The 72,089-nt window shown below is 38.4% G+C and overlaps 3 protein-coding genes and 1 pseudogene across 5 annotated transcripts; 3 read left to right on the top strand and 1 right to left on the bottom strand.

Annotated features, from left to right (window-relative positions):
- The first annotated feature begins 25,289 nt into the window (after nucleotides 1-25,289).
- On the top strand, nucleotides 25,290-27,241 carry LOC143564930 (bidirectional sugar transporter SWEET15-like). Of its 2 annotated transcripts, XM_077052069.1 has the most exons (6): nucleotides 25,290-25,626; nucleotides 25,882-25,918; nucleotides 26,009-26,225; nucleotides 26,313-26,471; nucleotides 26,580-26,699; nucleotides 26,823-27,241. In XM_077052069.1, the coding sequence occupies exons 1-6, from the start codon at nucleotides 25,575-25,577 to the stop codon at nucleotides 27,165-27,167; spliced, it is 930 nt and encodes a 309-aa protein (XP_076908184.1). In that variant the 5' UTR covers nucleotides 25,290-25,574; the 3' UTR covers nucleotides 27,168-27,241. The 2 variants fall into 2 exon arrangements, with proteins under 2 accessions (XP_076908184.1, XP_076908183.1); XM_077052068.1 differs by having other exon boundaries at nucleotides 25,290-25,918.
- Nucleotides 27,242-33,138: 5,897 nt separating this feature from the next.
- LOC143564938 (exocyst complex component EXO70C1 pseudogene) lies at nucleotides 33,139-35,452 on the top strand (annotated as a pseudogene).
- An 8,373-nt stretch (nucleotides 35,453-43,825) lies between these two features.
- LOC143564946 (uncharacterized) lies at nucleotides 43,826-51,143 on the top strand. 2 transcript variants are annotated; one of them, XM_077052082.1, is made up of 10 exons: nucleotides 43,826-44,245; nucleotides 46,396-46,443; nucleotides 46,604-46,668; nucleotides 46,754-47,596; nucleotides 47,686-47,779; nucleotides 47,876-47,989; nucleotides 48,079-48,690; nucleotides 48,767-50,321; nucleotides 50,413-50,564; nucleotides 50,639-51,143. In XM_077052082.1, the coding sequence occupies exons 1-10, from the start codon at nucleotides 44,182-44,184 to the stop codon at nucleotides 50,971-50,973; spliced, it is 3,882 nt and encodes a 1,293-aa protein (XP_076908197.1). In that variant the 5' UTR covers nucleotides 43,826-44,181; the 3' UTR covers nucleotides 50,974-51,143. The 2 variants fall into 2 exon arrangements, with proteins under 2 accessions (XP_076908197.1, XP_076908196.1); XM_077052081.1 differs by having other exon boundaries at nucleotides 46,384-46,443.
- A 3,598-nt stretch (nucleotides 51,144-54,741) lies between these two features.
- LOC143564937 (TMV resistance protein N-like) lies at nucleotides 54,742-61,279 on the bottom strand. The gene is made up of 5 exons (XM_077052073.1): nucleotides 60,599-61,279; nucleotides 57,590-58,748; nucleotides 57,166-57,351; nucleotides 55,412-56,329; nucleotides 54,742-55,323 (listed from the first exon to the last, which is right to left on the bottom strand). Exons 1-5 carry the CDS (start codon nucleotides 61,099-61,101, stop codon nucleotides 54,787-54,789), a joined length of 3,303 nt encoding a protein of 1,100 aa, XP_076908188.1. The 5' UTR covers nucleotides 61,102-61,279; the 3' UTR covers nucleotides 54,742-54,786.
- Between the last annotated feature and the right edge of the window lie 10,810 nt (nucleotides 61,280-72,089).

Raw genomic sequence — 72,089 nt, 5'->3', positions numbered from 1 at the left:
AATCCCACTAATCTATAAATACTATTAAATCAATACAATGTGGACACATGGCCTTCAACTAGGCTGTCCACATGTGCATCCAGTCATCAAATTACCATTTTCAGAAGCTCTAATATTGTGTCATGTGTCATGTTGACCAAACACCAAAAAACCTATTTAAAGCTTAATATTTTCCACCAAAATCATTTTAATCTCTCTCTCTCTCTCTCTCTCTCTCTCGACTTACTAACTCCACCATCCACCATCTTCTATATTCCGGTAATGTAGATCGGGATTAATCGTTTTCCGGTAAGGTTATATATTATACTCTAATAGCCAACAATGTTATTTGATTTTCCGGCAAGATAATACCTTTTTCCTGTAAGGTTTTCCGATATGGTTTTATATTTATTTTAATTGTTATATGATTTTGTAATAATCTCTTTAGGTTGTATAGCAAAATCCAAGATTGAAATGATATTTTGAATTTATTACGGTTTTCCGGTAAGATTTTTGTTTTCCATTTTTGTTTGTATTTAAACTCTATCTCTCCTTCCCTATCTCTCTCGGCTTACTAACTCCACCATCCACCATCTTCTATATTCCGGAAATGCAGATCGAGATTAGTCGTTTTCTGGTAAGGTTATATATTATACTCTAATGGCCAACAATGTTATATGATTTTCCGGCAAGGTTATATATTTTTCCGGAAACATCATATTTTCTTCCGGTTATTGTAGATCTAACCTTTTTATCTTTGTTTTCATCGTTAACTGATTTTTTTAAAATCAGTTTAGGTTCTAAATCAAAAACGGCAATGAAGCTAATATTTCTACGTTTTTCCGGTACGTTTCGAACCACGATCTGATTCAATTGAAACCGTGAACACCAATTTGGAGTAAGAATTTGGAAGGTTACGACGTTTCTATAAATTCAATTAATTGGCCCTGTAATTACGGTTTCCAAAAATATAACTGATTTACGCCATAATTACGAATTCTGGAAGAAAAATGAAAGCTAAAATTATATTTGTTAATTCTACCATTTATTTATGGTTAAAAATTTATTTAATTAAACTAAACAATTGGTTTTGCATTAATTGAGTTTATTATTAATTAGAAACATTAATTGATTGACGCCATAATTGCATTAATTATATTTGTTTTTTTCTTTCATTTTTTTTATTTCTAAAACGATTACAATTTCGAATTTTAAATTCCAAATTTAAGTTAAAGTTGAAATTTGTAAATGGTTGGTCAATATTTCATAACGTCTAAGCTTACCATCATTACAATTTATTATTTTTTAAAACTATTTGATTAAAAACGTTTAATTTCCAAATTTAAATTTAAGTTGATTTTTTTATTTAATTGTTGGTCAAACGTTTAAGTTGGTCAAATATTTTTAAATTGTCTGGTCAAACATTAAAGTTGATTTTAACTTTAAGTTGAACTTTTTAAATGTGTGATTAAACATTCATAATTTCTAAAATTACTATCACTAAAATTTGTTATTTCTAAAACAATGCAATTTAAAATTTATAAATTTCCAAATTTAAATTAAAGTTGAATTTTATGAATTATTGGGTAAATTTTTCATAACATCTAATGTTACCACGATTAAAATTTATTATTTGTAAAACGAATATTAATATTTAATTTTCTCATTTCAGGTTATGTTCCCAAGTTGATATAGCTAATTTCATGGATTGAAGATTTGTTGATAAGATATCTTATTTTTTTGTTTAATATTGATGTATATTTTTGTTATTATTCATGTATTTATGTATTTTTCACAATTTATGTAATTTATTTGATTTTTATATAATCAATCATATATAGTTGTTGGTTTTGTCCATTTAATATATTTTAATCAGAACCGTTGTATTAAAGAAAATTTTATTTTTGTATACATTCAATTAATTGGCCCTGTAATTACGGTTTCCAAAAATCCAATTGATTGACGCCATAATTACGAATTCTAGAAGAAAAAGGAAAAGCTAAAATTATATTTGTTAATTCTATAATTTATTTATGGTTAAATATTTATTTAATTAAATAGAACAATTGATTTTGCATTAATTGAGTTTATTATTAATTAGGAACATTAATTGATTGACGCCATAATTGCATTAATTATATTTGTTTTTTTCTTTCATTTTTTTATTTCTAAAACGATTACAATTTCGAATTTTAAATTCCAAATTTAAGTTAAAGTTGAAATTTTTAAATGGTTGGTCAATATTCCATAACGTCTAAACTTACCATCATTCCAATTTATTATTTTCTAAAACTATTTGATTAAAAAAGTTTAAATTTTCAAATTTAAATTTAAGTTGATTTTTTTATTTAATTGATGGTCAAACATTTTTAAATTGTCTGGTCAAACATTAAAGTTGATTTTAACTTTAAGTTGAACTTTTTAAATGAATGATTAAAGGAACATTAATATTAAAAATGACAACTTTTCATAAAATATTAATGTCACTATTGATTTCAAAAATTAAATTAATCACATATGAATTTGTTATAGTTATTATTTGTAGTAGATTCAATTGATTATGAGATTCCATACCCGAAATATAAGTTTCTTTTTATATTCACCATTTTAAATTTGGTTATGTATGTTCAATGTTTTTTTTTGAATTTGTGTTTACAAAATATTAGGGTCACTAAATTTCTCAATAATATATAATAAACACGTATTATATTTTTATCCATTTTAGCTAAAAAGTTTTTTAAACATAATATAAATATTCTAATTATAACATCCAAACAGTTTGATAGTCTAAGTCTTCATAATGTTTTCAAAGAATATTAAAAATATTTGATAATTTAGTGACAAAACGTTTATATTTTGTTTTCATTGATTTTCCCTCATATTTTTTCACGTTTAATTATTTTCAAAGTCAACATAAAAATTTTTAATCTTTCCAAAGTTATTTGAAAAATTCATTTATTGTAAAATATTTTCAAGTTTTTGAATTTTAACAAAATATTAATGTCAGTGATCATTTAAAAGTTTGTTGCAAGATTGGTCAAAAATCAAACAAAATTTCATACTTTTTTAAAGTTGACTAATTCCAATTTTTTTATATCTTGTAACTATTTTGAAAATATTTCAAAACAGGTTGTTTTAGAAGAGTATAAAATTTGTTAAGTATAAAATGACGGCCAAAAAAGGTTTTTATATTTCAATATATTTAGTGACAAGTTATTCTACCCGCGTGTCACGCGGGCCTATACCCTCATAAATTTAATATGAAAGCTCATTATAATTCGAGTCAATAATGAATAACATAAATTTTGAATTTTAAATTTTAAATTCAAGTTAATATTGAACTTTTTAAATGGCTGGTCAAACATTCCATAACATCTTAAAACCACTTAAAATTTAAATTTTAAAACGCCTAATATTTATCCTAACATTGGTAACAACTTATGTTTTCCCTAATTAAGTTTCAAATCTGAAAATTTATACTAATGAAGTCACGGGATATAAGTTATATTTAAAAAAAAAAAACAACAATCTGAAAAATGTTAAATTTATATCTTATTAATACTTTCCAAAATGGTAGTCATTCTATATGTTATAATGTTAATCAAAATAATAGTCAGCCTTCCTTAAGTATACTAACATTTACTTTATGCATTCTAAATACCTACAAACAATTTTATGAAATTATTCAAAGAGTATATAACTTTCTTGAAATATATCAACATGATTTAAGTACTTTTAAATTTAAAATTTGTACTCACAAATTATGTCTATATAAAAATTAACATACAATTTATTTTGACTATTATAAAATTTTTAATTAAATATTCTCTTATAATCTATTATTATGTTATTAAGAGTTACTAATATTGATGAAAATAGTACCTGTAATTTTTGTAATAGTCTTTAAGTGAAGCATAATTTATGCATGTTTATACATATAATTGTCTATTTATCAATAATATTAAATTAGAATTTAATTATGTTTTGACCGAAATCAAATAATTATTTTGTATTAATTGTATTAAGTTTGCTTCAAGCAAAAGAAAAGACAGTGGGCGTATTTTGTTTTTTTTTTAAATGCATATATATTATGTTGACATTTTAAAGTAAAAATATGACATTTTCAAATTAAAAGTTAGACGTTTTAATTCAAACATGGCTTGTTAATTTTTTTTCAATATGGTAGGTTACTAACTATATATTTTTTTTCCAATTTGACCTTTGTTAGAAGTAATTCGAATTTGCAGCAGCCAAACAAGTCCAAGGAATTCACAATACAGTTGATCATTCATTTCAAAGTTCATATTGTTTGGATAAATGAGACAAAGGTTGTGGGTTACCAGTTTACTTGTAATTAGTATCATATTATCTTTATATTATTAGATTAAATATGTTTTGTAATATTGTTAGTTTAAATAAAAATACTAGCTGGAATATTAAAACAATATAATGTAATCGAATGCGGGTGTGTATGCGAGTTTATAGATGTAATCTAACCCGTCATTGTATTCTAATGTATGTATAGTATTCGAACATCAAGGTTGTATTCAAATTAGCTCATGTATGCGGGTTGCCTTGTTGTATTAGAATTAACTCTTGTAATCGAACTTGTGTTGTAATCAGGTTTCTTGTTGCAATCGTTTGGCTTAATGTAATCGAGTTAACCATGTAACCGATGAAGCCTATTGTATTCGAATTAATCATGAAATCAAACCCCATTGTAAGCGAATGGAGCATGCCATCAAACCTCATTATATTCAAATTAAATATACCATAATATTATGTTACTAAATTTATTATGTTTGTTGTTATATGCTATTTTGTTTTAATAAAAACAACAATTTAATAAAAAGAACTTTATTAATGTTCAAATATTATTCATTATTAAATATGTTATTATGGTATATTTAATTTGGATGCTATTGTTTTATTATATTTTCAAGTGGTAAAGCAAAATGAGTTTCTTTTGATAGAATGTTTGAAGAAGTTGATGGTGATTTAATATGAAAGAACATGTTTATGTCTTTTGTTGATGTTTTTTGTTTGTTCGATGTATATTAACTTATTGTAACTTATAACTTTTAATATCTAGATAATGTAAATGGTTAACGTTTTGGTCCAAAAGTTTGAAGAAGTTTTGTGTTGCTTGAATTTGTTGTTTAAATTTATTATGTTTGTTGACATATTTTTCCACCTGTGTGTAACACGGGCTATACCCTAATTATAAATAAAGATGTTGAAGAGGTAGGTCCCAGCAGAGCCCAGTTGGACCCGCAAGACTCACCTTGAACAGGGACGTCTGCGCAATGACCAACTGCTCCAGCAGGACCCACCATGCTCAAAGAACCTTATGCGCAGTACGCCAGCTGTACCCGCAGGGAAAGCCTCCCAATGGTGAAGTACCCCGCCTGTTCCCGCAGCTGCGGATACAAGCCATCAGGGAAGGCTACCCGCACTAACAGCAAGGCTACACGCACAAGGCATTCGTTACTTCAGTAGTCACATGAAGGAATGAGCAAGGCGGGAACACTCCCGCCTAAATGAGCCAGTCCGTATGCTTCTGGAAGGTCTTTCGTACTATACCTACTAAGGTATGGGCGGAACAGACAATTTGACCAGAGCAGCCCATGAACTAATCACAGGGTGACAGCTCACCGACAACAATACGAGGAGGAGCACCCTCTAGTACTGTTTGTCACTATTACGAGGGGACGTGCGCAGCCTACAGTTGGTGGAACAGTGCGTAGCCTGCAGTAAAGGAACAGTATACAGCCGACCTTATTACTGTTGGCCGTAACCTATCCACCAACCAGCATGGCCTGTGCATACGTCCACTGTTGGTAGAACAGGAATACTATTCAGCCGGCTGTACCTGCTTGGAAACCTACCTTCGGCTATAAATACTCCAACACCTTGGAATGGTAAGGACATCATCTAATATCTCAATCTTATCTAGCAATCTCTTAATATACACTTATATTCAGAGCAATCTAGTCTGATTCTCACGCCGGAGGGTGGTCACAAGGAGGAACCCCCCCTTCTCAGTGACGAGCTTACGGTGTCTGTTTTGCAGGTCTCCAGAAGAACAACCTTCTCTGCCAGACCTCATCCGTGGGAAACATTACTTAACCCCCAGATTATTTATAATCTGCCTGTGGGTTCACTTAGTGTTTCTTCATTGGCGCCATCCGTGCATAAAAGCTAGAACTATTTTAGTTTTTTCAAAATTTCTGAAGAAATGGTTAACGTTACTCCGGTCCAAAGGCCAGTAACCGACCAAGAAACCCCGGTAACCACAACCCCAGCAACTGGGGGGAACACCGGCGGTTACACAAATCTTACGAACACTACCCCGACTACCCAAGCCGGGGCAAGTGCAGTAAATATTCCACTGGGTTCACTGACGCCCAGTTGGAAAAACGAATGAGGGCCCCTCGCCAAACACTAGATCAAGTGAAGGCGTGGGCCGAAGCACGTCAAAGAGAATTCCAAGCTGAATTGGATGAACGCTTGCGTTCAGTTCAACAGGCTGACGAATTCGGCAGTACTCGCCAACACCTCAATATGAGCAGTGAGTGCGAGTACTCAGACGACGAGAGGGAGTCCGATACCGACGCAAACCCTCGCCATAAGGCGAAAGGGAAGCGTAAGGAAACGGACGTCCAACCAAAAAGGAATTTTGGGGAAGCTTTTAAACCAACTGCGGAGAGAAACCCGCGTGACTTCTCCAAAACCTTTAGACCAACTGCTACAAATGCAGGAAAGTCAAAATTCGCAAGGGACATTGCGGAAGCAATCGCCCCGAGAAGTGCCAAACAGATGTCCAACATTGGCACTTATGATGGTCTATCCGACCCAGACGACCATTTGAACAGGTTCATTGCGGGGGCTACCGTCAGCAACTGGACGGAACCCACGTGGTGCTACATGTTCCAGATGACTCTGGTCGGAGCGGCCAGGGCATGGTTCGATCGTTTACCGGTCCACCACATATATGACTGGGCGGACTTTCAGAACAAGTTCAGCCAGCACTTCAGCCAACAGAGGAAGTACACTGAAGAACAGTGGAACATCCTCAACTGCGTGAGAGAGGAGGATGAATCTTTACTAGACTTCATCACCCGCTTCAACTCCAAAAAGCTAAGTCTCGGCAACATAAGTGAAGATCTGGTTCGCGCCGCTTTCATCCAAGGCGCCGAATACCCAGAACTTATCCGCACATTGACGGGTAAGGATGGCATGCCATCAACATGGGATGCCATCATGACGGCGGCAAAGCGCTTTGCCGAGACGGAAAAGCAACTGGGAAGGGATCTTCCCCAGAGTACACACCTCTACACGCAGAGGACAAGAGAGAACAATGTCCGGATCGCCCGGCAGAACAAAAAAAGGAAGCTAGGTATCTGGCAGTCAAGGGTAAACTTTGACACCTCATCGAGCTCTCGCCCTCTTGTTGGCGGAAGAAGTCACACATACCCTTCAAGCCAAAAGCACCGGTGGACGCCACTCACCAAAAGCGTCACGGAGATATTTGCCACTGAAAAGCTACCGTGGCCAAAAGCTCCAGCGATCCGGCACCGACCTAATGCGGATCAGAGCAAATCCTGTGACTTCCACGGGACAAAAGGTCATGGTACGGAAGAGTGTAAATCCTTGAAAGACATTGTCGAAGCATTCGTCAAGGATGGAAGATTGGCACACCTGGTGGCATCAATCAAGAAGGGAGGACGGAACGACAACCGGTACCGGGGCAACGGACGAAAGCCCGTCGACATCAGCATCAACATGGTTCATGGCAACATCAGAGGAAGAAAAAGGCGAACGCCAGAACCATGCGCATGGAAGGAGGCTGAGGTGCGCTTCCCGCGAGTGCCAGGAGGACCCAGCAAAGAAGGCCCTATCGTCATAAAAAGCCAGCTGGGGCACTACATCACTTCTCGCACTCTTGCTGACAACGGCGCCTCGTCAACGGTGATGTACAGGCAGTTCTTCGACAAGCTAGATGACGAAGACAAGGAGCGCCTGGAAACGATCTGCGCCTCGATGGAAGGGTTTGATGGCAGCACAAGCACCTCCCTGGGTATCCTATCTTTCCCCGTCACTCTTACAGATGGAAAACACTCCCGCACAGAAGATGTGGACTTTGTCGTGATGAGGAAGCCACACCACACGTACGACATTCTCTTCGGGAGAGACGGGATGGCAAGATTCAACGCCGTGGTATCCTCAGTCCACGGCATGATGGGATGGCCAACAGCTGAGGGTGTAGCGATGATCACCGGCATTCCCCAGGTATGCATCGCATCTGTCTCATCTAAACCCAAACCAAAGATGGCTAAACCAACCATCACCGAACCAGAAAGATGGGCCTTCAATGGCAAGTACCCTGACCAGGCCGTAACCATTGGCCCAACAATTGTTGATCCCACACGCACCTTACTTAAGCGCTTATTACAAAGGAACGCCGACATCTTCGCGTGGACACCAGCTGACATGACTGGTGTACCCCGGAGTAAGGCAGAGCATAAGCTCAAATGCGATCCGGCTGTCACACCGATCGTACAAAAGCGCAGAGTAATGGGGCCAGAACAAACTAACGCGTGTAGAACCCAAGTCAAGGAACTTCTTGACGCAGGCATCTTACGCGTTAGTAGATATCAAACTTGGGTTGCAAATCCCGTTATGGTACCGAAGAATGACAAACAATGGCGCATGTGCATAGATTTCAAAGATTTGAACAAAGCATGCCCCAAAGATTGTTATCCGTTACCTGAAATTGATCTTAAGGTGGATTCGTTGGCACCATTCCGCCTTAAATGCTTCCTGGACGCGTATAAGGGGTACCATCAAATCCACATGGCCGTTGATGATCAGGACAAAACCGCTTTTCGGACGCCCGATGGCACATTTTGTTATCAAATGATGCCATTCGGACTTAAGAATGCCGGGTCCACATACCAACGTCTGATGGACAAAGAGTTTCATTCCCAAATTGGGAGGAACTTGGAAGTCTACATGGATGACTTGGTCATCAAAAGCCCTGACCCAGAAGCGATGTTGAAAGACATCGAAGAAACTTTCAACACGCTCAGGAAGATAAACATGAAGCTCAACCCGAGCAAGTGTGCCTTTGGAGCGGAAGAAGGGATGTTCTTGGGGGTCATCGTCACTAAAGATGGATTCAGAGCGAACCCTGAAAAGGTCGAAGCCATTATCAAAATGGAATCACCTACTACCATCAAACAGGCTCAGACACTGAACGGACGACTAGTGGCACTTAATCGCTTTTTGGCAAACCACGCGGATAAGTCGTTCCCCTTTGTGTCAAAGTTGAGAAACTGTTTGAAAAAAACGCACTTCCGCTGGACACCAGAAGCGGAAGCAGCTTTTCAGGAGATTCGGTCACGCTTGATCGAACTCCCAACACTCACAGCACCAGAAGCGGGAGAGGAGTTAATCCTATACCTTTCCGCAACTGATAGAGCAACCGGGGCAGTCCTGCTAGTAGAGCGAAAAGGCATCCAGATGCCAATCTATTATGTCAGCCGTATCCTAACAGACGTAGAAACCCGGTACTCTACCCTCGAAAAATTAGTCTTAGCACTTTTACACGCCTCACGCAGGTTAAGACGATATTTCCAGGGTCACCCAATCACCATACTCTCCAACTTCAAACTTGCAAACGTTCTAGGCAAACCCGAGTTATCGGGACGCCTAGCCAAATGGGCAATTGAGTTGGGAGAATACGCGATAAAGTATAAGCCAAGACCAGCCATAAAGGGCCAGGTTCTGGCCGACTTTATTGCAGAAGTGCCTGCATCGCTGGAAAAAGAGTGCCAGGAAGAGGCTCAACCCTCTCCAGCACAAGACATCAATGATGTCTGGCGACTCTACACTGATGGGGCAGCCAATAACGAGGGTTCAGGCGCAGGGCTAAAGCTAAACAACCCAGCGGGCCAAGAATACACCTACGCTATTCGATTGGATTTTCCAAGTACGAATAACGAAGCCGAGTATGAGGCATTCCTGGCTGGGCTGAGAATTGCGCGTAAGATGGGAGTGAAAAACTTGGAAGCCCACGTGGATTCCATGTTAGTAGCCAATCAAATCAACGGGACGTACACGGCCGTGAACGACACAATGGCCCTGTACCTCGCACAAGCAAAATCCCTTATGCGCGATTTCAATGACTGCAAAGTCATACACGTCAAGCGAAGTGAAAACAAATCTGCGGATGCGTTAAGCAAGCTTGCTTCATTAGCCTTTACCCACCTAGGAAAGGATATCCGCATTGAACTCCTCGAGACACCTTCGGTCCCGCACAAGGAAATTTGTGTCATCCAAACCGGCACGGAAACGTGGATGACACCAATAATAAAATACCTTGCGACAGGTACACTACCGGAGTCCAAAACACAGGCAAGAAAACTACGCTGTAAGGCACTAAATTATCAACTCGTCAATGACATCCTTTACAGACGTAACTTTCTTGGCCCACTCTTAAGATGCGTGGACAACCAAGATGCTGACTACCTCCTAAGGGAAGTACACGAAGGCATCTGTGGAGTACACGCAGGTCCCCGCGCTGTTGTAGCCAAGCTAAACAACGCGGGATACTTTTGGCCGGGGATGCATACGGATGCACTGGCATACATCAGAAAATGCAGGTCTTGCCAGCTTTACGCACCCAACACGCACCGCCCGAAGAATGATCTTGTTCCAGTCACTTCTTCATGGCCATTTCAGAAGTGGGCCATCGATGTGACAGGCCCATTTCCTACAGCAGCAGGAAATGTTCAGTTCCTAGTGGTAGCCATCGACTACTTCACCAAGTGGATAGAAGCAAAACCTTTAGCCCAAATAACCGCGAAACATATCAAAAAATTTATTTGGGAATTTATTATTTGTCGTTTTGGACTTCCACAGAATTTGGTGAGCGATAACGGCACCAACTTTGCTGACAAGAAGCTACAACAGTGGCTAAAAGAACTTCAAATCACCCACACCTTTACCTCAGTGGCACACCCGCAAGGTAATGGTGAGGTGGAAAGAGCAAATAAGAGCATCGTCGAAGGCATCAAGAAGAGACTATTGGAACACAGATCCGGCTGGGTGGACGAGCTTCCGCACGTCCTTTGGGCAAACAGAACGCTGAAGAAGGCCAGTACGGGAGAAACCCCGTTCAGCCTCACTTATGGCACTGAAGCCATGGTCCCGGTCGAAATTGGTCTACCCTCACCAAGGGTCTTGATTCAGCCAGAAGACAATGATGCGGAAAGACGGTTGGATCTTATGCTAACCGAGGAACGCAGAGACTTAGCCGCAGTGCGTGAAGAGAACTACAAACGACAAATGCAAAAGTACTACAACACGCGGGTAAAACTCTGCAACTTCAATATAGGAGACTACATACTGCGTAACAACGAGGCTTCAAACCAAGAGCGCCCGGGAAAGCTGGCCCCGGTCTGGGAAGGGCCATACATTATCAAAGAAGTCCTGGGAAAGGGCGCATACCAGCTCGAATGGCTCGATGGCACTCCCATCCCAAGAACATGGAATGGAGCTCAATTACGCAAATGTTATATGTAGATCAATTCCAAAACTTGTAAAGAAAAGGCCTAGAGCCACTTCTAATGGAAATGATTCTCCTTTCATAATGTGTTTACCTTTATACTTATGAACTTCCCACTGGTGCCGGTATTCACCGCATAAACGGGAAGAAGTAAGTCGTTACGTGTGGAAGGCGGCAAAACCCGCATAAACACAACGTTAAAAATAAGGGAAACCTACACGCAGGTATGATGTAAGTAAAGTTTAGCCATCCTTGTAAGTGCAAGTGACGGTCTTACCTGCACAATCACGAACAAGGAAGCAAAACTTCAACATATCATCTACCACGTTCAAAAGTTATCCTAAAAAAAAAAAAAAAAAAAAAAAAAAAAAAAAAAAAAAAAAAAAAAAGATAAGGAAAACCTACACGCAGGTCAGATAGGGGTAAAGTTTAGCCATCCTACTAAGTGCAAGTGACGGTCATACCCGCACAATCACGAAAGAGGAAGCAAAACTTCACACCTATTATTTACCACGTTCAAAGGTTAACTTATCCTCAAAGATGAGGAAAACCTACACGCAGGTCAGATGGTAAAGTTTAGCCATCCTACTACGTGCAAGTGACGGTCCTACCCGCACAATCACGGAAGAGGAAGCAAAACTTCACACCTATCTACCACGTTCAAAGGTTAACTTATTCTAAACACTTGGAAAATTGCTAATTTAAACTAAAGTATGTGAGTCATATAACGTTTATAAAGCAAGGAATCCAATGAAACAAGCGGTCTTAGCCGCACAAAGATTTACATTTCATAAATATTCGTCACAAGAATGGCCGGGTAACTACCCGCCTACAAGAAAGTAAATCTATACAAACTAAATCTATCCTAGCAGCGGGAAGGGATCTTCAGGATCAGGCTTCAGGGCCACTTCCACTTGGACCAGCGCCGTCAGTAGAGCGTGGCTGTTCAAGGAAAGCCTTAAGGATAGCTAGCCCATCATCAGCAGCAGCAACTTCATTCACCTTCTCCACCACCGGATGCGAGAAGGCGGCGTACTGATTCACTGCTTGGTCGTAAACAACTTCAGTATCAACATTGTACAAAGGGAAGTTGGAAGGCGGGACGCCTTTCTCAACGAACCCTAGACCAAGCAGGAAGCCGACCCGTTCCCCATCCTCGTGAGAAGCGTTGAGGGCTGCGCTCATAGCATCATCGTAAGAGGTCTCAGCAAAGACCCGATGCACAACCTACAAAAGAAAATATACAAGTGTCAACACCCTGTTTACAAAGAAAAGCATGAAGACATGAAGATAGACTTACCTGAGACAACGCTTCTCGAAGAAGCCATTCCTTGGCAGCCAGAGCTCCTTGGAGGGCAGCTTGAGCTTCGTTACGGGCGCGTTCGGCTTCACTCTTGTTGAGGTTGGCAAGCAACACCTCTTTAGCCGCAGCCTCTTCGACGCCCTTTAGCTTACGCTCGGTATGGTCAAGCACCCCCCTCTGGTCCAGGATTTCTTGAAGCTTCTTAGCATCCTCCATTGCCAAGGCATCATGAGCCTGCTGGAGAGCCTCTAATTTTGCTTTAAGCTCTTCATTCTCCACGTGTAGAGGCTCAGCAACAGCTTCAGCCTTGGTGGCCCTCTCGGTTGCGTTCCTCGCAGTTTCCTTAGCAAGCCGAAGCTGTTCATTAACAGCTTGGGCAGCCTTGGAACGGGCCTCGAGTCGAGCCTGAACTTCAACCTCAAGGGCCTTGAAGGCCTTCTCCTTCTCCGCAGCCGCTGCGGAGAGTTTTTGGTTCTCCTCCCGGATAGCCCGCGCCTGAGCTACTTATTTAGCGCGAGCTGCTTTTAACTTGTCGTTTTCACGACAAAGCAGCTCGACGCGCGGCTGCATTCGGGCGAGGAGAACCCGAAGCTCATTGCTTAGCCTACCCTCCTGGTAGCTAGCCATGGCTTCCCCCAACGCACCACTGGGAGCAGCGTGACGAGCCCATTCCACGCACTCCACAGGGGTACGAAGGGTTGTTCCTCGGCGTATGTTCCATCGCGGAACATACACTTCATTGGAATCCGACACTGCAGAAAACAAAAAGCAGTTAGGAAAAGATGATAAAAAATATATAAGTGAAAAAGGGCCAAAGGAACCCTACGCACCTGTAGGGTCTATAACAGGCCGATAGCCGCCGAACCCATCACCTGAACCCAAAGGAAATCCATCCAAGAGGTCAGGAAGATGGGAAGGTGGCAAAGATTGGCGGAAAGCCCCATGCGTACCTGAGGGACCGGCCGTCGTTGCCGATGGCGGGGGCATGGTAGCAGCCGCCGTGGTCGCCGCCGCGGTCGCTGCCGCGGAATCCGCAGCAATGGTAACCGCCGGCTCGGTGAATGATGCTGTAAAAATCGCACTCACAGCCGGCGGTGACGTCATCTCGGCTGGAACAGTCGGCTCAAAGGAGTGAGCAACTGATCCAGCGGAAGCAGGCGCAGGCACCTGGGTCGACGCCTCAGGTAGGCTGACCAAGCCTACGGTCATTGGCGGAGAGGTACTACTCGGCCCTTCACCCTGGAATGCGCCAACATCCACGCCTGCGTAAAGAAGAAAAGTGTTAAAAGACTAAGGATTAAGCTATGAAGATAAAAGCTAAAGGAAAATTGTACTTACGGGTTTTCTTGAGCCTAAAGGTACGGAGAGGCGGGGACGGACCCGATGGAGCCGGCCTCTTCGCGCCGGTCACCGTCGTCTTTTTTGGCTCTCCGGAGGTGACAGTCGCAACCTCCGGAGCAGTGGTCTTATCACCACCGGGATTCCCCGCCACCTCTTCGCTCTCGGTCTCCGAATCAGACCGAGGCGCTGGATCGGCAGTGGAGGCCTTCTCCTTCCCCTTCCCGCCGGCAGCCTTCTTCTTCCGCACCAACGGAGGACCATCTGCGGATTCCTCATCAGAACATACGATTAGAGGAATTCCAGCAGAGGTTTCAGCATTGAGAGGTCGAGGGGCGAAGAGCGCCTTACCTGGCCGACGGGCACTGAGGATCTCATGGCCTAGTGGATAGACCTCCACGAACCGATCCGCCGTTTGTTCTAGGATGGGCAACTCGTTCTCGTCTAGAGCGCGAGTACCCATCCGGGCGGGACCGTCAGCCTCCCGCGGATTAAGGAGCGACTGCAGGTCGTTCCCCTCTGAAATAAACAACAAAAAAAGTTAGAAGAAATTCAAAATCAACAAAAAGGAAAAAGGCATACCGTAAGGAACAGAGTTCGAACCGTATTCGAGGACGATCGGAATCTTACGCGCATCAGCCTCCTTCCACACCCGGCTCATCCCCAGCATCACCATCCCGGACTCCGCAAACCGGTAAACCGGAGATTGGACCCGAGATATCTTGGCAAACCATTCCGCCTCCTGGTAGCTGGAAGCGTGAAGGCTGGGAAGTGCCTGCCCATTCTTGAATTTCATAGCAATGGGGATGGCGCGGGCGGATATGAAGAAAAACTCCCTCTTCCACGCTCGAAGACTGCGCTCAGTCGCACAGATCTTTAAACCCTTAATCCGGGTCGTCAACGTGTACCACCCCTGGATGCACCTCCAAGTGTAGAAGGTCATCAGGCGGTCAACATAGGGCTCAACGCCCAGTATCCGGCACACCCACTCAAAATGGCGAATCTTGGCGATCGCCATGGGGTGCAACTCGGTCAGATGAACACCATGCCTCTCAAGGACACGGTAAACAAACTTTGTCAATGGGAACCTAAGATTCCCATAGACAAAGAATGCTGCATAAACCCCGATCTTGCCTCGGGGGGCATCGTACACGGTCTGATGGGGTTCAGGAAACTCAGGCTCGAGAGACTCGAGCATGAACTTCCTGACAACATACCGGTACAGATCGCCAGGCAGAGCACACTGGCACTCGCCAGCAGTACTCCTGTCGTCAGCTGTAGAATCGATATCACGAAACATCGTGTAAAAGAAGAAAACGATTTCGGGAGAATGCTTGCCTGAAAAGGATAAGTATTCGCCGGAAATCGCAAAGAAGATGAAGAAAAGAGTGAAAGTGTGGATTACAAATAACCCTCTCCCCCTTTATATACTAATCGCAATTAATGCGATGAAATTAATGCGGAAGAGAGAGAAAACGAAGGTGCAATGAAACTATGACACGTGGCAAAAAGCAGGCTGGCAACAGCTGTTGACAGGACGCATACCATTAATTTCGCGGCCACGCGCCCGAAAAATCGCGCCCACGCGCCTGAAAAAGCGTCTGGAATGACCATGTACTGTCACGTCACCATAATTTCCTGCACGTCCTGACACAGTCAGAAGAAACCGTCGCACGACGTTTCAGATGTTTGGACTGTTCCTATCTTTCCACCAACTCTTCGAATTTCAAAATTCAAAATTCAAAAAGATTCAAGTGAGCGGGAAAATACCCCTTACCTTGGCAACCAAGTAACCGTAAGACGGACGCGGGTACAGTGTTAAGGCAAAACCTTTCACATACCTAGCACCCGCAGGGAATTGAAGCCAAGAATAACTTGGCAACCAAATAACCGTCAGACGGATGCGGGTACAGTGTCAAGGCAAAACCCTTCACATACCGAGCACCCGCAGGGAATTGAAGCCAAGAATACCTTGGAAATAAAGTAACCGTAAGACGAGTGCGGGTACAGTGTCAAGGCAAAACCCTTCACGTACTTAGCACTCTGCAGGGAATTCAAACCAAGAAGGATCTTCTGGGCCATGCTTGCGGAAACGTGAATAACATTCCCGCACGACGGGAACGTCGAGAACTATATTGTTTGAAACTCCAAGATGGAATTGGTGGTTTTAGCATAAATGATCACTATGTCGAAAACCACCAAAACCCCATGGAGAATCTACACAATTGGGACTCAACGCTCCCGACGCTCGAGGAGGTTACAAACCTACCCGCTTCACACCCAAAGATCAAGCAGAAAAGTCGGGAATTTCTGCGTGACATCAGGAAAACCGCGGGATGAATCACCACGGAAAACCGAAAAACTATACCCCTTTTCAAAACCCGTTGCTAAGTCCAAAAGTTCACCTCACTTTATTAAACATTCATGAGAAGAACATTGGACTGGGGGGACTTGAAGAGGTAGGTCCCAGCAGAGCCCAGTTGGACCCGCAAGACTCACCTTGAACAGGGACGTCTGCGCAATGACCAACTGCTCCAGCAGGACCCACCATGCTCAAAGAACCTTACGCGCAGTACGCCAGCTGTACCCGCAGGGAAAGCCTCCCAATGGTGAAGTACCCCGCCTGTTCCCGCAGCTGCGGATACAAGCCATCAGGGAAGGCTACCCGCACTAACAGCAAGGCTACACGCACAAGGCATTCGTTACTTCAGTAGTCACATGAAGGAATGAGCAAGGCGGGAACACTCCCGCCTAAATGAGCCAGTCCGTATGCTTCTGGAAGGTCTTTCGTACTATACCTACTAAGGTATGGGCGGAACAGACAATTTGACCAGAGCAGCCCATGAACTAATCACAGGGTGACAGCTCACCGACAACAATACGAGGAGGAGCACCCTCTAGTACTGTTTGTCACTATTACGAGGGGACGTGCGCAGCCTACAGTTGGTGGAACAGTGCGTAGCCGGCAGTAAAGGAACAGTATACAGCCGACCTTATTACTGTTGGCCGTAACCTATCCACCAACCAGCATGGCCTGTGCATACGTCCACTGTTGGTAGAACAGGAATACTATTCAGCCGGCTGTACCTGCTTGGAAACCTACCTTCGGCTATAAATACTCCAACACCTTGGAATGGTAAGGACATCATCTAATATCTCAATCTTATCTAGCAATCTCTTAATATACACTTATATTCAGAGCAATCTAGTCTGATTCTCACGCCGGAGGGTGGTCACAAGGAGGAACCCCCCCTTCTCAGTGACGAGCTTACGGTGTCTGTTTTGCAGGTCTCCAGAAGAACAACCTTCTCTGCCAGACCTCATCCGTGGGAAACATTACTTAACCCCCAGATTATTTATAATCTGCCTGTGGGTTCACTTAGTGTTTCTTCAGATGTATATAACCAAATGAAACATGGTCATGAAGGAGGATTGTGTCGAAAAAGTAAAAGTGGGCCTAAAATTTTATATTAGCCCGGATCAGTCAGGATGTGTCAGACACATTGATAAATTGAGTAATGGAACCAATTGCATCCGTAGACTGTAACTAGGTTGCTGGACGAATCCGGGTAACGGTCTTAGTTTATTTGCATGTGTTAATATTATTCATTTAACCTTTTTAGACACATTACAGTTCTGGATTTATAACATTATAGGCCCAATACATTGTTGTTCACATTTACTTTCAAGGTTCATGAGCAGTAGCACTTTCACTTAATACATGACCTTGTTAGTCTTTACTATGACTAAAACCTCCCATCATAATAATGCAAAAGAAGTACACAAATTTGGGGTTGGTTACTCTTTCTAGCCAGCTTTAACTTAGTCTAGGTCAAAATTGACTCTTTTGGTAAAAGAGTTAGATGCTCGAGGGTGACATGGTCAATGTTGATATAAAATTGCAAGCAATTTAAAGTTGGTTATTATAGGCAAATAGAAAGTTTTAATAAGCGATGACACACAATATATACACCAAATTATAAAGAAACAAGTCTCCGCAAACTGATACATTTGGGTTCGTGAAATTCTTAAGAAACCAACTCAGGATCTTTATCTATCATAGATTTAAGATCGTCTGGAGTCCCACACTAACTGCTAGGTGCAAAATAGTTTGTCACATGGTACCTAGGGCATCACAGAAAATAAAAAAATTCAGTCAAAAATAGATAATCACTAATCAAAAAGGTTAATAGAGCATAAGGTGTAACAGAAAATATCATCAATCATCAAATTATCATATCATCGGTCATCAAATGCAACAGAATCAACAAATAGAAGAAAACTGAGCAATTATAACAGTTAGGGAGCAAATCGCAAATGAGTTGAATGCCAGGGAAATATCACCTTTGTATACAAACTTTCAATTAAATCCGACGACATTACACAAACCTTCTGACATATATATCTGGGGTATCATATGGAGCAATTAATAATTGAAGGAGTAACCAAATGATTGAATTGAATTGAATGGAAGGTGTGTAACTGAAGTATTGAAGGAAAAGTTCGTCGTAGGAATATGAGTTTGAACGATTAAAGGGTGACGGCCGGTGAAGTGTAATGTAATATAGATAAAGTAGAAATTTTAAAAAATGCGAAGGTTTAACAGTTGATCAAAATAATGAGGGTCGGTTGAGAGAATCAACTTCTCAGTCATTCCACAAGTCACTGATAAGCCCGTTAAGTGAAAACATAAGTCTACCGGTCGCTGTTAGCCCCGAATAGGGAAAACAAAATCGACACTCTTAAAATGAAGAAATGGAAGCCCAAAATGAAGAAATGAAAACCCGACGTGTTAAAGAAAAACAGAATGAGAGACTCGCTATCTTAATCATTCCACGAGTCCCTGATAGGCCTAGTATTAAAGAAATCCAAAAAAACTATATTGATTTAGTATATTTTTTTTTCTCGTAATCATGGGATCTTATACACATTTTACAAATAAAGTAGAAAATTTAGAATATGCGAAGGTTTAACCGTTGATCAAAATATTGAGGGTCGGTTGAGAGAATCAGCTTCCTAGTCATCCCACGAGTTACTGCTAGGCCCGTTAAGTGAAAACAAAAGTCTACCAGTCGTTGTTAGCCCCGAATAGGGAAAACAAAATCGACACTTTTAAAATGAAGAAATGGAAGCCAAAATGAAGAAATGAAAAACACGACATGTTAAAGAAAAATAGAATGAGAGACTCGTTATCTTAATCATTCCAGGAGTCCCTGGTAGGCCTGGTATTAAAAAAAAATCTATATTGATTTAGTATATATTTTTTTCTCGCAATCATGGGATCTTATACACATTTTACAAATAAAGTAGGAAATTTCAAAAATGCGAAGATTTAACCGTTGATCAAAATATTGAGTCGGTTGAGAGAATCAGCTTCTTAGTCATCCCACGAGTAACTTATAGGTCCGTTAAGTGAAAACAAAAGTATACAGGTCGCTGTTAGCCCCAAATAGGGAAAACAAAATCGAAACTCTTAAAATGAAGAAATGGAAGCCCAAAATGAAGAAATGAAAACCCAACATTTAAATCAAAAAATAGAATGACATACTCGCCATTTTAATCATTCCACGAGTCCCTGGTAGGCCTAGTATCAAAGAAATCCAAAAATTATATATTGATTTAGTATATTTTTTTTCTCGCAATCATGGGATCTTATACACATTTTTACAAATAAAGTAGAAAATGCGAAGGTTTAACCGTTGATCAAAATTTGAGGGTCGATTGAGAGAATCAGCTTCTTAGTCATCCCACGAGTAACTGATAGGCCCGTTAAGTGAAAACAATGGTCTACCGGTTGACGTTAGCCCCGAATAGGGAAAACAAAATCAACACTCTTAAAATGAAGAAATGGAAGCCCAAAATGAAGAAATGAAAACCCAACGTGTTAAATCAAAAAATAAAATGAGAGACTCGACATCTTAATCATTCCACGTGTCCCTGGTAGGCCTATATTAAAAAAATCTATACTGATTTAGTATTTTTTTTTCTCGCAATCATGGGATCGTATACGCATTTTTCAAATAAAGTAGTGAATTTCGAAAATGCGAAGGTTTAACCGTTGATCAAAATATTGAGGGCCGGTTGAGAGAATCAGCTTCTTAGTCATCCCACGAGTAACTGATAGGCCCGTTAAGTGAAAACAAAAGTCTACCGGTCGCTGTTAGCCCCGAATAGGGAAACAAAATCGAAACTCTTAAAATGAAGAAATGGAAGCCCAAAATGAAGAAATGAAAACCCAACGTGTTAAAGGAAAATAGAATGAGAGACTCACCATTTTAATCATTTCATGAGTCCCTGGTAGGCCTAGTATTAAAGAAATCCAAAAAATCTATATTCATTTAGTATATTTTTTTTCTCGCAATCATGGGATCTCATACACATTATACAAATAAAGTAGAAAATTTCGAAAATGAGAAGGTTTAACATTTGATCAAAATATTAAGGGTCGGTTGAGAGAATCAGCTTCTTAGTCATCCCACAAGTCACGATAGCCCCGTCAAGTGAAAACAAAAGTCTACCGGTCGTTGTTAGCCTCGAATAGGGAAAACAAAATCGAAACTCTTTAAATGAAGAAATGGAAGCCCAAAATGAAGAAATGAAAACCCGACGTGTTAAAGAAAAATAGAATGAGAGACTCGCCATCTTAATCATTCCACGAGTCCCTTGTAGGCCTAGTGGTAAAGAAATCCAGAAAATCTATATTGATTTAGTATTATTTTTTTTCTCGCAATCATGGGATCTTATACACATTTTACAAATAAGGTAGAAAATTTCGAAAATGCGAAGGTTTAATCGTTTGATCAACATATTGAGGGATCTTATACACACTTGCAACCGGCCAGCGCCTCCTCGCAGGAAAATACCAGGCATGCTAGGGGGCAAGGGTTTGACTACGATCGAGATGGTGGTTCTTGGGAAACGGGTAAAGAATGATGAAGAGTTCGTGTATGCGATGATCGTCGCCGGAGTGGGTTTACCGTAGTCGCCGGAGTGGGGGTTATTGTCACCGTTGATGAGAGGTTAGTCAGATCAGGATGGTGATGGTTATTAACTTTTCTATATTTTCATTTTCAATAAGGGGCATTTTGGTGTTTTCATAATTTCACACTAACTTGAAAAATATATAACTAACGAAGTTAATGATTTGTTAGACTAGGATTGTTATGAGAAACAAAATTAAAAGTTAAGATTATCACCGGTTACATTGTTAGTTGGGATTATTGGTCAGTTATCAATAGTTTGGATTATTTAAATCCAATTTTCTTAATTTTTATATAATGTGTACGTAATTTTTGCATGATTCTTCATAAAAACGACCGACAAGATAAGTTTCAGTTATAGTTTTGACAATATAATTTTGTTTTGTTAAGTCATTAAGTTCTATATTATTTGTTTGAAGTATTTATTATAGCATTTATTTGTGAAATATATATGTTTTATAGGTATTTTTTTATGTTTCTATGATTTTACATTACATTTATTTGTATATTTAAGTTACGTACGTAATAAATATCATGTTGTCGTCAAAAAAATATACTACAAATTATCTTGTCATTTAAACTATATGTGTTAGATGATTTCTATATTTTCACTCGTGTCAATAGCTTAGTTTTACAAATAAAGTAGAAATTTTCGAAAATGCGAAGATTTAACTATTGATCAAAATATTGAGGGTCGGTTGAGAGACGTTGTCTCTTTGTCTTCCTACAAGTCACTAATTGGTCAGTTAAGTGAAAACAAAAATCTATCGGTCGTTGTTAGCCTCGCATATGGAAAACAAAATCATCTCTTTAAAATTGAAGAAATGGAAACCCACAATTTCAGTATAACATAAATGTCTAGTCCTTATATTCCGAAAAAAACATGGGCCCATAAAGCCCAAATTTCAGTAGAATATCTAGGCTGGGCTAGATGTGTACAAATCGGTTAACCAATTAATATGCTAACCGTTTTTTTGACTGGAAATAACCGGTTAAACCGGTTTTTCGGGTCGGTTACTAACCGGTTTTGACCGGTTAGACCGAACCGGTTAATAACCGAAAAAAATGGTTTTCAATAAAATACTAATAAAAAATTCGGTTAACCGGTTTGTAACCGGTTTTGAAATCCATAATATAAACCGGTTACTAACCTGCAGTTAAGATTGGACCGGCTAGTATCCGGTTACAATTTCGAGTACGAACCGGTTAGAAGCCGGTTAACCGGGTTCTGTGTGCACCTCTAGGTCGGGCTAGGCTAGCTTTAGTGTTTTTTTTTAAATTATTTTTTATAGAGTAAATCACGGTTTTGATCGTTGTGTTTTAACTTCTTTTGACTGTTGGGATTTATTCCAACTTTGTAAAACTGCAAAAGGAGCTCATTTTTGGCTTATACTATTTGCACAAACATGATACATCCATGATACTTTGATAAAATTAAAAATATATTGCTTGATGCTTGGACCTTTTAAACACTACATTGGACAAGTCAGTAACTTTGAATTAAATTTCATATTATATATCTGAATTATGATATTATATTTACTATTAGTAAGCAAACTTAAAAACTATATGAAATACGATTCAATAAAAAATAAAATACGAAACGGTGAAACAATATAACTTGAATCTTTTCAAAAAAGAAAACTTTATGTAATAGTAACCAAGTTTTTTTAAGTGTGATACTGAAGTATTTTTTTTGTTGTCCCTTTAAAGTCGATTAACTTTCATCCGATATAATTTATTTATAGATGTTTAATATTTTTTTAGGTTAGGTAAGGAAAATGAAGCATATAGGAATATCGTTGTTCATAATATTGAAATTTATTTCTAAACACTTAATACTAATTATTGTTTGTCAAACCATAATAAACCCGATAAACAAGTTTTAATCAACAATTACGTTCATCATTATATAACAAGCTTTAACTTTATATCCAAATAACCATATTTAGTAAAAACCCCAATAGAGATCAATTAGTTTGTAACAAAATACATGAAATACATAATCATAAAGGTAATGATTAATTGGTTATAAACAAACTTCAAATTCAAGCGATATTAACCAACTAAAAACGTGTAAAACTTGCAAACACAATATTCGAACGAAACCAAGTCACCGTGTATTGTTAAGATCATTTTAAGGTATGATTCATGCAAAATACATGTTAATTATGGGTAGTGGTTAGAGCAAAACCGTGACAAACGTTTCAGATTATTATCACCCAAAGTGTGACAAGCATTGTGTGAGCCACAACTAATATAGTATGCACAATCATATGACAAATAACCCTTGAGTTTTTCTTTTAACCTAATATTTGCATAAAGTTATTAAAAACATTAATATACATTGTTTTTCAAAAGACATATAGTAACATAAATATACAATTTTACATCCTTAGAGATAGACGCGGACTTTTAAGCTTATTGAAAAAGAAACGGTTTAACATAGGAATGTTCAAGGTTTAGATCAATCGTTTTAAAAACTTTTGAGCTGAACCTCTAAATAAGGTTAAGGAAAATACCGGTTGGGTAAATTGCTTAGCCGAAAACACAAATTTTGACTGTTAAGCATTTTGATTTTGATGGTCAAGAGGTTTTAGACAAAAAAATACTTTCTTTTTAAAAAAAAAAGCATAACTTTATGTTAAAGTTTTCTTTAAAAAAAACATAAGGATCGGTTATTAATAATAAAAATACGTTATACTTCTAATAATGATGATGAAGATGATAAATGTTAAACAAGCCGTTCGGTTTATACGGACCGTGTCAAATTCCAAATCGTAGCTTGTCATATTTAGGATGACAATAACTTGTTTTTCAGTTTAATTTGATAACAAGTTAACAATAGAAGTAATGCATTCCACTTACTAAATTCATCACATGCAAAATTCATTCTATTTTGGTATATTTTGATTTTGATATCTTTCTATAATTATAAGTTGCCGTCTCTTAGATCTTAAATATCAATCCTTTTCTAAACAATAACGTGTGTACAATCTAAGATCAATCTTCTATTCATAATGCACTTTTTTTAATGAGAAATTTCTTTTAATTTTTGTCGTTTATGAGATTGAACCCAACACATCTCATACTCAAGGTGTTAAAGGATTTTGCTTTGTCAATAGACCACAAATCCTAATGGATTCATAAAAAAGCATCAATCTCATAGACATTTCTTGAAACTTTTGTGAGATATATGATTTATATTAATTTTTAACATATATAATTATATCATATGCATTATAATAAATATATTTGCTAGTTTTTGTTCTATATGATTTAAGGAATGAATAAGTGAACAAGGTAAAGTAATTAGCTAATCTTCACTAGTCGCCACAAACGTAAATATAGCGCATAAATCTATTTTAAACTTTTTACAGTTTTTATTTTTTAAAATGACTCAAATCTCAATATTTTATGGTGAAACCATTTTGATTATAACTTTATTTTTTCCAAACTAAATTTATACATATTTAAAACGGCTTATTTTGACCTAAAACCATTTTCATAACAAGCTTTGACTCGAACCCGGTCTAATCAGAACTTTTTTTACCCGATCTTAGACTTGCCGAACCTGTTTTGACCAATTACCCGACAACACATGATTAGTCAAGTGCGTATGTACAATTTACTCGAACATGTATCTTACGATTGAATAATTTTTATTATTTTTATTTCATTGTTTTGATTTGATATTTTGATTACTTATAGTTTTCACATTTCCCCCCTTTGTTAATGTTCATCAACCATCTTTTTCATTTTCACCTTTAAATTAAAAAAAAAAAGTTTTCTTTTACTTAAAATGGTGGATCTCTTTTTATTTTTTTTTACTAAAGTCTGGCTTTTGTCTTCAAACAACCATTTTTAGTAGAATTTAAACCCAAAATACTAAAAAGTGTATAACTCAATGGAATAAACAATCATCAAGATAATGATTATAGAAAACGTTTTCAACCTCAATTGTATAAACCAAAGGAACTTAAAGATCAAGGCTATACGTTTCATCTTTTGATAGCAAAAGTGAGTTAGAACTTAGAAGTTGTGACACAATGTCACGTGATAAGATAAGAAAATCGAAAAACGAGTAACCTAAAAAAAGAATAAATGATTTAATCATACGTTACCTACTATTATCCCTTTCACTTGTCACGCAACAAGGATGCTTTTATGTGCACACACCCTCTCTCACATCAGATTTCACGTATAAATACATTCATTTTTCTTCATCTTTCATGAGATCCAACTGCAAGCTTCACATTCCATAAAACGACTAGGAGGCGGCTTTAGGGTCTCTCAAGAAACCCGTTTGTATAAAGCCATCTCCGCCTCCACCTTGAACCACCCACATCCACCACCTCTTCCCCTATCTATCCATATACATATTTATATCCATATTTTAAAAATGGTGCTTATTGATACACATCACCCATTGGCTTTGGTTTTTGGTATCATAGGTAACACTCTCCTACATATTCTTACTCTTGTTATTTAATTTTTTTTACTTCAATAATAAAAATTAGTTTTATATGCATGACCAACCTTCCTATGGGAAACAATATGTGTGAGAGCACATTATCATATAGTTTATCAAAACCATGAAATGAATGATCAAGCTATATAAAATTTTAGTGTTTTGTTTAATTCTCACAAGCTAATGGTGTTTTATACTTTTATTAATTCTTGTGGAATGTTATGTTATGATGGTGTAGGTAATTTGGTGTCAATTGGTGTTTACTTTGCTCCAATGTAAGTCAACTACATAAAGTTTGTTAGATTTTATCATTTTATTACTAGTTTTAGAAACTTATTAATCTTTTGTTAAATTGAGTATTGTAGACCGACGTTTATTGCGATACGCAATAACAAATCGACGATGGGGTTCCAGTCATTGCCATATGTGGTGGCTCTATTTAGCGCGTCATTGTGGTTTTACTATTCGTTAATCAAAGGAGGAGGCGATACATTCTTTCTCAAAACTATTAACGCATTTGGGTCTGTCACTGAACTGGTATATATAATCATTTTCATCAACTATGCTACACCAAATGCCAAGGTATGTTGTGTAGACATGAATTCATATCGCGTACAAATTTCTAAATTTTATAAATAAATAACGCGCTAAGTGTTGTTATATATACAGAAACATGCGTTCATAACTTTGAGTGCGACAATTGCATTGTGCCTAGCGATCTCTCTTGGGTCATTTTTCTTCTTGCATGATTCGACACGAGCTACAGTTGTTGGGTGGATTTGTGTTGGTATTTCCGTTTGCGTTTTTGCGGCTCCGCTTACAGTTGTGGTAAGTACACACTATATTTGTTACCTTGTTTAAATCATACATAAATTTAATCAAATATAAGTATAAGATTAATTTATTATATTTTCTTTTTACGGTTGAATATTACAGTATCGAGTTGTGAAAACTAAAAGTGTCGAGTTCATGCCATTCCCGTTGTCATGTCTACTCACGCTATGCGCAATGACATGGTTCGCTTATGGAGTGTTCACCAAGGACAAATGTGTTACGGTATATGTCACATTTTATTTTCTGTACTTACTTTAAAAGGTGTCACTAGACACTAGTCATATTTATTTTTATTAATAGACATAAAGGATTAACTTTTTGTGACAAATTATATACTTATTGTAGGTGCCAAATGTGGTTGGGTTTGTATTGGGACTAATTCAAATTGCATTATATCAATATTACAAACAAAAAAGCAAGGTGTTAACTGTTTGTGAAATAAAGCTCCCGGAACATATTATAAATATTAAGGGATCGAACTCGGAAGTTTATCCAATGGACTCCAGCCGAAGCAGTGGTAGTGAGGTGGAAGAGGAGGAAGAAATAAAGAATAAGACGACGGAGGATGGTGGTGGAGAGGTTGTGGGACAATATAAAGGGGCGGTGATGGCGGCGGCGATGGTGAATGATGACCCTTGTGGGGTGGAAGTGGTTAATGTGAAGCCTATCCTTATTATGTGTGCAGCTTAAGTTGATTATTAAGTTTATATATGGTTGTTATTAATATTTCATATGTGTGTTCTGTTATGTATCCATGTTGTTCATTGGGTCCAAATTATATTATAAATGGCTATTTTAGACTATATTCTCTAGCATTAATTTTCTACTTAATTGAACTTCAAAAACTAGTGATTAGCCTACAACTTTATCATGTATGATTAATTTTAACCGGTTTCATCCTGATTTAGCTAGACTAATACTCGTGTCAAGACAAGTATATACTCGTGTCAAGTACTACGACGCGCTAGAAGTTAGAAATCCGATATCGCTATATAAAGTTGAAGAAAGTTACTTAAGTTTTAAACAAGTATTGCCACACTAATTGTAACAAGTTAAATTTAAAAGACTACCAAAAGAAAAGTAATGTAAAGGAGGTTACACTATGATAACTAACACTACAAACAAAAAGCCATTTAGTGGCACACATCTTTAATGGCATTTAGGTTTTGTGCCACTAATTTAGGTTTTTAATGACACTTTGTGTATGCCACCTTGATTATAACACATCTTTAGTGGCACTTAATTTTAATGCCACTAATTTATGATTTTAGTGGCACTTTATGTATGCCACTATAAATCTAGTGTCACACGTTTTTAATAGTATTTAGCTTTTGTGCCACTAATTTACGTTTTAATGACACTTTGCGTATGTCATCTTTGTTCATAACACATTTTTAGCGGTATTTAGTTTTTAATGCCACTAATTTACGATTTTAGTGACACTTTGTGTATGCCACTAAATCTAGTTTCACAAGATGTTAATAACATTTAGCTTTTGTGCCACTAATTTAGTTTTTAATTGACACTTTGTGTATGTCATCTTTTCTTATAACACATTTTTAGTGGCATTTAGTATAAATGCCACTAATTTAAGAATTTAGTGGCATTTTGTGTTTGCCACTAATTTAAGATTTAATGGCATTTTTAATATGAGAAAAATAAAACATATAAAAAAACAAAAATAAAATCGTTATTTTATTTTATATAAAAATTGTTATTTTATATTCCCCCAATATCTCAAACCCTCGCTTGCGCCTCCGCCTCCGCCTCGAACCAGATGAGCACCACCGCCTCCGCCTCTTCTCTTCTCTGTCGGTCGATATCCCTAGATATATATGGCAGCTCCGGAGATTATGCCGGTATGTACGCTACCAATAGTTGCAATTCGATCGGAAAACAATCGTCATAATACGTGCTATCCGACTACTTCTATCTCAATTCGATAGATTCAAAGGTCCGCCATTGTTTTTATTGTTTTAATCTCACTTTAACTTGTTTAGATTGGTTTAATGGTGCTTGTAATTTGTAAATTTATTGAATCGTAACCTAATTTCATGACAGTTAGGGTTTAGGTTAGTTTATTTTCAATATATTATAATTAGCGTTGTTAATAACAAAATACTTGATTTGTGGCAGAAATTTCATAGAAACTGTTCAGATAATGTTGAATTTGGCTTAAATTCTAGTCAGATATTGTGTTCACACTTCATAATTTACATATTCTGTCATAGACTTTTAACAACTGTGTCAACTGAAGCTATTAGCTCAGATCTAATAATAATAGTAACACTAATAAATTCATTGATTCACCATATCTATATATTCATATAATAATATGTTATTTTATGATTTTAGACTTTATTGTACACTTAATTCATGTAGCAAACTTAAAGATTGAGATCAAGTTCTAGTAGTTCTCAACTTCTCATACAGTCATACTGATAATCCAGTAAGATCCTAAATTATGCTTATGTAGAACTCAAAATGTTTTGACTTATTACTAACATATTTGTTCGTGTTGCCTTTATTAATCAGTGAATGCGTTTACTAAAATATGTTATTTTGAAGGCACAACCTATTTCATATAGTAATATTTATTCATGATATATAATTGTCACTCACAGTGTAATTGGAGAAGGGGGGGGGGGGATTTATGTTCGTTAGTTTATTTTGTTTAAGTTTGTTAATATATCCATTTCAGTCTAGTTTTAATAACTTTATAGGAGCAACACATTTTTGTTCACATTTAATCATAATTGGTTTTAGCTTAGTTATATTACTTTATCTATGTTCAGAGTAATATACGTGAGTCACGCTTATATCAGTAAAAACAATGATAAACAAAAACGAACTCGTTCATTTCTTGTACAGATCATACATGACTAATAAACTACTATTGCTAATTCACAAAAAAGATAAAATGTTTCTGATATTTTGCTCATAATAAAATTATATATTTAACAACAGATTGAGAAGCCTTTGCAAATACATGGTGGTAGGCTGCAAGGCTTGAACATAATGAGACATATTGTGATTCTTGTTTTGGTGCAGAATCAGCATGTCTAATTTTCTGTTATTTAATTTGTATGTGTGAATTCTTTTAAACTAACTCGGATTTTTATGGTCATATGGGGAATGCTGCAACTCGTGCGAGGACGTTGTCAAGAAGCCTGAAGAATGTGGGAGACCAAAAAAACTGTCATATGTTACTCGCTTTGTTGAGATTGGAGTTTCTTTTGATTAGGTTGGTCTTTAAAAAACTGTCTTTTATTATTGCTATAGTCTTCCATTTCACTAACTTTAATTGTTAACACTAGTTTTCATTTATTTTAACAGACAAGACCTGCGTTTCTGGATATTCAACAACTTAATCATTCAAACGATGAATAAGTTTTGGCTGATGCTTGTTGGGCACTTTCGTATATTTCAGATGGTACAAATGATAAAATCCAAGCTGTAATTGAAGAGAATATGTCACCAAGATTTTTGAGTTCCTAAAGTGAGTATTTTAATCTTTTTTGGCTGAATTGTAATATCTTTTAGCTTGTTTTGTTTATAATGTCATGCAATTAGGATTGTTTGGTTGTTTAAGTCATTCATCATCTTTAGGACTGTCAATCATCTAAAATTCTTAAGGTAAGAATGTTAAACTAATCGTTTCTTTTGGATTTCATAAGATATCATGTGAATTAGTTTAAACTAGTCTAAAAGTATACAGCTAAATGCATCATTTTGTTGGAATGTTTCAGGGTATCTTCACGATAGCTTCATGACCTTGAAAAATTCGCGGTTAAAAAACCTGGAGACGATCTTTTTACGGATAAGGAAAATACGTTGGTTGTTTGATTGCCGACATCTAAATGTGGTCCAATTTTTAACGGAGTATTGGCCAAAGGTTATAAACCGTGACCATTAATTTCTAGATTTATTTTTTAAGTTGGCATTATCTTTATTCATATAAGTTTTTGTATATTTTAGGCTGATCGTCGTTTTAAATTTTATAGCGGAAAATAGCACTAAAGCCAATATCAGCTTTGAAATTTGCCATGGATATAACAAGGTACTTATAAATTCCATGTTTGCTAATATAAATACTAATGTTCAATACGTAGTATCTAGACATAATTAGAATTGAAGTCATGATTCTTGACTCTTAACTGTTGTTATTTTGGTAGGGGAATGAACTATTTCCCCTGAATATTCAGCGGGATCTTGTAAGTTCTACAAAATTCAAATGAGTGAACTTTGTTTAATGTTTATTCATCATAATTACTAACTACTTTCTTTTCTTATGTGAGTTAGAAAACATGACTATTTTGCGGGCTGATTCTGGAAAAATTAAACAAGAAAAAGCTCATATCCTGTCATGACGTTACATGTAAGTGTTAAAATATTTTAACTACTCAGCTCGTGTACTTCTATTGTTGATATGGTTTATTTCAATAGGCTATGAACGGTTTTAGGTTTTAAATTAATCCGTTCACACAAGTTAGTGTTCATATTGTTTACATATTGAAAACTCTTTGTTTTTCTTATTATGTACCTTGCATGAAAATTGAAGATGGTGAAAGAGGTTAATGAGCGCGATGAAGTTTATAGTTTTTATTCAACTTTCCTTTTTATATTTGTATTGATTTTAGAGTTACTAGATATTCGGTATGTGTGGAATGTGATCGAGCTTTTAATTGTGGTGAAGATATTATGATTTCTATATTCAAAAACACAGTGCCACTAAAAGTCTAAACATTTGTAGTGGCAGCACAAAAAAAGTGTCACCAAAAGTCAAAAGTTTGTAGTGTTAGATGAAAAAAGTGTCACTAAAAGTCCAAAGGTTTGTAGCTGAAAATGTGCCACTAAAAGTTCAAAATTTTTTTAATGGCATACAAAAAAAGTGCCACAAAAGGCCCAAGAGTTTGTAGTGGCAGTAGAAAAATGTGCCACTAAAAGGCTTTAGTGGTAGCGCTTCTAGTGTCACTTTTTTTGTGTGTCACTCATTCTAACAAGGTTCTTTAGTAGCACATTTTTGATTTTTTGTGACACTTTTTATGTGCCATTAAATGGCTTTTTATTTGTAGTGTAACCATTCCACATTTTATGTATGATTAATGTTAACTGGTTCGTCGTGAATCATGATACGACTAGTATGGGGTCAAAATAAGTATATACTCGTGACATTGTTGTACGGTTGTACCTCATGAGAACTACGATATTACAATAAAAAGTTAAAAGAAAATTACTTTTAAAGTAAGTATTGTCACACTATTTGTAACAACTAAACTGCCAAAAGGAAAGTAATGTACAGTAGATTACACTATGATTAGTAATCATTACACATTAATAATGATCTTCTATCTAATGATTAACATCTAATAATAATAATGTATATAATCACTTTTAACAATAGTAAGTTCATCAGTTAGACTTTAAGTTTTTAACCATAAGTTGGGTATACCCATGTAAATTGTGTGAATGGTTTTTAGAGCTTACAATAATTAAACTTTTGAATTTCCAATTTTTTTTTCTATTTTAAATTTCTTCGTTTTAATAATAAAACTCTTAAAACACAACACACATAGCACATATGTTAATGAAGGCCTAGTTCAACGTATGTTTTTCAACACCAAACCGAGAGCTCCATATGAGCCATTTTTGGTAGCAGATTTGGTGATGCGGGATAAACCAGAAGCCGGGTCAAGAATGTTTTTGAAAGACTTGGTGATGATGTGTTTATTAGTTAACAAGTCAACTGATATACTTATATACCTGAAGATGAACGAACGGTTGTCGTTCTATAATATGCTGATAAATACGTAGTTGAAAAGCAGTTTATTAGTCTTGTTACGGGTTGTCTCAGTAATTAAAAGTTATAATGTTGCAAGGGGTGTTAAAAAAGGTCGTGTTCACGGGTTGACGGATATAACCCGACCCGAATTCGAACACAAACTGAACCAAAAAATTTGACACAAACTCCAACACGAAAGTCGTGTAAGACATGTGAACCGAACACGATCCGCATATTCATAGGTTGGCCCGAACCCGAGCTTGTTTGACCGAAATAAAGTATTGTTTATTTTTTAGGTATTTGTACTAAGTTTACATTTTCAAAAAAAAGAAAGAAAAAAAAATTCAAATTTACGTAAAAGACGTGCCTTTTAATTATAAAATATTTTTTTAATTTTTACCCTTGGCATTTTAATTTAATACATATATATATATATATTAAAATAAAAATGTCAACTCGTGAACCTGTGACCCGACCCATTGGGCTAAATGGGTTCTAGGGTTCAACTTGAAACTGAGCTGAACGCGTTTATACCATACCCAACCCGTAATTTTGTGTCTGGTTTTCGTGTCATGTTCAAAATTTACACTCTACAAGGAATATGGCTAGTGAGCTATATACTTATATGGTTTGAAAGTTTTAAATAATATATGTTGTAAATTTTGGTTGGTTCTCTTCTAGTATCCTTAAATAATCCAAGGACATAGTTTGCCCCACCTTTGCTCGACCAAACACACACACAACCTCCTCCTTAATCGGACCAAAAAACATAGTCCATTAACCTCGTACGTACAAAACATAGTCCATCTTTCCCATTTTACTACATTCATTCATATTCCTAAATCCATAACATTCATTCCCACAACATCAAATTATTTCATGGAGAAAAGTAGTAGCATCAAAGCCGAAGACCGCGACGATGATGTTCCCGACAAACTCGAAGATCTTGATCTTAATCCTGACCAAATATCGATGGCCATCGACACTTTCATCGAAGATATATCCACCATCGACGACAAATCAACCTCACCGCAACTTCCAGAAACCGTGGACACATTCGTTAAATTCATCGAGTCAAAAATAAAAACGTACAATAACATTCAATCCGGTACAAGGTTCGCTAGCATAACCGAAGATGACGAATTTTTTATTAATTCGATTAAGCGTTTATCTAAGCTTAAAAATGCATTGGGTGAGTTTCCTAATACGGCGTTGTTTAACATGATTAATCAAATACTCCAACTAGCCATTGTGTTGATTGAAGACGAATTTCGTGCTATTTTACAAGATTCAAATACTCCGTCCGACACAATAACGAAAGGGGCCGAACCAGAAACGTATAACCAGGACGAGTTTCCTGGTTATTCGAAAGAAAATGTGATTTTAATGAATAAAATCGTTGCGGTTATGATACCAACGGGGTATGAACACGAATGTTGTCAAGCGTATAGTGAGGCACGAAAAGATGAATTGAATGATCAAATTAAGAGGTTTGAGTTTGATAAAGTGAGTATGGAAGATGTTAGGAAGTCGAAATGGGTGTCGTTAGAGCCCGATATAACACGATGGGTCAAGTTAGCGAACCATTGTTCGCACGTGCTATTCGTAGCCGAAAAAGAGCTAGGGGAAACTATATTTTCCGAACATCTCTCGGTTTTCACGGGCGTGTACATTAACCTAATTCGCACGATCACCACTTCGCTTCTTGAATTCCCTACCACAGTTGCGGTAGAGAAGCCGAAGGCGAAAAGGTTATTTAAATTCCTTGATATCTACGAATCGATACGTGATCTTAACGTTGCGGTCGGGGACGAAAATCTAGAAGAATATTCTAATCTAAAATCCGAGATTTCGATTGTGAGAGACACTGTCGGGGAGGTGGCGGTATACATGTTCAATGATTTAAAGCGGACTATTAACAACGACACTAACAAGTCGCAGGTCCAAGGGGGTGCAGTGCACCCCCTAACTCGCTATGTTATGAATTACATAAAATGTGCGTTTGATGATTACCAAAACACATTGGAATATATTTTTCGACAACATGATAAACTCGAAAGTGAGCCTCCATCGAGCACAGAAAATTCATCTTTGTCGAAACAATTGTTGGATATGATTGATCTTCTAGATGCTAACCTACAAACAAAATCAACATACTACAAAGACGCCTCGTTACGCTACATATTTCTGATGAACAACAATCGGTAATATAATTTGGGTAAAGCCCTAGATTATAAAATGATATAAACTAGATTTTAATAATCCAAACTAGCGATAATAATTCTTCCTGCAATGTGACAAGTGATAGTCCTAACTTTCGCTTTCATTGTCAAAGGCAGTCTCACCCGAAAGAAAAGGAAAAGTAACTTTGGTTATCCTAATGAACGTTTTATTGATTTTTATATCGTATTAAGAACACTTTAAGTTGGTTTGAAATGAAATAAATGAAAGTTAGAGAAAAGCAATTAAGGTTACATTTAAGGATTGCCCTTGGACATGAAAATGAGTGTCATTGGTCACATTGCCTATAAGGATTAATATCGACCAATCAATTAAAATTTGAATTATTAAAATTCAATTTACCTAAAAAGAATATAACTAGATTAATTCAATAGATAATTTCGCTAACAATATAGATTGTCATTGTTTATTTAACAGGTTTATATTACAACTAGTGAAAGAAACAAACGAGATGAAACAACTGATCGGAGAACTCTGGTGTCGTCGAAAGTCATCCGACGTCAGAAACTACCACAAGAGTTATCAACGCGAAACATGGACGAAGCTATTACAATGGCTAGCACAAGAAGGCATTCAAGTGAACAGGAAACCAAATAGACAAGTATTGAAAGAAAGATTTAAGAATTTCAACGCGATGTTTGATGACATACACAAGACGCAAAGCACATGGATCGTGAGCGACCAACAATTGTTGTCCGAGATGAGGGTGTCGATAAATGCAGTGCTTAGTCCCGCGTATAGATCATTCATTGGCCGATATAAATCGGTGTTCGAAGGGAGTAAGAGCATTGATAAGTACATAAAGTATCAACCTGAGGATATTGAGTCAATGATCGAGTCTTTGTTTGAAGGTAATTTTACAAATTTGTTTTATTGTTTTAGAGGTTTTTCAAATAAGGGAAAATCTAAAACAGCCATTTTTATCTATTTGGCCAACAAAGTTGTTTTGTGATTTTTCCTTAAAATAATCTGATTGGATTATTTCATCAACTATTATCCAATATTTTTTTACTTTAAAAAATTTATAAACTAAAAAAGTTATAAACAAATAGATAAATATTTTATGTGAGATTTTGAAATTTAACTATAATACAACAAACATGGCACATTTAACATAAGCAATTTTATAATACATAGTTGTAATATAACCGAATAATGTATTTGTATGTAGTGCTTTACAAAACTGATTTAAGGGTCAAATATTGTGGCAAAATATACAAACTTTTATGTGGTTTTTGAGATCTCTATAAAACTAATTATGTTTTTAACAAAGCTCAATACACATAATATAGTATTTTTTTAATAGATTATTTATTTTGAACGACATACTATCTATTCCTAAATGCATCTATAAACCACATATACATACATCTATAGGATTTGAACCCTCCATACTCAGGAACACAGTGTCAAGACATATTACCACCACACCACGTCGATCCCTTTGAACTATGAGTTGTCTTTCTTTGTTATATCATTTAACTTACGCACCATAAAACACAACTTAAACCGACATTGAATGGTCGAATATTAATCGTTTTAAGTGTTTTATTAACAAGGTACGGAGAAGGTTGAGACTCAAATGAATGCCATACAAGCTCTATCAACTGTGAAGCAAACAACAGGAGCCTTCAAGAATCTATTGAAAACATATAAAAATGTTGGACTTATGTAAATATGATGATAGTTTTAGTGTTGTAATTTCATTGTTTAGTTAGAAGTGAAATTTTGTTTGTTACATGTTTTTTGCCCGTTTAATGTTGTATATGTACAATGTAGCAAGATGTGAACACACGAAATCCATTCAAATTCTGATTTTCACTCCTTTATTATTAATTCCATTAAAACAGAAAATATTAATCGAACAACAAAATTGAACAAAAGTTCGACACTTTTATTAAACTCGCAAAAAAATCACACACACACATACACACACGAAAAGGAACAATCAATTAAACACCCTAATTGTTTTGAAGTGTAGAATCTGTTTGTTGGTTTGCCTATATTGTTTTTGTTTTTGGTTTGGTGGTTGTTTTGATGTTGATGTTTGTAATTCTCTTAGCATCTTGCTAGTTTTAATATAGCTCTTGTTTGTTGATTGTTAAAAAAAATAAAAATTAAACACCCTAATTAACCTAGACAAAAGCATAAACATACTATAATACTAATATCTATTTTATAGACAAAAAAAATTAAACACCCTAATTAACCTAGACAAAAACATAAACATACTATAATACTAATTCCTATTTTCTAGACAAAAACTTAACCAACCTAAACACAAACTTAGTTGAACTCACATTTTTAGTCCCTCAACTTCTACTTTATTTCAGGACTAAATTTTTAATATAATTTTGGGTGGGTGATAATATAAATTAGTTTAAACTAAAACTTTTGAATCATTTTTTTTACTATAACGGGAGTTAGGGGTGTTCATAGTTCGATTTGAAATCGTGATACTGTCTAGACTGGCTAACAAATTCATTCACGGTCAGTTTTCTAAATATTGGATGGTTGGTTTAGAAATTTTCAAACCGTATGATATGGTTTGGTTGGTTTCAACCAAAAACCAGTCGTATAACACCGGACCGTAAGTTTATCTCTAAAATGAAAGCCAGTAAAAGCCTGTCACCCTACACCTAGTTTATATATTGTAAAATTACGACATAGAGAAAACTTAACTATCTAAAAAAAATATTGAGTTATTATCAAAATTTAGTGATAAAATTAATGATAAAATGTATAACTTCGTATTTTTCTATAATTTAAAATACCTAGCTAGATTTTAAGTTTGCTTTGTTTTCTAAATCTATTGAGATGGCCCCTTATACCAAATTTATGTTTGGTCACGGAGGGTTTTAGTACAAGTGCGGGACCAGTCTACCAATAATTATGACTCCTATGTACAAGACAAGCTTTATATTCCTAAATCCAATTTTCCACATCTCATTTCACATATTCTATAAAATATTTTATGTTGTTACCATGATTTTGTTGTGGAGGTTTCAGGATCAATTCTAAGCATCACTCACTTGGTGTGAGACATTCAATGATCTACCCCTCTCTCGTATTGGTTGTAAGACCGGTTGGTGAGGACACCTAATAACGTAACTGTATTGATTAAGACCACAAGAGCTTACCGGTCTCACCAGTCACTAGGTTATGACTTTAAGTTTGTTTAATTTTCTCTCATGCCATTAATCGGAAATCACTAATGTCTAGATGATCCTTTCGACAATCCTAATCTTAATTCAAATTCACGTATTTGCGTATATATACAAATAGATGAAACCTCTATTGCAAGTTGGTTGTATGATGAAACCTCTTGTGAAATCTATATGTAAGGAAACTGGGCTAAGAAATTGCTCAAGTCGAATGTGATCAACACTACTACATGCTTAGCTATGATATGGATTACTGGAGACCAAATGAACGATCCATCGTTCTCCTTGACTCGTTGTTGCCTTTAAGAAGGTGGACCTTGTATCTAAAACTCAATCTAGGTATACAAGATTAGATAAGATGGATTATTGTTTGAGCATAGGCCTAATGGTTTGGTTTGAGGTGACCAATGTTTGGTAGATTCCTAATTCAAAAAGAAGAGAAAATTGGTACATATTAATGTGTCATACACATATGAAATTAACAATTTGTAATCCAGTTTAAGAAGGATTAGGTCTTCAGTTACAAAGATAAAAACCTAATTATGATATACATAAACTTCAACAAGCTAAACAAAGACAAAAAAACCTAATATTAATATAAATGATAAACAAATGTTAATCTAAGAATTATCTTGGTCAATTAGGTTCAAGTAGAAACTTGAATAACCGGGTTCGTATCACATGGGCTTTCATTTTAAGTTATTTTAGATTGAAAACTTATTTGGACTTGTGTATTGAATAAGTATGCTAAGTAATTAGTCCTCTTAATAAACTGTATTTCTTATTTTATCGATAAAAATAACTGAAGTAAAGTTGTATTAAGAGCTTGAACTCGGGGCTTGTATGGGAAGCTCGTTTATGCTAAGCCGAGCTTGAGCTCGGGCTCGACTCGTTTACACCACTAAAACAAAATATGGACACACGTCCAAAGCATGTGTTCCCACCTTCCATTTTTTTTAATTTAGAAAATAAAAGAACTAATGAAAGAGAAAAACAAATATTCATATTTTTTCTATTACCAGACTGCAACTTAATTAATTAATATACTAGCTTTAGAGCCTGTATGATATACAGAATGTTTAAAATAAATACTAAGCTATATACATTAAATGATTAATATTTTTTTTTAAAAAAACCCTATATTTCATCAAATTAAATGGTTTTATAAGTTTATTTTCTAATGGAATATTCATATGAATATATGGTGTATTTTCACGCAATTTCTTCATAATAAATATGCACCTAGTGATTTATGAGTTGTAATTCTATATTTTAAAAAAAAAATATGAATTCAAACAAAAGATGATAAGATGAATGAAAACTTCATGCATCAATGGAGGTTTAATGTATATGTGAGAATATAATTGTTATTCATTCATAATTTCTTTTTTTATCTTTATCATCTTTGACCAATAAATATCGTTTATTAAATTTTACCAGTGTATATAAGCTGACTTAATAAAAAAAAGTAAATATGGTTTAATTAAATATATAAATATGTTAATTATATTGGCATAAATACTCATAAATTTTTAATCTCTGTAATTTAGGTAATTAGTTAATTGAATAAATGATTAATTGGTATGTTTTGATTACACTGACATAAATATGCGTTTCACTAAAAATTGAATAATAGTTTGAGCATGAAACATAAGCTAGAAATAAATTTTCAAGTGACATGCGTTCACAATTATTTTCTTTTATTAAAATAAACAGATTTTGCAAATAAAAAAAATATTTATAAAATTATCTGTTAACTTTTGATTTATTTATTTATTTTATCTCTCACTCGCTAACTTAAAAAACATTTTTAATTTTATAACACATAAAAAATATATAGTTCCCAAATTATTTTCTTATTGATGTCTCATAATTCATGAACATGATCATGTGCATGGCTTGGTTGGAGATTTAGGTATGAGAATAATGTTTTGATTTTTTTCCCCAATACATCTTAAAGCTCAATACAATAAGGTTGGTTTTCATTAAAATCAATTAGCAACACATAGAGTATCTTGCTCTTAAAATTAATAATATTGAGATTTATATATTCTTGATGCAGATGACAAGTAATTAAATAGTTTCAATAGATATAGATATGTATTAAAACAGGTATATGTTGATGATATCGATGTTACGTTCGTATTATAAATGATGAACCGACGATTTGATATCGAATTGATTGAAGAATAAACTATGAAACCTGACTCAAGAGGGTTTTCATACAATTGTAAGTTTTCACCTCAATGGTGTTTCTAGGTGAGTCAGACATGAAACGTCAAAATCATTATGGAAAGTTGGCATCCCATCTCAAAAACATTCACTCAGGTATTGTGGATAGTTCCAAACGTTGTTAAAAGAAAGAAAAATAAAACCATTTAAGATAGTCATGTGATCCCTATGTTCCCGACTGATGAACCTTGCCCAATTTGTCGCAAGGTCTGTTTGGATTCTTTTGGTGACCATGCGGTGCATTACAAAGAATTGCCTGACTTTAAATACAGACATAATTTGGTTAGGGATGTTCTGTGTGATGTTCTTAAACGGGCAGGGATTTCTGCTAAAAAGGAGGCCCCTATTAACTTTCTCACGGATCCTCTTGAAGGGAGGTCTACTTTACGACCAACTGATATTCTTGTGTTCGGGTGGGCAGGGGGGAAACACACCTGTGTAGATCTTACAGGAGTGTCTCCTCTTGTTGGGCTCAGGGACCGTGGGTTTGTTGTGGGTCAGGCTGCGTTGAAGGCTGAATCGGACAAAGTTGTTAAACACGAGAAAACTTGTTTAGATAATCAACATGTCTTTCTACCATTTGCCTTTGATACATTTGGTTTTCTGGCCCCAGAGGCTGTGAAATTTTTTAGTATGGTTCAGCGCGTTGTACACGGAACCTCTTCGGCTTCTAGGTCCCAAAGCTTCGTTTTTAGCAGGATTGGTTTTGCTATTCAAAAGGGGTTGCGGCGCAGCTTGTTGCCCGTTTGCCTGTTACTTTATTGTAATCGTTTTATAGTATATTGTTAAATAAAATTTTTTAGATAAAAAAATTAGAAGATTTAGATTAAGTGATATCATTATAGTAATTATAAATAACTTGACAATTTTTTTTAAAAAAACCATTAATTTGTTCTTTAAGAAATTAGATCAAAAGTTGATAAATATTCAATTGATTTATGGTTTCCTTACAAACCCTATAGAAAAAAAACTTAATAAAAGGGACTATTTTTACCACTCGACACGATTCATTGCTGCAGCCTAACAGATTAAATAAATTTCTTGTTTTTTTCTTCACTACACATCAATATTTTGTCTTCATGTTGTATGTTTTTTCTTCGAAGCTTATCTATACAACTAGGTTTTCATCATACACTATATGTTTTTTCTTCGAAGCTCATCTCCATAACTAGGTTTTTGTCTTTTAAATTAAGTATTAAGGGTTTTTCAAAAAGCTAAAAAAAGCATAACCTAAATTATCTAAGACATGCATTCACTTGTCATCATACTCAGAGCTAAACCAAGAAACATTATCAACATCACATATGTGCTTATTGTTTTGATTACTTATTAATACTTGTTGAAAAATTTAGATTTAAGGGATGAAAGGAAAGAGATGGAAAAAAGTAGTTGTGATCCTGAGTTTTATTTAAATAAGGAAAAAATGAAAAAATTAAAGGGGTGTTTTCAAGTTTCATTAAAGGATAAAAAGAATGAGAGAAAATGAAGATTAATATAAGAGAATTTGTTTACTTTCAAACTGAAAAGCTTTGAAAGGAAATAAAAGTAGACATAAAGAGAAGATGGCAAAATAAAAGAGGAAAACTTTCTTTCTTTCTATTTTTTTTATCATAAATAAACACGAGAACACAACTTCAATTGTTTTAAAAGAAACTTCAAGTTTGTGCTAACATGCAAACACAAAAGCAAAACCAAAGTTATGGGGCTCGCATAATCAATTTTTGTTATGAATTGTACTTTTTCCAAAAGCAGTTTCTCATCTTTAAACTAAACTGAGTCTAGAATCGCTCGTCTTCGAAGATGGTTTTAGAAGCTTTGAATGCTATTTGCATGTTTCACCATGATCCAACATTTGTGCATTGTGGAAAAAAGTCATTAGGTTTATATGGAAGTTTGTATTGCGAACTTCTACCGGTAAAGGTACAACAAGACGACAATTTTAATCAATTGTAAATATAAAGCAAATATGGTATATTTAATTCGTACAATTAGTGCAATTAATTGATTGAATAGTTTTGTTTTGATGTAATTATAAAACTCAGGTGTCAATCTTAGTTGAGTTAGCACTCGAAGAACTATCCACATACCAGGATAGCCTATGAATTTGTAACAAACAACCCAAATCATTTCAAGACTTTAACATACTTATTTCATCTTTAAATTTTTATTCATTTGGTATCTCGGATGGTACAACGAGTTGTTCTATTGTTATCCCTTGAAACAATTTCTTGAGCATATCAAAATTGGTTTAGATGATCCGTTTAAAGCCATTAACATTTAACACTCAACAAAACACCTTCATTTTGGTTCGTTCAATCTTAGCAACTAAAGATAGAGTTTTTGCTAATACCGGTTTTAAACCTCTTATAAGTTAAATATGTGTTTCATGTATTAATAATTATAATTTGTTCAGTAAAACACATTGTACTATTTATTTCTTCACAAATGGAATACATATTTTACCTAATAATAAAAAAGATGCCCATTTTCCATAAATACATTGGTCTAGCCCCTTACCAAAACCCAAACATCATAATTCTACATAAGTATATTACTAAAACTAACTAGACACTAGAAAATTGTTAACATGTCAAAATTACATACCCTATACATAATTCAAGTTTACAACACCTAAAAATTAATAACCATTAACCATAAATGATCTATACCTTCTAACACAATATACAACAATTATAACAACTACAAAGTCTTATAACATGAGACATCAATTATAACAAATACAAAGTCCGACAATGTAAAGAATTAATGTTTGTGGAATTAAAACATTTGTAGTCATACAAATGCGTTGTTTTCATCACCCGACCAATCATCAAACCAGTTTGGTGGCCGGACTTGCCCATGCTTTAAAAATGGACGACGTCATAAACAGTTTAAAACTAAACAATTTAACAAACGGTCTAATTGTTAGCCTAGCCTAGGAGTGAGCACGAACCAGGTCTTACCCGTTGGACCCGCCAAACCCGAATCAATCATACCTGCTTGGAGTATAATAGGGTCGGTTAACTCGATTCCCGAGTCCTACAATGACCAAGAAGTTAGGCCTGGGTCTACAAGAATGGGTTATAAACTGCATAAATCGGTTCCAATACTAACAAACAATTATAAGCCCCTATAGACCCACCTAGGACCCGAACCGAGTTTTTATAATATGGTCGTTACCCACCTTCCCAGGTATAACCGGATTCGTGTCAGTTTTGACGGTCAAGGCACTTTTGATCACCCATAGCGTACCTGACCGGAACCGAACCGACCGTGTACTAGCGTACCCCACTCCGAACTGCCGTGTACTAGCCGGTCCAGCTCCTCAAAGAAACCCTACCCGGACCCGACCCAAAACCGATAAAAAACGGTCAAAAACCCGACCCCGGTTATTAACTTTGCTGACCTGGTGCACCTCTAATTCGATTTAACAAACCTACTATTAAATTGTCCGTTCCAATTCCGAAAACATATCGAACTCGCCAAGCAACTTAACCGAGAGTCCGAGACCACTTTCACAAACACGGTTGATCACCCAAGTCCGATCACGTAACCCAAACCCACATGATTCAAATACAAACCGGTTCCCTGTTTATTCGATTCAAACGTGTCCGACTATCTCATCCAGTTCTGAAAAAATATCAAACTCACCACGCAACTTAACCGATACCAGTTTATCAAAGAAACCTTACCCAGACCCAAAACTGAACCGAAACTAGTTCCACCATAACCCGAACCAACCCAAACCCAATAAAAAAACCGGTTAAAAAACTATCTAAACTAGCTCAACAAACCCATCTCAATGTTCAATCCAGTTCCGAAAACATACCGAACTCACCACACAACTTAACTGATACCAGTTCCTTGAAGAAACCTTACCCAGACCCATAACTGAAACGAAACCAGTTCCACATCTACCCGATCAAAAACCCGTCCCTACCCGTTCCTTAATAAAAAACTCCGGTTCTACACCTCTAAATTGGCTCTTTAAACATACCAAACTCCCCACGCAACTTAACCGAGAGCCCGACCACTTCGGTTGACCACCCAGGTCCGATCACGTAACCCCAACCCAAATAAAAACCCCCAAATTTGTTGATTGGGTCTTCTTCTCACTACCACCCAACCCCAATACTCTCTCGCTCTGTGCTTACTCCTCTCGCAATACACACACACATAATAATAATACTCTCTCGATATCGATTCAATTCAATTACAAGCCCTAATTTCACATCAAATCAAATCTCTCGATTTCGATTCAATTCATCTTTCACTTCACTCTCCGATGGCTGACGGCAGCAAGCTTCATCTCTCCTCCTCTGGCGATCTCGATTCATGGACTCCGAAAGGTTTAATTTCATTTTATTCTTTTTTAATTTCATATTAATTAGTTAATTAGTTAGTTAATCGATTGATTAATTAATCGATTGATTGATTGATTACGATTTGGTTCGTGTTACGGCTACGGCTAGGGTTTACGGATTTGTGTGAGGAGTTTGAATCTGTTAGCTGTTAGGTTAGGGTTTACTGATTTGTGTTTTATTGTTTGAATTGATGATCTGTGGTGAAATGATTATTATTACGAGTTTAGTTGTTGATGCGATTGTGATGTGGATATGTAGTTTTGTTTTTTGAATTTGATTTAAATCGGTTGCTTGCTCTTCGGTTTGTGTTTGGTTGTGTTCGGTTGTGTTAGGTTAGGGTTTATGATTTGTATGTAATAGACTCTGTGTGTGTGTTTACTTTTGTTTGGCTGTAGGCTATTTTCGCATTAATTACGATTCATTTATTCGACGTTTTGTGTGAATCTGATGTTATTGTAGATGCGATTGTACGTGTATTTGTGTTGTGGATACCTGGATATGCAGTATTGTTTTTTGAATTTGATTTTTGTTAATTATGTACGCTTTGATTCGTGTTTGGTTGTGTTAGGTTAGGGTTTATGATTTGTATGTGTTAAGACTGTTTTTGTTTACTTTTGTTTGTCAGTAGTCTGTTTTTGCATTGATTTGTGCTGTTTACGGATTCATTTATTTGACGTTTTTGTGTTGAATTGATGATCTGTGTTGAACTGCTAATTACGAGTTTAATTATTTTAGGTTTTTGAGTGAATCTGTAATATTGTTTTTTTGAATTTGATTTTCATTGATTGCTCACTCTTCGGTTTGTGTTAGGTTAGGGTTTATGATTTGTACGTGTTAAACTGTGTGTATTAACTTTTTTTATGACTGTAGGCTACTGTGGCATTGATTTGTGCTAATTATGGATTTAATTATTTGACGTTTTAGTGTGAATCTGATGTTACCATTGTAGATGCGATTGTAAGTGTAACATTCTTTTTTAATTTGTTTTTCATTGATTACTCTTTGCTTTCTGTTAAGTTAGGGTTTACGGATCTTTACTTTGCTGAGTACTTTAAAGCGGCTAGGTTAGGGTTTATTTATATATGCTAGACCATGTCTGTTTGCTTTTATATGACTGTAGGATATTGTCGCATTGCTTTGTGCTTTATTGTGAATTCATTTCTTTGTCTTTTTCTGTGAGTTTGATGTAATTGTAGATGCGATTGTACATGTAACTAACAACACGTCACATACACGTTGTAAATATTTAATGGATTTTATTTATAATATATCTCACTTATATTCTTTGATAAGGTACATATCACCGGTACACCAGTAGTCGGAGGTATTTGCTTTAACAACTGTAGGCTATTGTCGCATTGATCTGTGCTATTTATGAATTTAATTATTTGACGTTTTGTGTGAATCTGACGTCATTGTAGATGTGATTGTACATGTAATTAATAAACCGATGCTTATATATATGTGTGTTGTAAATCTGTGACGGATCTCATTTATTATCTTAATATAAAAATCTTAACTGTGTGTTTTCACTCTTTTATTTACTCATTCCTCGCTTATATTATCTGATAAGGTACGTATCACAGGTATACTAGTAGTCAGAGGTATGCTTTAGCAACTGCAGGCTATTGTCGCATTGATTTGTGCTAGTTATGAATTCTTTCATTTGCATTTTTTTTATAATTCGAAGGATAATGTATTTTGTGAATCTGTATGGAATTTTAGTTCATTTTTGTATCGTTGCGTGGCTAATTGTTAGGGAATTGATGCTCACAAGGAACAGTTTTTGTTATTGAAGTTTAGCTACATTGATACGAAACTGATTTATTCAACTTAAACATCTTGCTGCTGTGAATAATGCTTGTTAACTTATAATTGCTTGTTTCAGAGCCTGAGACTCGTGTAAAGAGAGATGATAAAAAGGATTTTTTTATGGATTGAATGGGTTTGTAATCATGTTCTGTTTTATCTAACCTCTGTTTAATGTTATTTAGCTGAAGTTTCAATGAGATTTTCATATAAGTTATTCTTCTAAATTATTTACTTGATAGTTGATACACATTGACCACTTATATGCTCATATTGTTTTTTTAATCTTGTAATGATTTGATCATTTTTGATAGTGGAAACTGCAGGTGGGAATGACGAGGATAAGATGCTGGGTTTACTTGATGATTCCAAAGGTGGGGTTTGTACATGGTTTGCAGTGCAGTTTTTGCTTATCTGAGTAATGGTTTGGAAGTGGCTTTTTTTCTTTGTGTAGCGCCACCTTCTTTTAAGTATAGATTATTTGAGCTTTTATGACTTTTGTGCTTTATGCCTGATTTTTTAAAGATTATGCAGGTCTGGATAGCAGCATTCCCCTGTCTCCTCAGTGGCTTTATGCTAAACCAAATGAGAGTAAGATGGTAAGTTAGTGGATAATAGTTAATGATATCTTCTTTCAAAGATTTTGATTTTCTTAAAGGTTTCTTCTTTTTAATATTATCACAGGAAATGCGTGCACCAAGTTCTCTCTCTCTTGGAATTTCTGCTGATTCCAATGTGAAGGACAGGCGTCCAGATGTCACTGATGACAAGAAAGATTGGAGGAAAGTTGCAAATGAAACTGAAAATTCGCGCCGTTGGCGGGAAGAAGAAAGAGAAACAGGCTTACTTGGCAGAAGAGACCGCCGGAAAACCGACAACCGCCGTGTTGATGGCGGTAGAGACACCACTGATACTAGGGCTCCACCTACCAATGAGAGGTGGCATGATGCTGGTACTCGTAATCCTAACCATGAAGCCAGGCGTGATAGCAAATGGTCATCTAGGTGGGGCCCAGATGAAAAAGACAAAGAAGCTCGGGTTGAAAAGAAGACAGATGTTGAAAAAGAAGATAATCATGGTGAAAAACAAACACATTCAAGTACTGTAAGATTGACATCTGAGAGAGATCCTGATTCTCGTGATAAATGGAGGCCGCGCCACAGGCTGGAGGCGGCGAATTCTACTGCACCGGGTTCCTTCCGGGCTGCACCAGGGTTTGGGCTGGAGAAAGGACGGTCTGATGGTCCAACCACGGGTTTCACGGTTGGTCGTGGCAGGTCTAGTGGACCCCTTGCAAGGCCTTCATCTGCAGGGTCTACAGAAACCAATGATAGCGTTCCTGGAAAGGCGATTACTTCATCTGGTGTGTTTTTCTATCCAAGGGGAAAGCTTCTTGACATATATCGTACGCAGAAACTTGACCCGTGTTTTGTTAACACGCCTGACAACATTGAGCAAGTATCTCCTATAACAGAAGTAACTGTTGTTGAACCACTTGCTTTTGTTGCTCCGGATAAGGATGAGGAGGTATGCTAAGCAGCTAAAGTATCATCACAGTTTTGTTACAGTCTTTATTATTATTATTATTATTATTTATCTCATGTATTTTGTCACAGGCTATTCTTGGTGACATATGGAAGGGGATTATTACCAACAGCGAGGTGTCCTACAATTCAGTTTCTAAGGCCAGAGAACCCGAGAATATTGCAGGTAAATAAAGATTAATCTTAATGACAAGTGAGATTACATTTTTATTTAAAGATTAGTTTTTGTATATTGAAGTAAAGTTTTTTTTGTTGTATTAAGATGCTGATATTTTCTCATCGGTGGAAGAATTGGATGATTTAAAGAAAATGATTAATCAAGCAGAAGCTGAGAGTACTCTGCATTTTAATCTTCCTAAAACTAACTTAACAGATGGTGAGTTTCAGAGATTTTTATTTTCAGGTATTCACTAATTATCACTTGTTAGCAGATTATTAAAAAACGACTTTGCAACCTTGTTTCAGTGGAGCAAAGAATTCCAGAAATGGAATCATATGAAGGGAATATAACAAGGTCAAAGAGTGGATTTGTACTCAGCAATCACGAAGATACTTTTGATTCTAAAGTTGCTGATTCAGCCTTTGTGAAGCATCAGCTGTTTGATGATGTCATCGGTAACGAGGTGTCTGACAATTCAAACTCGCTCTTTGCCATGCCAGCATCTTCCGAGCAATACTGGGCTGGAAATATGCAGCAGCCAGTAAGGGGTAGCATAAACAAACATTTGGCTAGTGGTGTTCCACCCGAGGAGTTAAGTTTAATTTATTGTGACCCGCAAGGTGAGATTCAGGGCCCGTTTCTTGGGGTCGACATCATTTCTTGGTTTGAACAAGGGTTCTTTGGGGCGGAATTACCCGTTCGTGTGGTAGATGCACCTGAAGGAACTCCGTTTGAAGAATTAGGAGATGTTATGCCACACCTAAAAGCCCCACACAGTTACACCACTGACGCTGACATGGCGGTGCCTGCTGTTTCTGAAATGGGTGTTTTAACCGAAGATCCTCGTTGGCAGTTAAATGGTAATAATGGGTTATCTGCAAAATCATATTCCGAAGGCCAACGTTTCCATGATGAAGGTTAGTTTAAATGCCTTACTTTGGTTATAAGTTAATTATGCATTATTAGTTACTCATTATATTTCTTTCATTTCAGAAATTGTGTTTCCAGGAAAGCCGGAAAGCTATGTGAAACACACTTTTCCTACTGACCTAACAGAACCTGGTGTACCGAGCCAGAATGATAATAAGATGCACCCGTTCGGGTTATTGTGGTCTGAGCTTGAAGGGTCAAGCTTAAGAAAAGAACCGCCATCTAATATACCATTTAGTGGCGGCATTCAGCAGCCGCAACATATGAACCCTGTCAGTGATGTAGCTGATTACAGAAGGAATACACTTTCTGAAAGTAACTTATATCAAGATGCCATGTCAGCATCCAACATGAATCAAGAAGCTAATCACTTTGGTTTAGCAGAGAAACTTAGGTCTCAACACATCCAGCAGCAGTTACTTCAACAGCATAATCTTTTATCTTCTTCTCATTTGAATGAACAACGGTTTTCCGGTCAAGATATTGACCACTTTTTGGCACTTCAGTTGCAGCAACAACAGCAACAGCAACAGCAGCAACTACAGCAGCAACAACTGCAACAGCAACTGCAACAACAACAACTGCAACAACAAAGGCAGATTCAGCTTCAACAACAAATGTTACTAAAAGAGCAACAGTCTAGACAACAAATGCTGCTTGAACAACTGGTTCAAAACCAGAGGTCACGACCCGATGTTGCGAGGTCTCACAACGTCCTCGATCAAATGCTTCTGAAGCAGCAAATATTAAGTGAAATGCAACAACGTGAGCATTTGATGCAAGCGAATTACGGTCATCAAGGTCAAACAAATGATCTCATGGAGATGATGATGCGTGCTAAACACGGACACGTCTCATCTTTAGAGCAGCAGTTGCTACAACGCGAGCAGTTGAGACAGCTGGCGTTGAGGCAGAGGGCTGAAATGGAAGAAGAAAGGCAACTCGGTTCTGACTGGTTTCACCGAGTCAACTCACCTGGACTTGGTTCTTCAGATTTGAGTCAGCTTGAACGGAACCTCTCGATGCAGGAACGAATTCAGCAAGGGCTTTACGAACCGAACCCGTTAACATTTGAACGGTCGTTGTCAATGCCAGGTGGTGGTCCGGGAATCAATCTTGATGTAGCGGGCCGGTTCTCTTCGACTCCTCACTCCCATCAATCCAACAATTCATTAAATCCTAATAATTTCCGGTCCTCACATTTGGATGCGATGGAAGGACAAATGTCGAATGACTGGATGGAATCAAGGATTCAACAGTTACATATTAATGAAAAACAGAAACGAGAAATGGAAGTAAGAAGAAGCTCAGAGGAACAAAGCCAATGGATGTCAAGTGGGACCAGTGACGACACTTCAAAAAGACTGCTGATGGAACTTCTACACCAGAAGCCATCCAATCAACCCGTTGACCCATTAGATATTAACAGTGGACCGAACCATCAGCCGTTTGGTGTTGGATCTTACGGCTCGAGTCTTGGTTCAACCATTGATGACACAATAGCTGGCTTTAAAGCCCATGAAGAGATCCCGGGCCAGTTAGCGGAGACTCAAGAAGGTATGATGACTCAGCAGGGTGGCGGACCTTCTGATTCGTTTTCAGTAGACGTTAAAGATCGGTAAGGAAAATTAACTCCACACAGTAGCTGCATTTAATCTTAAAACCTTTTTTTTAATTAAGAATGTGTGTTTTTTTACTTCGTTTTGCAGGGTGACAGGCGGTCCATCTAGAAGGCCCGAAAATATTTTGTTGAAACGCCCTCCGGTCCCGCATGCAGCCTCTTCACATGAAGGATTATCTGAGCTGGCATCGAATTCAGACATTAGAGGGAGGAGTATTCCTATTAATATCCCTCCTGAAGGTATGTATATATTTCGAACGTCTAAGTTTTATAACATTATCTGTTTGTTAAAATATATAAAATTTTAATGTTAGGGGTGAGACGGGAAGCGGTAGGTAACGTGGTAACTCAAGCGAACGAGAATGCTACAGGTGGCAAGAAGGATGTTCGGTTTAGGAGAACGTCATCTTTAAGCCACACTGACGTGTCGGAGACAGCGTCGTTTAGTGACATGCTTAAAAGCAATGCTAAGAAGGTAGATAGTAACGCTGCTGCTGCGGCTGCGGCTTTAGAAAGTGCAGATGGACAAGGGGGTAAAGCGGGAAAGAAAAAAGGTAAAAAAGGGAGGCAAATCGATCCAGCACTCTTAGGGTTTAAAGTTACCAGCAATCGGATAATGATGGGTGAGATCCAACGTATAGAAGATTGACCGGTGAATTCGTCCTGAGTTTCTTGATTTGTTGTTTTTATTTGAAGACTTTTTGTAGCCTCATTTTTCATCCAAAGTTTTTGATGTTGGGGTGGTATGGTATGACTAAGGGTTAGGATTATTGCATAGAGTTTGCCTGTAAAGCATTGTACAGACCTCTTTTATTTTAAGATTTTATATGTTAGCTAAGTTAAAATATGTCACCAGTCGTTTTTTTTTGATAAATCACATATGTGATCGTATATTTAGGGGACGTTTTGGTGAGCTTTTTAAATTTTGCTTATTTGATTTTTGAAAAGCAAAAACGCTTTTGAAAAACTTGATTTTAAAGCTTTTGGAGGAGGTTTGTGAAATATTAAGTAAGCAAATAAACAAGTTTGAAAAGCTCATCCAAATATCCCCTTAAAAACAATGGTTTTCGAACTTAGAACCATACATGGTAGATAAAAAATGGCTACATAAATTGGTCGGTTATGAAAACATTGATTAAAATTTAAACTGTTTTACATGCATGTATAGCCGTATAGGTATGTATTTCATTTCAAATCAAAAGAAAATGCTTATTTGAGTTATTTCACTCCTTTTGGATGTGCTATTTTTTATCACCAAAACTTCAGATTAAATTTTGAAAATCTGTTCTTGATTTATCTCATAAGAGTGGCTTTTAATGATTTTAAGGATGCCATGTGCCACTAGGGCAACCAACTGGCTTCTTGGAATCAGTTTGTTTACAAAATGAGCTAACTCGGTTCGAATTGTTTACAAAGAGGAGTTTGGTTCGGCTTGTTAATAAACAAGCTTATGGTGGTTATGAACTTATGATGCCATGAAAGGCCAGAACCTTTGGTCTATTATAAAAGATACATAATACATTTTTTTTGAACGACCAACAAAATTTTATCAATACAGAACCAACTAGCAAGAGGCTAGCCACACCAATACAACCGCCAAGTCACCAGGAGCAGCAAAAAAAATACAACAAATCAAATCCCCCAACCCCCAAAACACACTCCATTACAACCCAAATCTACATCAATCTTCCCATGAAATTCCACTTTAACTCACCCTATTTTTGATCCAAAGAAAGCTTAGCACTTTTATCTCTTCAATGAAACTTGACATTAGTATCGGGGTCCTGAATGAACTAACACATTCCTCTTCTTACACCAAGTTGCTATTAGGCAAATCTTGTGAAAAACTTTTGCTCTATCCTTTGGGAGCGAAGCAAATTTGAGCAAATCTAACACATCCCGAAAGCTAAAAAGAAAAGTGGGCAGTTTATACTAAGTCAAAACTGGTACTCAATGTTTGATCAGCAAAAATAAATCATAACAATATCCAGGTGCCGGGTGACTATATAATCTGAATACTAGAGGACTCTGGTGAATCTATGATCTCAGATGCCTTTTTACATACATATTCTTCATTCCAAAACTCAGAACATCTGTCGGTCTTTCCCTTAAATCAACCGATTTACCTTTTCTACGAACAAGTCTACTTTAGGATTTAGCCAAGCCACCAATCTGAAATGTAAAGTTAGTGTATGTAGGATTCCACCATGCGGTGTCTCAATGACGCAAAGGTTATATAACATGCCTGCACGCATTCGTTATACGATTCTGGATTTTCATCAAACTCCTCCCAGTGATCAGGTCGAGAATCCGTGGACAACATCTCCGACTCAATTGTGTGGAAGTTGTAATCTGATTAATTTCTTGCATAAATCAGATTTTAACAGCCCCACATTGCCACAAATCAGCTTATTCCCGTCGCTTCTATAAAGGGAGACCTTCCTACGCGTTTAAGTGAGTCACGTTGAGCTGCCTTGAGAATAGCTATGCTCGATGGGAGATATGACAATTGTCTAAGGCTTTTACAGGATGACAAATTGAGAAACTTGAGACACAGGATTTGGGAGATGCTCTAATGTAATCGTGAAAAATTATTATCACTTAGGTCTAGTATTTGTAGGTTTAATAACCCACTCATATCAGAGGGAATGTCTCCATCTCCCAGATTGCATCAACTAAGATCCAACCTTCTTAAAACACATCGAAATTGAGGAAGCTTTAGGCTCTGAGTTTTGATGAAAACATTGTAACCGGTTACAATGCATGTGATCGTTGAAGCATGTTGACTCATCTAAACAACATTCCTCATAAAAAAAATCCCTTGTTAATTTTTCAAGTTGACAACAATTAGAGAGATTAAGATATTTCAAACTCTTGACAAAAGTTGCGCGCCTTCTATCCTCTTTAGATTGTCACGACTTAAATCGAAAGAAACAAGTTTGGTACAAAATTGTCCAACTGAAGGTGGGATTACCTTAATACCACTTTCATCCAAATGAAGTTTTACCAAGCTATCCATGTTTGTTTGTCATACCCGAAACTTTTGAAATCGACAACAGGAGAGATTAAGAGTCTCCAACTTTTTCATCAGTATGATGGGTGGAAACGTTTTAGGTATTTTACATCCTTCCAAGTTCACGAAAACAAGCCTTTTGTGATATCCAGTTGATGGATGAATCTCTTTTAGGTTTTCACAATTCTTTAAAATCTGGTGTCGTCGTTAGGGTTCATGTTCTTCCCATGTTTATAATGATATAATGGAAAATGTGGTATTAGAGTATTATGCTGATTATATTAATCCAATCATGAATTACAATCTTGTCTTCATAATCAAACATGTCATTGAATTATTTAATCAATTTATGTTTTAAGCCGGTTCATGGCCGGTCCGTGACAAAACCACATGGATGCTGCACTTCGACTTTTACGATACCTAAAGGGGACGCCGGGGCAATGCATTCTTTTGCCACGACCAGGCAGAACTAATCTCACAACATATAGTGACCTGGACGTTCACTAGAAGATCAAGAACATGTTTCCTTCTTCATTTTGGAGGAGCCCCAATCTTTTGGAAAACAACAAAAAACAAACTGTTGTATCTCTTTCTTCTGCGGAAGCAGAATATAGGTCCATGGCTTCCATGGTTAATGAGATTTTGTGGATGAGATGGTTTCTTAAGGAGCTTCACGTTCCCTTAAATGGGCCGACCCCGTTGTTTTGTGCCAACCAAGTGACTAGGCATATTGCTAACAATCCTGTTTTCTATGAACGAACTAAGCATGCTGAAATGGATTGTTACTTCATTCTAGAAAGAGTTGAGTCTCACGAAATTCAGCCTTTACGTATTGAAACCAGAATGCAGATTGCGGACTTGCTAACTAAAATCTTGAGCACACCGCATCTAAAATTTTTGCTTAACAAGTTCGGCGTTAGGAACCTTCAAAAATAATATAAATCATAACTAATTATATGCTGAGTAATAAACTTGTGAAGTGTGAATAAATATTTTGGAGTAAATGAGTTTTGGAAAATCATAAATGATTAATTTGAGCGACTTATGTGCCATTTCTGAAACTTAAGCAAAATATGCAACGGTCAAATTCTATCAAGATTCATTCAAATAGGCAGTATGCAAGTATGTGAAATTGCTAGGTAAGGTAAGGTACCGAATTATTGCTTAAACTTTCTAATTACAACAAACCATACCTTGAAATGAACTTATGATGGCACACTCTACATACCTTTGATTCGAGAATGCATAATCGAATATCAATCAATTAGCAAATCAGAAATTGAAGTGTTAATTTGAAACTTATTCAGAGAACAATGTGAAATCGTAGAACAAAAGCTACCTTAAAATCCTAGAAGCAGTCAGTAATGGTAATGAACTAAAAACCAGAACATTATTAGATCTGTTATGAGCCACACATGAATACCTAGTCAAAAGTTGTTTTCACTGCAATTAAAAAAAATACAAAATTTCAGGTGACCATTCAATCTTAATTTCAAAGGGCTTTGAAGCGTCTTCGATCTTAAATGTCTTTTTAATTCCAGTCTCGTCCCAACACTCTGAGTAGTCTATTGCTCTTTCCTTTGATTTACTCAGCCTAGGAACAAGTCCTACTTTTAGATTATCCAAGCCATGAAAGTGAAATGTGATATGAGTGTATGTAGTGTTCCACCATGAAGTGTGCCTCAATGAACCAAAGGGTACATAACCCACCACCCGTGGCCAATCCGTATAAGATTCTGGATACTTTTTATACTCTTCCCAGTGATTGTGATCTGGTTGGGAATCCATGGACAACATCTCCTGCTTAATAACTATGTTACACCCATACATATTGCAAGCATCAGCAGATAATAAAAATCCACTAAAGTCATTATACCAATTTTGTGGAAGTTGCAATGTGATCATCGTGATTATTTCTCTACATGAATCTAGCGGATACACACATGGATGTACTATACTCATAAAGCGATCTTCAAGTGCATGATTCTGCATTTGAATTATGAGGAACACTATTAATATTACATTTTAAAATGCATATAAGGCTTGACTTCCAAGAACAAGATAAGAGTTATACCTGAAGCATAGAATGTAGTACTCTCTCAACACCAATCAACTTATTATCCTTGTGTCTATACAGGGAGACTTTCCATAAACACTTAAAAATTGATAAATCTCCTACACTTTGAAGTGAGTCACAAAATTCAGCTATAAGAATAGCTATGCTTGATGGGAGATCCGGCAGTTCTATAAGGCTCTCACAGAATGACAATTTGAGGAACTTGAGACACGGGATTTTGGAGAGGCTGGAATGTAATCGTGAAAACCGGTTATGACTTAAGTCTAATATTTGTAGGTTTATTAATCCACTCATATCATATGGCATGTCTCCATCTCCCAATTTGCAGTAACTAATATCCAACTTTCTTAAAAAATGTGGAAATTGAGGAAGTTTCTGGGTCATCGTTAACGAAAGCTCTTCTAAACGACATTCCTCGTTAAAAAGATCCCCTGGCGATTTCTCAAGTCGCAATCCATAGAACTTTAGATATTTCAAACGTTTTAAGAGATGGAAGTTGCCCTCTATCCATTTTAGGTTGGAACATTTTCTTAAATCGAAAAAAACAAGGTTGGTACAAAATTGCCCAACCGAAGGTGGGACTACTTTTATTCCAGTTTCATCCAAATGAAGGTTTTCCAAGCTATCCATTCTCGTTTGTATATCCGGAAACTTTTTAAGTTGACGGCACTCAGAGAGCACAAGAGTCTCCAATTTTTTCATGTGTATGATGGGTGGAAACGATTTAAGATTGAGACAACCTTTCATATTCACCCAAACTAGTCTTTGGTGATATCCAATCGATGGATGAATCTCTTTTAACCGTACACATTTCTCTAAATTCAATCTTTCAAGACATGGAAGGCCATTAAAATCTGGTGTCCTCCTTAGCTGCCTTGAATCATGGAGATCAAGAATTTTTAAACTTGGTAGACTCTGTTGTAAGACAAATACGTAAAAGTCAAATAGGGATATTTATCATAGGCCGGTATGTGCATAACTCGGCAACAATACACGTGTAACGCGCCATTGAACCCGTAACTAGCTTTGACACACACGTAACCGGATGCTAGTATGTGCACAACTCAATTTCAGTCATGTAAGCGGAGCCGGTACGCACATAACCCAACGTCGGCACGTGCGTTATGCAAAATCGAATGCTTAATCAGTGGCGATACGTGCGCAACCAGACACCCAATGCATAACCGGCCACCGGTACACTCGTAACCCGGAATCAGATGCGTTACCGGAGCCAGTACGCGCATAACCTGGAATCGGACGTGTAACCAACACTAGAAAACACATAATTGATGATTGAGTATTGAACACGTATAACCGGCACCAGGTTATGACTTTTGTTAGATTTCAAATCTTCCACACCTTTCACAAACACTAAACAACTGACACGCCTAACCGACGATTCAACACAAGTTAACAAAATAAACATTTTTGATGCCCGTATCAAAACTGAGGCTCGAACTAGATATCTATAAACTTATACACTTCTTAACGATCGACACCTACTGCAAATGAAATTAGAAGCAAGTGATTCACCCTTTGAAGTGAATTTATAAAAAGAAAAAAACCCGACCCAAACAAAAACAACATTTATTTTAATTGACCAGTTCCGTCTCGTGACCCGCCCGACGTGTTCCTAATCAAAACTTAAAATGAGATCAGATTTACAAATGCAAGAGAGAGCAAACACATTGGAAAAGTTAATTACAAAATATATAATGTATTGGAATATAAATAAAAAATAGAATACGAACCTCACACCGTTTCCAGAGTTGTTTTAGTTGGCTCGTTTCTGGTAAGAGTGAAGATGCTGGATAATATTTCCAATCAATCCACCGAAGTTTCTTCATGTTTGCAATAACATCAGGAAGATATTGATGGTTGGGAATCCCCATGGTCAACCGAAAAGAAGGATCTCGCAAAGCTAATACTTCTGTTTCCTGCATGTGTTAATTAACAAAGGTAACTAAATTTTGTTAACAACACTATAGACAAACATAGGAATTAGCAAATCTTGGTACCGTCGGTACCGAATTGTTACCAAAGTTTTGAGTTTCGGGATCGGTGCGGTATTTCTCGAATTTTTACCTTCAATACCAGTACCGTGCCGGGTACCAAGAATATGTGATTTTTGATACAGGTACCGATCGTCGGTACCGATCTCATCCATAGACAAACGTCAATAGAAACACATACATAAAATAAGTTTTTTTGTGAAGTTAATCTAACCATTGACGGTGCAGCTGCCCCCCTAGCACATAAGTTATCAATATCTTTCATCTTCCAAATTCTGCTATGTTTTTCAGGATTAGCATTATTAGGGTATTCCCCTCTAACAATGTAGTGGGCCATTTCTTCTACCAAATCATGCATATCAAATATTCCATCAGAAACTTTTATAAGAGACTTTTGTGCCAACACTTTTATCCCTATACGGGGCTGAAAATTGCAAGTAGGAAGCACCTGCATTGCCTCATCTATCTTCACTCTCCTATAGAAACATGCGATATCTAAGAATAATTGTTTCTCGTCAGGTTCAAGTCCATCATAACTAATTTTGAGTCTCTTTGTAACCTCAGGATATGGGATGTGTTTTAACTTGGCCAAGATACTTATCCACTCATCCTTGTCTTTGTCGTATAGAAAAGAACCTAGAACTTCTAATGCTAATGGGAGTCCACCAGCATAAGAAACTACATCTCGTGAAAGCTTCTCATAATCTTCTACAAGTTTATATTTCCCAAATGCATGTTTACTGAAGAGCTTGATAGCCTCGTCATGTGATAACAAACTCACTTCATATATCGTGTCGGCTTTGCGGGTTAGCAAATGCTCATCCCTGGTTGTGATTATTATCCGACTGCCTTCACCGAACCAATCATGTGAGCCTGCTAACACCTCTAGTTGTTTGTGTTCATTAACATCATCGAGAACAACTAAAACACGTTTGCAACCTAACTTTCTTTTTATCATGCTTATTCCTTCCGTCTCACTCCCTGTCAGCTCAGTTGTTTTCGTAACTAGAGATAATAACTTTTCTTGCAACTTAGTCAAACCAATCTTGCTTGATTCCTCGCGAATATTTTCGATAAGACAGCAAGCTTCGAATTGGTGAGAGATTTCCATGTACGCAGCAGATGCAAGAGTAGTCTTACCCCCGCCCCCAACCCCCCATATTCCAACGATACACACACCACCGGACCCAATTTTTAACTTTGATTTTAAATCTTGCAAGCGAGTCTCTAGTCCAATGAAGTCTTTACTAACATTTGTAATTAGGGAAGACAATCTATGGGAAATTGTAGCAACAATGTCCTTAACGCATGATGCTTCATGCCTGCATAATCGATACATAAGGAAATACATATTATATAACGAATAGTCATATGTTTGCCTGATAGCTATTTATGTCTATTTCATACGATACGAAAACACCACCAACGGGTTTCTTGTGATCAAGTTATTGGGAGCAGGCATGCTTGGTAATATTTACAAAGATACACAAAAGTAACAAATAAGTCACTATAAATCGTTAAAATAATGTTGGCATGTGTTAGCTGGATAATACTGCATGGGCTGAAGATGTGAGTTTCTATAGTTACCAGTTAGTTTGGTTACTTGGTGTTAAATGTTTGTAAAATCAGGGACTTGACTTGTAGTTCTTGAAAGATATTGGTTGTTAGTCGTTAAAGTGAATTTGGGATAAACAGACCTCAATTAGGCTTTGCACAGATTGTTTGTTGGATTTCAACATTTGAGCCGATGTCAGAATACGTGACCTATTGTGTTGAGTCGCGGGTTGTTTCGAGTCGAGCTGCTTCGTGTGTGTCACGGTTAGAAGAAGTTTGGGGTTGAGAGGTAGTGTTAAACGTGTCCAACACCAAATCAGATTGAAGGCTCCTAGAATCTTGGAAAATAATTAATATAATAATTAGTTTATTATTATAAGATAAGTTAGTCTTATTTTATTTAATCCTGTTTGTTTTGGATTCAAATTGTGTATTTGAGTTAGTATAGGATTAGAAGTGTGGGTTTATATATACCCTAGGTTCAATGTGTTAGGAATTATTAAGTTTTTCACGTTTGTCGTTTTCTTAATAAAAGAGTTGCAGTGAGTTCTACAAATCCTCATGTTCGTGTTCTTGATTCACCCGCTCTAACGAACTGACGCGGCAGCCCAAAGGCTGTTGCCTTCTGTATTCCACGTTACGACTCTCAAAACGGCAATCTCTTTCACCAAGCTCTGATACCACTTGTTAAACTTTTAGCGGGTGAATCAAGAACACGAACATGAGGATTTGTAGAACTCACTACAACTCTTTTATTAAGAAAACGACAAACGTGAAAAACTTAATAATTCCTAACACATTGAACCTAGGGTATATATAAACCCACACTTCTAATCCTATACTAACTCAAATACACAATTTGAATCCAAAACAAATAGGATTAAATAAAGTAAGACTAACTTATCTTATAATAATAAACTAATTATTATATTAATTATTCTCCAAGATTCTAGGAGCCTTTAATCCGATTTGGTGTTGGAAACGTTTAACATTGTTAAACTTTTGTTTCATTTTGTTTCATCAATAATACTTGATCTTCGTTTTATTGTTCTTAATTTCATCAAATCATGATTCAGTTAGTAGCATAAAATTTGTGAATCAAGATTCAAAGCAGAGGTTAAGGTAATTAATGGCTGCGAGTTGAGTACGTTTAATTTACATTGTGTGCAAATATAAAATACCCAATTAACACGAATCCCACTCACAGTCACATCTACGTATAGGAATGATCAGTTATCGGGTTAGAATAAGCACAAACCCGAAAGAGATACCCAAACAACCCCCATGGTTGTACCTGACTAGAATGAACCCCACTTACAGTCACATCTGGTTTGGGCAATTTTCAGATATATAGTTAATGCGTTACGTAACTAATTAAATTTGATTGCGAGAGTTACAAACTAAATATTCATTAAGTATTTAACCCTTTTTATTTTTACCTCAGCCTTTTGAATTTGAAATGCTGACTTACTAGAAAAAAGTAACTAAAGTCTCAAACTGATCTATTTATACACAAATAAGTTGATATTGAATTAAAAGTATAATCGAGTTACATAAAGTAACATATGTATCAAGTATAAAAGGTTTTTTTCTTAGAGAACAAGTAAAAGAAAATTACCCGTTTGCAAAATCCTTAGGGACCCATCCAGAAAGGTTGCCGGCCTTTAGTAGAGCATTTCTCCACAAGTCAACTTTTTGCTTATTGTCACGCTCATGTTTGGTAATTGCTTCTCCATATTTCCCATTTTGTTTTCTCACATCCGATGGGTCGACGTCGTAAAATACTGGCATAACGATTTGCTCTTTGCTATCCATGCACTCTATGATATGTGCAAGCTCATCCAAGCACCAAGATGAGTCTGCATAGTTTTTAGAGAATACAACAACTGCAATCCGTGATTCTTGGATCGCCTTGAAGAGTGCTGAACCGATTGTAGCACCTCGAGGAAGTGTTTTGTCATCCTTGTACGTCTGGATTCCTTGTTGCACAAGAGCTGTGTAGAGATGATCCACAAAGCCTTTACGGGTGTCTTCTCCTCTAAAACTTATAAACACCTCATAATTCCATGAATGAGAATTAGAGGCGGAATTGAAGTTAGAAGTTGACGATGAAGACGCCATTGATCTGTGGATCGAATTTGTTTGGATTTAGTATAAAAGCAAGCAGTGGAAATCAGATCTAAAAAGAGATTGTTTTGAGTAGCTGAGATCTGTCATTGATCTGTGTAAGTGTGTATTATATATTTGTTACATTTTATTTTCTTATATTAAAAAATATATGATTAACACGGCATGATGATTAAAATATTACTAATCAGTTATATATTATTGTTGACCTTGAGGAGTACCACTGTCTACCAACTATTTTATCAAGTATAAAAACACCATTGAGGGTCAGACAAGAGATTGCAACCTTCCACGTTATATCACGTGAAATTCGTTTAAATATTATTTTATTTTTTTTGTTTGTATTTCTTGAATCATATTTTAATGAACTCGAAAAATGCTTAACTGTTACTGAAATGATTCCATTTCGTGGTTGAAATGTCTTTTTTGTTTAAGCGGGTAACAATTTTGTAATCATCAATTAATGTGTGTGTGAAGAAACACTAAGTGAACCCTGGACAGATTATAGATAATCTGGACAGATTATAGATAATCTGGGGGTTAAGTAATGTTTCCCACGGATGAGATCTAACTGAGAAGGCTGTTCTTCAGGAGACCTGCAAAACAAACACCGTAAGCTCGTCACTGAGAAGGGGGGGGGGGGGTTCCTCCTTGTGACCACCCTCCGGCGTGAGAATCAGACTAGATTGCTCTGAATATTAGTGTATATTAAGAGATTGCTAGATAACTAGGTAGCAGATGATCTTACCATTCCAAGATGTTGGAGTATTTATAGCCGAAGGTAGGTTTCCAAGCAGGTACAGCCGGCTGAATAGTATTCCTGTTCTACCAACAGTGGATTATGCACAGGCCATACTGGTTGGTGGATAAGTTACGGCCAACAGTAACAAAGTCGGCTGCACTATTCCACCAACTGTAGATTATGCACGTCCCACCTACTGTGGATTATACGCAGGCCATGCTGGTTGGTGAATAGGTTACGGCCAACAGTAACACTATTCTACCAACTGTAGGCTACGCACGCCCGTCAGTAAGAGTTGGTGAGTAGGCAGCGGCTAATAGTGACAAACAGTACTAGAGGGTGCTCCTCCTCGTACTGTTGTCGGTGAGCTGTCACCCTGTGATTGGCTCATGGGTTGTTCTGGTCAGATCGTCTGTCCTATCCATACCATGGTAGGTATAGTACAAAAGATCTTTCAGAATCATACGGACTGGCTCATTTTGGCGGGATTGTTCCAGCCTTGCTCATTCCTTCATGTGACTACTGAAGTAGCTATTGCCTTGTGCGTGTAGCCCTGCTGTCTGCGGGTAGCCTTCCCTGATGGCTTGTATCCGCAACTGCGGGAACAGGCGGGGTACTTCACCATTGGGAGGCTTTCCCTGCGTGTACAGCTTGCGTACTGCGCGTAAGATTCTATGAGCATGGTGGGTCCTGCGGGAGCAGAAGGCCTTTGCGCAGACGTCCCTATTCAAGGTGAGTCTTGCGGGACCAACTGGTCTCTGCTGGGACCTACCTCTTCAAGTCCCCCCAGTCCAATGTTCTTCTCATGAATGTTTAATAAAGTGAGGTGAACTTTTGGACTTTAAGCAAGGGGTTTTGAAAAGGGTTTTTAGTTTTAAGGTTCTCCGTGGGGATTCTTCCCGCGGGTTTCCTAATGTCACTTGCAAAAATTCCCGATTTTTTTGCTTGATCTTTGGGTATGATGCGGGTAGGTATGTAACCTTCTCGCAAGTCAGGAGCGTTGAGTCTCACTTGTGTGGATTCTCCTTGAGGTTTTAGTGGTTTTGAACATAGTGATCAATTATGTTTAAACCACCAATTCCATCCTGGAGCCTCAAACAATGTAGTTCTCGACGTTCCCGCTATGCGGGGATGTTATTTCCGTTTCCGCAAGCATTGCCCAGAAGATCCTTCTTGGTTTCAATTCCCTGCGGAGCGCTAGGTATGTGAAGGGTTTTGCCTTAACACTGTACCCGCGCTCGTCTTACGGTTACTTTACTTTCAAGGTACCCCTGGCGTCAATTCCCTGCGGGTGCTAGGTATGTGAAGGGTTTTGCCTTAACACTGTACCCGCACCCGCCTTATAGTTACTTTGTTGCCGGGGTTTTCTTGGCTTCAATTCCCTGCGGGTGCTAGGTATGTGAAGGGTTTTGCCTTAACACTGTACCCGCACCCAGCTTATGGTTACTTGTTTGCCAAGGTAAGGGGTGTTTTCCCGCTTACTTTTGAATCTTTTTTGAATTTTGAATTTCAAAATTCGAAGAGTTGGTAGAAAGATAGGAACAGTCCAAACGTCTGAAACGTCGTGCGACGGTTTCTTCTGACTGTGTCAGGACGTGCAGGAAGTTATGGTGACGTGACATTATATGGTCATTCCAGTCTCTTTTTCAGGCGCTGTGGGCGCGATTTTTTCGGGCGCGTGGCCGCGAAATTGCTGGCACACGTCCTGTCAACAGCTGTTGCCAGCCTGCTTTATGCCACGTGTCATAGTTTCATTGCACCTTCGATTTCTCTCTCATCCGCATTAAATTCATCGCATTAATTGCGATTAGTATATAAAGGGGGAGAGGGCTGTTTGCAATCCACACTTTCACCCTTCTCTTCTTCTTCTTTAGCGATTTCCGGCAAATACTCCCCTTTTCAGGCTAGCATTTTCCCGAAATCGCTTTCTTTTTTCTGCACAATGTCTTCTCGTGATCTTGAGTCTTCGGCCGATGACAAGAGTACTGCTGGTGAGTGCCAGTGTGCTCTGCCCGGCGATCAGTACCGGTATGTTGTTAGGAAGTTCATGCTCGATCCTCTCGAGCCTGAGTTTCCTGAACCCCATCAGACCGTGTACGATGCCCCCAGTGGCAAGATCGGGGTATATGCTGCATTCTTTGTTTATGGGAACCTTAGGTTCCCATTGACAAAGTTTGTTTACCGTGTCCTCGAAAGGCACGGTGTTCATCTGACCGAGCTGCACCCAATGGCGATCGCGAAGATTCGCCACTTCGAGTGGGTGTGCCGGATATTGGGTGTTGAGCCCTACGTGGACCGCCTGATGACCTTCTATACTTGGAGGTGCATCCAGGGGTGGTACACCCTGACAACCCGAATCAAGGGTTTGAAGATTTGCGCGACAGAGCGCAGTCTCCGATCGTGGAAGCGGGAGTTCTTCTACATTTCTGCTCGCGCCGTCCCCATTGCCATGAAGTTTAAAAATGGCTAAGCCATTCCGAGCCACCACGCCACAAACTACCGGGAGGCGGAATGGTTTGCAAAGATATCCCTGGTCCAATCTCCGGTTTTCCGGTTTCCGGAGTCCGGGATGGTGATGTTGGGGATGAGCCGAGTGTGGAAAGAGGCTGATGCGCAAAAGGTTCCAATCGTCCTCGAATACGGTTCGAACTCTATCCCTTACGGTATGCTCCGTTTCTCTTTGCTTATACGAGTTTATCTTTTAACTGTTTATTTTCTTTCAGAGGGGAACAACTTGGAGTCGCTCCTGTACCCGCGGGAAGCTGACGGTCCCGCGCGGATGGGTACTCGTGCTCTAGACGAGAACGAGTTGCCCATCCTGGAACAAATGGCGGACCGGTTTGTGGAGGTCTATCCGCCGGGCCAAGAGATCCTGAGCCACCGGCGGCCAGGTAAGGCGATATTCTATCCTCAACCCCTCAATGCTGTACCCGCTGCTGGAATTCCTTACATCCTGTCTTCTTCTGAGGAATCCGCAGATGGTCCTCCGCTAGTGCGGAAGAGGAAGGCTGCCGGCGGGAAAGGGAAGGAGAAGGTGGCCTCCACAGCTGATCCGGTGCTTCTATCTGACACCGAGTCAGATAATGAAGAGGTGGCGGGGAACCCCGGTGGTGAGAAGACCACTGCTCCGGAGGCTACGACTGTTACCTCCGGAGAACCGACGACGACGGTGACCGGCATCAAGAGACCGGCTCCATCGGGTTCATCCCCGCCCGTCCGTACGTTCAGGCTCAAGAAAACCCGTAAGTATAAACATTCTTTTTGTAGATTTATCATACTTCATAAATTTATTAACACTTGTCTTCTTTCTGCAGGCGTGGATGTTGACGCATTCCAGGGTGGAGCGCAGGGGAGTACCTCTCCGCCAATGACGGTAGGCTCGGTCAGCCTACCTGAGGCGTCGACCCAGGTACCTTCGCCTGCTTCCGCTGGTCCAGTTGCTCAATCCTTTGAGCCAACTGTTCCAGCCGAGATGACGTCACCGCTGGCGGTGAGTGCAATTTTTACAGCATCGTTCACCGAGCCGGCGGTTACTGTTGCTGCTGACTCTTCGGCGGCGTCCGCGGCGGACACCATGCCTCCTCCATCGACTGCGGCGGAAACCATGCCGCCTCCGCCATCGGCCTCGACGGCTGGACCTTCAGGTACGCGCGGGGCTTCTCGCCGATCTTTGTTACCTTCCCATCTGCCTGACCTTTTGGATGGATTTCCCTTAGGTTCAGGTGATGGGTTCGGTGGCTATCGGCCTGTGATCGACCCTACAGGTGCGTAGGGTTCTTTTGTCCTTTATGTAATTTTTATCATCTTTTCCTAACTGCTTTGTTTCTTTTGCAGTGTCGGATTCCAATGAAGTGTATGTTCCAAGATGGAACATACGCCGAGGAACAACCCTTCGCACACCTATGGAGTGCGTGGACTGGGCTCGCCACGCTGCTCCCCATGGTGCGTTGGGGGAAGCCATGGTTAGCTACCAGGAGGGTAGGCTAACCAACGAGCTTCGGGTTCTCCTGGCCCGGATGCAGCCACGCGTCGAGCTGCTTTGTCGTGAAAACGACAAGTTGAAAGCAGCTCGCGTTAAAGAAGTATCTCAGGCGCGTGCTCTCCGGGAGGAGAACCAAAAACTGACCGCAGTATCTGCGGAGAAGGAGAAGGCCTTCAAGGCCCTCGAGGTTGAGGTTCAAGCGCGACTCGAGACCCGCTCCAAGGCTGCCCAAGCTGTTAACGAACAGCTTCGGCTAGCTAAGGAGACTGCGAGGAACGCGACCGAGAGGGCCACCAAGGCTGAAGCTGTTGCTGAGCCTCTCCGCCTGGAGAATGAAGAACTTAAAGCTAAGTTAGAGGCTCTTCAACAGGCTCATGATGCCTTGGCTATGGAGGATGCGAAGAAGCTTCAAGAGATCCTGGACCAGAGGGGTGTGCTTGCGCATACCGAACGGAAGCTTAAGGGCGTTGAAGAGGCCGCTGCAAAGGATGTGCTTCTCGCCAATCTTAATAAGAACGAAGCTGAACGCGCCTGCACCCAAGCTCTGGCTGCCAAGGAATGGCTTCTTCGAGAAGCGTTGCCTCAGGTATTTTAGCTTTATGTCGTCACGCTTTCCTTTGTAGAATAGTTCTTTTACTTGTACATTTTTTGTAGGTTGTGCATCGGGTCTTTTCAGACATCTTACGACGATGCTATGAGCGCAGCCCTCAACGCTTCTCATGAGGATGGGGAACGGACCGGCTTCCTGCTTGGTCTAGGGTTTGCTGAGAAAGGCGTCCCGCCTTCCAACTTCCCTTTGTATAACGCGGATACCGAAACTATTTATGACCAAGCAGTGAACCAGTATGCTGCCTTCCCGCATCCGGTGGTGGAGAAGGTAAATGAAATTGCTGCTGCTGATGATGGGCTTGCTGTCCTTAGAGTTTTCCTTGAACCGTCACCCTCTGCTGATGGTGCAGGTCCAAGTGGGAGTGGTCCTGAAGCATGATCCAAAAGATCCCTTTCCGCCACTAGCGTAGATATTTGCTCTTGTACTTCTTTTGTATGCGGGTATATACCCAGCAATGTTTGTAATATTCAAGTTGATGAAATAAAGAATGTGTTTGTCCTTTTCTTTGTTTATTTTACGCATGTTTACACTTAGCAATTTCTTTAGTACTTAGATAAGTTAACTTTTTGACATGGTAAATTATAAGTTTATTTTTGCTTCCTCTTTCATGATTGTGCGGGTGGGACCGTCACTTGCACTTAGTAGGATGGCTAAACTTACATTTATCCTGCGTGGAAGTTTTCCTTATCTTTTCCTTGAAATTTTCTAAGTGTTCAGAATAAGTTAACCTTTGAACGTGGTAGATGATAGGTTGAAGTTTTGCTTCCTTGTTTGTGATTGTGCGGGTAAGACCGTCACTTGCACTTACAAGGATGGCTAAACTTTACTTACATCTGACCTGCGTGTAGGTTTTCCTTAGAACTTTTTAACATTTTTAGCGTTGTGTTTATGCGGGTTTTGCCGCCTTCCACACGCAATTACTTACTTCTTCACGCATTGGTGCGGTGAATACCGGCACATGGGAAGTTCATAAGTTAAAGGTTAGGCTATCAACACATTGTGTAAGGAGAATCATTTCCATTAGAAGTGGCTCTAGGCCTTTTCTTTACAAGTTTGGAATTGATCTACATATAACATTTGCGTAATTGAGCTCCATTCCATGTTCTTGGGATAGGAGTGCCATCGAGCCTTTCAAGCCGGTATGCGCCTTTTCCCAGGACTTCTTTGATAATGTATGGCCCTTCCCAGACCGGGGCCAGCTTTCCTGGGCGCTCTTGGTTTGAAGCCTCGTTGTTACGCAATATGTAGTCTCCTTCATTGAAGTTGCAGAGTTTTACCCGCGTGTTGTAGTACTTTTGCATTTGTCGTTTGTAATTTTCTTCACGCACTGCGGCTAAGTCTCTGCGTTCCTCGGTTAGCATAAGGTCTAACCGTCTTTCCGCATCATTGTCTTCTGGCTGGATCAAGACCCTTGGTGAGGGTAAACCAATTTCGACTGGGATCATGGCTTCAGTGCCATAAGTGAGACTGAACGGGGTTTCCCCCGTACTGGCATTTTTCAGCGTTCTGTTTGCCCAAAGGACGTGCGGGAGCTCGTCCACCCAGCCGGATCTGTGTTTCAAGAGTCTTTTCTTTATGCCATCGACGATGCTCTTGTTTGCTCTTTCCACCTCACCATTACCTTGCGGGTGTGCCACTGAGGTAAAGGTGTGGGTGATTTGAAGTTCTTTCAGCCACTGCTGTAGCTTCTTGTCAGCAAAGTTGGTGCCGTTATCGCTCACCAGATTCTGTGGAAGTCCAAAACGACAGATAATAAATTCCCAAATAAATTTTTTAATATGTTTTGCGGTTGTTTGGGCTAAAGGTTTTGCTTCTATCCACTTGGTGAAGTAATCGATGGCTACCACTAGGAACTGAACATTTCCTGCTGCTGTGGGAAATGGGCCTGTCACATCGATGGCCCACTTCTGAAATGGCCACGAAGAAGTGACTAGAACAAGTTCGTTCTTCGGGCGATGCGTGTTGGGTGCGTAAAGCTGGCAAGACCTGCATTTTCTAGTGTATGCCAGTGCATCCATATGCATCCCCGGCCAAAAGTATCCCGCATTGTTCAGCTTAGCCACAACAGCGCGGGGACCTGCGTGAACTCCACAGATGCCCTCGTGTACTTCCCTTAAGAGGTAGTCAGCATCTTGGTTGTCCACGCATCTTAAAAGTGGGCCAAGAAAGTTACGTCTGTAAAGGTTGTCATTGATGAGTTGATAATTTAGTGCTTTACAGCGTAGTTTTCTTGCCTGTGTTTTTGATTCTGGTAGTGTTCCTGCTACAAGGTAATTTATTATTGGTGTCATCCACGTTTCTGTACCGGTTTGGATGACACAAATTTCCTTGTGCGGGACTGATGGTGCTTCGAGGAGTTCAATGCGAATGTCCTTTCCCAAGTAGGTGAAGGCCAGTGATGCAAGCTTGCTTAACGCATCCGCAGATTTGTTTTCGCTGCGCTTAACGTGTATGACTTTACAATCATTAAAATCACGCATAAGGGTTTTTGCCTGGGCGAGGTACAGGGCCATTATGTCGTTCACAGCCGTGTACGTCCCATTTATTTGGTTGGCCACCAGCATGGAATCCACGTGGGCTTCTAAGTTTTTCACTCCCATTTTACGCGCAATTCTCAATCCGGCCAAGAATGCTTCGTATTCGGCTTCGTTATTCGTACTTGGGAAATCCAACCGAATAGCGTAAGTATATTCTTGGCCCGCTGGGTTGGTTAATTTTAACCCTGCGCCTGAACCCTCGTTGTTGGCTGCTCCATCAGTATAGAGTCGCCAGATATCGTTGACGTCCTGTATTGCGGAGGGTTGAGCCTCCTCCTGGCACTCTTTCTCCCGCGTAGCGGGGACTTCTGCAATAAAATCGGCCAGGACCTGGCCTTTTATGGCTGGTCTTGGCTTGTACTTAATTGCATATTCTCCCAATTCAATTGCCCATTTGGCTAGACGTCCCGATAATTCGGGTTTGCCTAGAACATTTGAGAGTTTGAAGTTGGTGAGAATGGTGATTGGGTGGCCCTGGAAATATCGTCTTAACCTGCGTGAAGCGTGTATAAGTGCTAAGACTAATTTTTCGAGGGTAGAGTACCGGGTTTCTACGTCTGTTAGTACACGGCTAACATAATAGATTGGCATCTGGATGCCTTTTCGTTCTGTTAGCAGTACTGCCCCGGTTGCTCTATCTGTTGCGGAAAGGTATAGGATTAACTCCTCTCCCGCTTGTGGTGCTGTAAGTGTTGGGAGTTCGATCAGGCGTAACCGAATCTCCTGAAAAGCTGCTTCCGCTTCTGGTGTCCAGCGGAAGTGCGTTTTCTTTAAGCAGTTTCTTAATGTTGACACGAAAGGAAACGACTTATCTGCATGGTTTGCCAAAAAGCGATTAAGTGCGACTAGTCGTCCATTCAGTGTCTGAGCCTGTTTGATGGTGGTAGGTGATTCCATTTTAACAATGGCTTCGACCTTTTCAGGGTTCGCTCTGAAGCCATCTTTAGTAACAATGACTCCCAAGAACTTCCCTTCTTCCATCCCAAATGAACACTTGCTCGGGTTGAGCTTCATGTTTATCTTTCTGAGCGTGTTGAAAGTTTCTTCAATGTCTTTCAACATCGCTTCTGGCTCGGGGCTTTTGATGACCAAATCATCCATATAGACTTCCAAGTGTCTCCCGATTTGGGCATGAAACTCTTTGTCCATCAGGCGTTGGTACGTGGACCCTGCATTCTTAAGTCCGAAGGGCATCATTTTATAACAAAATGTACCATCGGGCGTCCGAAACGCGGTTTTGTCCTGGTCATCTACGGTCATGTGGATTTGATGGTACCCCTTATACGCATCCAAGAAGCATTTAAGGCGAAATGGTGCCAACGAATCCACCTTAAGATCAATTTCTGGTAACGGATAACAATCTTTGGGGCATGCTTTGTTCAAATCTTTGAAATCTATGCACATGCGCCATTGTTTGTCATTCTTCGGTACCATTACGGGATTTGCAACCCATGTTTGATATCTACTAACGCGTATGATGCCTGCGTCAAGGAGTTCCTTGACTTGGGTTCTACACGCGTTAGTTTGTTCAGGCCCCATTACTCTGCGCTTTTGTACGACTGGCGTATCTGCCGGATCGCACTTGAGCTTATGCTCCGCCTTACTTCGGGGTACACCAGTCATGTCAGCTGGTGTCCACGCAAAGATGTCAGCGTTTTTCTGCAGTAGGCGTTTGAGTAAGGTGCGGGTGGGATCAACGATTGTTGGTCCAATGGTAACGGCCTGGTCGGGGTATTTGCCATTGAAGGCCCATTTTTCCGGTTCGGTGGTGGTTGGTTTAGCCATCTTTGATTGGGGTTTAGATGAGACAGATGCGATGCATACCTGGGGAATGCCAGTGATCATCGCCACACCCTCAGCTGTTGGCCATCCCATCATGCCGTGGACTGAAGATACCACGGCGTTGAATCTTGCCATCCCGTCTCTCCCGAAGAGGATGTCGTACGTGTGGTGTGGCTTCCTCATCACGACAAAGTCCACATCCTCTGTGCGGGAGTGTTTTCCATCTGTAAGAGTGACGGGGAAAGATAGGATACCCAGGGGGGTTTCTGTACTGCCGTCAAACCCTTCCATTGAAGCTTAGACCATTTCCAGGCGTTCTTTGTCTTCATCATCCAGCTTGTCAAAGAACTGCCTGTACATCACCGTCGACGAAGCGCCGTTGTCAACAAGAGTGCGGGAAGTGATGTAATGCCCCAGCTGGCTTTTGATGACGATGGGGCCTTCTTTGCTGGGGCCTCCTGGCACTCGCGGGAAGCGCACCTCAGCTTCCTTCCACGCGCATGGTTCTGTCGCTCGTCTTTTTCTTCCTCCGACCTTGCCATGAACCATGTTGATGCTGATGTCGACGGGCTTTCGTCCGTTACCTCTGTACCGGTTGTCACTCCTTCCTCCCTTCCTGATTGATGCCACGAGATGTGCAAGTCTTCCATCCTTGACAAATGCTTCAACGATGTCTTTCAAGGATGTGCACTCTTCAGTACCATGACCCTTTGTCCCGTGGAAATCACAGGACTTGCTTTGATCCGCATTAGGTTTATGCCGGATCAATGGGGCTTTTGGCCATGGCAATTTTTCCGTGGCAAATATCTCCGTGACGCTCTTGGTGAGTGGCGTCCACCGGTTTTTTCGGTTTGAAGGGTGTGTGTTGTCCCTTCCGCCAACAAGAGGGCGAGAGCTGGATGAGGTGTCAAAGTTTACCCTTGACTGCCAAATACCTAGCCGCCTCTTTTTGTTCTGCCGGGCGGTCCTAACGTTGTTCTCCCTTGTCCTCTGCGTGTAGAGGTGTGTACTCTGGGGAAGATCCCTTCCCAGTTGCTTTTCCGTCTCGGCAAAGCGCTTTGCCGCTGTCATGATGGCATCCCAAGTTGATGGCATGCCATCCTTACCCGTCAATGTGCGGATAAGTTCTGGGTATTCGGCGCCTTGGATGAAGGCGGCGCGAACCAGATCCTCACTTATGTTGCCGAGACTTAGCTTTTTGGAGTTGAAGCGGGTGATGAAGTCTAGTAAAGATTCATCCTCCTCTCTCACGCAGTTGAGGATCGTCCACTGCTCTTCAGTGTACTTCCTCTGTTGGCTAAAGTGCTGGCTGAACTTGTTCTGAAAGTC

The sequence above is a fragment of the Bidens hawaiensis genome, unplaced genomic scaffold (assembly GCF_021521415.1).
Source record: "Bidens hawaiensis isolate Kalapana, Puna unplaced genomic scaffold, B.hawaiensis_p1.1 tig00022178_1, whole genome shotgun sequence".
Taxonomy (NCBI): Eukaryota; Viridiplantae; Streptophyta; class Magnoliopsida; order Asterales; family Asteraceae; genus Bidens; species Bidens hawaiensis.
The sequence above is the reverse complement of the archived record's forward strand: the minus strand, read 5'-3'. Positions and strand labels throughout refer to the sequence as shown.

Bases quoted from the DNA above. Each gene is read 5' to 3' on its own strand.
- LOC143564946 (XM_077052081.1), top strand. From the start codon at position 44,182: ATGGCTGACGGCAGCAAGCTTCATCTCTCCTCCTCTGGCGATCTCGAT. The intron at 44,246-46,383 runs GTTTAATTTCAT...CATTTTTGATAG, and splicing joins CGATTCATGGACTCCGAAAG to TGGAAACTGCAGGTGGGAAT. The intron at 46,444-46,603 runs GTGGGGTTTGTA...AAGATTATGCAG, and splicing joins TTTACTTGATGATTCCAAAG to GTCTGGATAGCAGCATTCCC.
- LOC143564930 (XM_077052068.1), top strand. From the start codon at position 25,827: ATGGTGTTTTATACTTTTATTAATTCTTGTGGAATGTTATGTTATGAT. The intron at 26,472-26,579 runs GTAAGTACACAC...TGAATATTACAG, and splicing joins CGGCTCCGCTTACAGTTGTG to TATCGAGTTGTGAAAACTAA. The intron at 26,700-26,822 runs GTATATGTCACA...TACTTATTGTAG, and splicing joins CCAAGGACAAATGTGTTACG to GTGCCAAATGTGGTTGGGTT.
- LOC143564937 (XM_077052073.1), bottom strand. From the start codon at position 61,101: ATGGCGTCTTCATCGTCAACTTCTAACTTCAATTCCGCCTCTAATTCT. The intron at 58,749-60,598 runs GTAATTTTCTTT...TCGATTATGCAG, and splicing joins CCTAAGGATTTTGCAAACGG to GCATGAAGCATCATGCGTTA. The intron at 55,324-55,411 runs GTATAACTCTTA...ATTCAAATGCAG, and splicing joins TACTACATTCTATGCTTCAG to AATCATGCACTTGAAGATCG.